Source organism: Calypte anna, chromosome 2, assembly GCF_003957555.1.
Source record: "Calypte anna isolate BGI_N300 chromosome 2, bCalAnn1_v1.p, whole genome shotgun sequence".
Lineage (NCBI taxonomy): Eukaryota > Metazoa > Chordata > Aves > Apodiformes > Trochilidae > Calypte > Calypte anna.
Window position 1 is genome coordinate 5,001,265 of NC_044245.1, and position 71,272 is coordinate 5,072,536.

The following is a 71,272-nucleotide window of genomic DNA, read 5'->3' on the forward strand; positions in this document are numbered from 1 at the left end:
GGTTCGTGGTGCCTCTTTGCAATTCCCACTTACCCTGAGACTCAGATTCCATTGAGCACAGAGGTTACAACCATCCCTGCTGTAAATAATTGCATTTAAGCAAGTGGATCCCTCCCAACCCCATTGGCAGGGGGGGTCCAAACTTTACTCTTAACACCCCATATCCATGCTACCCTGAAGATGAACTGCATTTCTAAGATTCTCTTAGGCTTTCCATCTCACCTGCATTAAAACCCTGGCTGCAGCAGCATTTCCAAACCATTGAATTAACAAAGAGCATCAGAGCAAGGCAGTGCTGCAGGTCCAGGGCTTGCAGCACAACTGAAACACCCAAAGGAGTTAAAAATCAAACGTAAGGGTTTGGTGGTTAAAGACTTTTCCTGGAGCTTGCTATTTTCTGCCTGACAGCACCCTCTTCTGGGGAGCTGGTGCTGCTGGCTGAAGGGTGCACCCTGCTCAGTTCCCAGCATCAAGACCTGAGCACCCAGCAGAGTGCAGAGCCCTCCATGGGGAAATTTAGGCAAAGCAGCATGAGATAGTCTCTCCCGAGTTGTTTTTTTGCAGTCCCTTCTGAAGGAGCTTGGAGATCTTTGCATGATGGCCGAAATCACAGCACCCAGTTATTTGGTACCCACCAGGGGATGGGTGCAGCCCCCAGCAGCCAGGAGCGGGTGCAGACAGCACCAGCAGAGCCTGGCAAGCTGTGTGCCTGGAGCAGCAGGTAAAATCTTCACCATCCTGGAGAGGACTGCCCTAAAGTTTTTAATTATGTCCTCAGACACATCACAGCCTTTTTATTTGTTTGTTTGAAAAGATCTTGTTGGAGATCTTGTGCTTATTAGAATCAGAGAAATGTCAGGGTTGGGAGGGACCTTTAAGGTCATCCAGTTCCAACCCCCCTGACATGGGCAGGGACACCTCCCACCAGCTCAGGTGGCAGAAAAGCCACTTTCTCCATCCTTATTTTCCTCCTTTGACTGGAAATGGTGAATGCCCAACTTAGATGCATCCCCATGTGCTGCAGAGACATGAGCTCAGGTGGGATAAAGCCATCCCCAAAGCATGGTGGGGGTCACAGCCACTGAGAGAGGGGAAAACACACACATTCCTAGTCTGCTGTCATTTCTTACACAGGGAAGCCACAAAATCACAGAACCATAGAATGTTAGGGGCTGGAAGGGGCCTCTGGAAATCATCCACCTAGGGCAGGTTGCAGAGGATGGCATCCAGGCAGGCTTTGGAAGTCTCCAGGGATGGAGACTCCACCACCTCTACTTTACAGTAAAGACGTTTTTCCTTCTGTTTTGGTTGTGTTCCAGTTTGTGACCATTGGCCTTTGTCCTGTCACTGGACACCACTGAAGAGTCAGGTCTCATCCTCTTGGGATCCATCCTGCACTGAGGAGATTCCCCCCTGAGTCTCCTCCAGACCCAGCTCCCTCAGCCTCATATGGCAGATGCTCCAGTCCCCTCAGAACCTTAGTGCCTCTCTTAGAATCATGGAATCATAGAATTTTCAGGGTTGGAAGGGACCTTTAGGATCATCCAGTTCCAACCCCCCTGCCATGGGCAGGGACACCTCCCAGCAGCTCAGGTTGCTCAGAGCCCTGTCCAGCCTGGTCTTAAAAACTCCCAGGGATGGATGGGGCTTCCAGCACCTCTCTGGGCAACCTGTGCCAGTGTCTCACCACCCTCATGGGGAAGAACTTCATCCTAATATCTGAATTAAATCTCCCCTGCTCCAGTTTGAATCCATTCTCCCCAGTCCTACCACTACTCAGGACAGGAACATGTGCTCAGATGGCACCATTTCCAAGATGGGCTGGGAGCTAAGAAGGAAATGAGCAGCCCAGCTGCCCAGGAACACCGGGCAGGGCTGGGGCAGCCACCAGCAGCACCCATCTGGCTGGGCTCCAGATTTCACCTTCCTTCAAAACTATCCTCATTCCTCATTCCTTGTCCTCTGCAACAGCATCAGCAACTTGTTTGTGTTGATCAAGTCTCCCCCTGAAGGGATTTAATATTGTGCTGACTATTCCAGGGCTTGTTTGTATCTTAAACAAGGTTTTTAACCACAAACCACACAGGGTGCTTACGTGCATCCTGGGCTGATGTCCCCATTTGAAGGCCAAGCAGTGAAGTTATGACACAACTTGCTGATTAGTTCCTTGGTGATGGTTTCCCACTCATGGCTGCAAACTTTTGTTTGCTCTTACATGAAGGAAACAGTGCTGCTGCCTCTGATGGAAGGGTGGAAGGTGTTCCATCACCATTTTTGAGCCAGGACTGCAGTGCAGAGATGGACAGAACTGAGCAGGCTTTCCAGCTGCTGCACGAAAGGCAAGGATGGGCAGCAGGAATGGTTGGGATTGACCAGGTCCAACATCTACATGGAGGCAGAAAGGTCCTTCCATGAAGCTCAAAACACAAATCACTTCAGGATCCATTCAGATCACAGACTGGTTTGGGTTGGTAGGGACCTTAAAGATCATTCCAGGGCCCTGCCATGGGCAGGGACACCTCCCAGCAGCCCAGGTTGCTCCAAGCCCCACCCAACACTGCCAGGAATGGGGAAGCCAGAGGTTCTCTGGGCAACCAGTGCTGATGTCTCACCACCCTCCCAGGAAAGAATTTCTTCCTCATATCCAGTCTAAATCTACTGTCTTCCAATTTGAAACTATTCCCCCTTACCCTATCACATCCTCCCTCTGAATCAGGGGCACCCCAAAGCCCAGATCCCTTTGGAAAACCCTGCCTGCCCTCTGAACTCCTCTCCCTGCCCACAGCAGGCTGGGTTTGCATGGTGCCTGGCACACAGGCACCTTGGCTTGTCTAGGTTCTGTGTCATAGGATTACAAGTCACTCACATTAATAACCAGGCTTGATTTTTTACATCAGCTCTGTGCATCTTGAAGCATTAGCCAAAGGTGATGCCCCTTGTTTGCCCCAGAATAGGGGAAAATGAGACTAAGAAAGCTTCCCAGGAGGGAAGGGAGAAGACCCCAGTGTGTTTACCTTGCTCCAGGTCAGGAACTCCTTCCAAGCACAGGACAGACCCACAAAACGCCAGTTTTACTCAATCAAACAGTCTGAGGAGGAAAGGGACAACTGAAAGCAGTGACTGACACCTGCTGTCACCACCAGGATGAATCCATGCAACCAAACCCAGCAAAACAAAATTAAATAGGTAGCAATGATTTATGGGTATGATGAACCCCCCCACCCTCTCCACCTGCACTTGCCCTCCCCCTCCAGTGCCCCAGGTCAATCTGGTTCTGCACAAGTTTACCTAAAACTGAAGAAAACTGCTCAGAACTGTTCCCTCATTACTGTTGGCTGCCAGTGCTCAGAAGGTACCATCCACGAGCACAGCTTCCACTCCCAGGAATCAAGGAATGTTTTTCAAGCATCCTTTTCTGCATTCCTTTTTAAAGCCCTTTCTTTGCTGAGCACCAGACACAGCTGAAGCTTTTCAGACATTCATGGACCTGCAGCTGACAGGGCCAGAAGTGGCAGGTGGCTGATTGACACCTGGGCTGGGGAACAACCCTGAGATGGTGGTGTCAGGGACAGGTAGGAAAGGGCAGGCAGGTAAAATGCAAGATGCAGGCAAAATGCAAGATGCAGCTACACAGCCCAGACTCTTCCCATTCAAACACCAACTTTGCTTCTCCTCAGTGGGTATTTTTAAGGGCTTCAGATCAGAGCCTCTGATCTGCCACTTTATTTCATATCTAAAGCTCTGAGGACTTTATTATTATTTTGGGTAACTCTCTCAAGTCAATGTTGATCAAGACTCAGTCCATGAGACCATTTCACCTCAGCTTCCCCTGCAGGTCATGGGGTGGTGATGGGAGAAACAGAAACTGAGACAAATCACTCCTGTGAACCAGCTGCAGGCACACAGCAGGGAAAGGACTTGGCCAAAGCCCTGCCTGCTGCCCAGGCTCCTGGGAGCTTCATGGTGCCAGCCCAGGATAACAGCAAGGGTTGCAAACCTCCTGTCACATCCAGCACAGTGCAGTTGTTCATGTTTTCTAACCTGTCTTTAGATGTTTTAAACCCAAGTAAAAGCACAGAGGAGGATGGTTCTCTATTCTCTGAAGCAGGAGTTTCTAGCCCAGGGATGGAAATCTCTGTGATGGAAGTACCAGAGTGTTCTCAAAGGCCTAGAGGGCATCTGAGCAGGCTAGGATGAAATTTTATAGGAGAGAATCATAGAATCATAGAATTGGCTGGGTTGGAAGGGACCTCAGAGATCATCAAGTCCAACCCTTGATCCACTACTGCTGCAGTTCCCAGCCCATGGCACTGAGTGCCACATCCAGTCTCTTTTGAAATATCTCCAGACACGGAGAATCCACTACTTCCCTGGGCAGCCCATTCCAATGGCTGATCACCCTCTCCAGAAAGAAATTCTTTCTGATCTCCAACCTAAACCTCCCCTGGCACAACTTGAGACCCTGCCCTCTTGTCTTGCTGAGAGTTGCCTGGGAAAAGAGACCAACCCCCCCCTGGCTCCAACCTCCTTTCAGGGAGTTGTAGAGAGTGATGAGGTCTCCCCTGAGCCGCCTCTTCTCCAGCCTGAACACCCCCAGCTCCCTCAGCCTCTCCTCATAGGGTCTGTGCTCGAGTCCCTTCACCAGCCTGGATGCCCTCCTTTGGACCTGCTCCAGCACCTCAATCTCCTTCCTGAACTGGGGGCCCAGAACTGGACACAGGACTCAAGCTGTGGCCTCACCAGAGCTGAGTACAGGGGCAGAATCCCTTCCCTGGACCTGCTGGCCACACTGTTCCTGACACAGGCCAGGATGCCATTGGCCCTCTTGGCTACCTGGGCACACTTTTATCTCATGTTCAGCTTCCTGTCTTCCAGAAGACCTTGCCTCTCTGCTTTCTAGTGGGCTGAGAGCCTGAAACACAAGTAACTGTGAGGCCCCTCCTAACTGGCCTGGTTAGGGCAGGGTTTAGAACTCTTCACCCACCAAGGTGCCATTCCCAGCTACACCAAGGCCTGCTGACAGCACAGGGGTTTGAATTTCTCCAGTGCCTGGGGAACCTGGCTCTTGTCCCACCTCTGGGACAAGTCTCTGGCTTCAGTGCCTGCTGCCAGAAGACATTTAATGAAAAAGCAAGTCCCTGCTGGTGCTCTGACACTCCATGCTCTGAGCTGCTCGCTCCCTTAGCCAAGCAAGAGCAACAACTGCAGCAGGATTTTCCACCCCCTCTCCACTCTTCTGCATGCAAATGCCCCCAGTTCTGCAGAAAGAGGAGCTAAATACCTGCAGCCAGAAGCACAAAACCAGCTCTTAAGGTAGCAGCTTGAAGCACTGCACAAAGGTGAAAGGAGGACTGAGACCTCAGCACAAGGCTGAGCAACTTGTACAGTCCTGCACAAGAGTCCAAGGGGACTTGAATCCAGATGAAAGGGTGGATGCTTCCTGTCCTCTTGAGGGGCTGAAATAGACCTGTAACACTCAGACAAAAGCAAGAGGAGGAAAAAAAAAAGACATTTCTGAAGAAAGCAGAAGTCTGCATGAACACAGAGAAGCAGGCATATATAATGGCGTTTTTATTCATAACACCTTTAACTTGGACTGCAATTCTTTCAGTTTTTAAGGTTGAATTCGGGCAGCAATTGAGGAAAAAAACCCAAATAGTCTGTGTACACAAACAATGCAGCTTTGAATAATACACGATAAGTTTATTTCATATTAACATGAACAGTAAAAAGTTGACATTTTACTTCAGGTCCTTTCCTTTATTCCTCTATTGTGTCCTTTTTGCCAGTCTCTTGTCCCTCAAACTGTGGATACTTTGCCTCAACATCAGCCCAAGTTAGATAACCATTGGCCAGGTCACGAATGATGGCAGGAAGTTCAGAGATCTGCAGGAAAAAGGTCACAAAGACACATGAAACAAAGGCATCAGAATCAAATTGCTCTGTTGGGTACTTGGGGAACATGGGGAATTTTTACATCAACAACAGACCAGGTGCAAGCTATCCTCCTGACAGATCATTTCTGAGAAGAAAAAATAATTAATTAGATTATCTTAAAGCCCAGTCTGTGTCATCTCAAAGACTGCTCAGTTATTCAGAGTGACCCATGAGGGAAGTGCAACTGTCACAGCATGTAGTGTTATGTTACAGATCTGGAAGGAAAAGCAAACAATACAAGCATCCAAAGATGCTGTAAACCAGGATTTGTCAGGCCCTGCTTGCTGCAGGATCAGCACAAAAGAAGCTGCCCATTCCTTTTCTTTGCTTCTCACAGCACACTGGCATGGTGGGAAGGATCTGCTAAAGAAACTAGAAAATTTTTAGAAATTAAAGGGTAACAAAGTCTCAGCTCTGCTGCTTGGCAGTGAGAGGTCATCCAGGTGACAGGGACAGATGGGTGCCCTGAGGAGCTGGCTGCTACCCTGCTCCAAACCCACAGCCAAGTAGCCCCGAGCAGTACAGGTGCTTTTGGACAGAGAGGAGAACAACTCGGCCTCACAGATCAGCACTAACTCCTCCTCCATCCAAACTGCATTCCCCAGGAGAGCCAGGGGAGAGAAGGTGCCAAGGTTGCATGTTCACAGCTCTGAGCAGGTTTTGCTCACAGACAGTGAGACCACCATGGGGAGAACTGTTTTTCTAGTCTGTCTATTATGGCTGTACTAGCAGAGGGCTTCTAGGCAATGGTTCACACTTCCCTGGTGCTGCAGAGGCAGGAAGGAGCAACCTTTAAAGGTTGTGCTCTGCCAGCCAGCCTGAGGCAACCCAAAATCTTCTGACCTTTGGTGCCTGTGGATTCAGAGGAGCTCTGCCTCTAACAAGGCAGACACAAACCAGCAAGCCCATTTACTCAGCAGCCTTCACTCAGGAGGAGGCACTGAGAAGAGCAGTGCCATAAGCACTAAGCATGGCTTTCAAGTAAGATCAACACTTCTGCATTCCAGACAAACAAAAGCTTCTGATTGCTTTAGCAGCAGGGTTGTCATCTCCTGTCTGACCAGTATCCCAGCATCGCTTCCCTGGGGATTTCTCGGAATGGTTCAAGTTGTCTACCAGAGCCAGAGGCATCTCCCCCACAGACTGCTGGATCACAAACAGCAGCTAATTGGCCTTCCCAAACCCCTGAGAAAACACTCAGCTCCCTCAGGAAGCCAAACCCCCTCTGCCTGCCCCTTACCTCAGCTCGGATCTGGCGCATGGAGTCGCGGTCCCTCAGGGTGGCCGTGTGAGGGCTCCGGTTGACTGTGTCAAAGTCGATGGTGATCCCGAAGGCAATCCCGATCTCGTCAGTCCTGGCGTAGCGCCGGCCGATGGATCCAGAGGAATCATCCACCTTGTGAGAGATCCCATTCCTGGTGAGTGCTTCAGCTGCAAGGAGGAGAGAAGAGGAGGAGCTCAGCAGGACTCGTTATCTCCCCAGGAGGAAACAGGGTCCTGACGGTGCTCTCCAGCACCCCTGCCTGAAAGGCAGCACCGTGCATCCCGGATTCCGGAAGCATCACAGACTCTGTTCCACAGAATCATGGAATGGTTTGGGTTGGAAAAGACATTGATCATCGAGTTCCATCCCCCCTGCCTGGGCAGGGATACCTCTCATTAGACCAGGCTGCTCAAAGCACCACTCAACCTGGCCTTGAACACTTCCAGGGATGGGGCAGCCACAGCTCCCTTGAGCAAACTGTTCCAGCAGCTCATCCCCCACAGGAAAGAATTTTTTCCCGATATCTCACCTCTTCCAGATTAATCCTGTTGCCCCTTGTCCTCTCATTACCCACCCCCCATGTCAAAAGCCTTCCCCCAGCTTTCTTGTAGGTCCCCTTCAGATATTGGAAAGCTGCTCTAAAGTCACCTGGGAGCCTCCTCTTCTCCACGCTGAACAACCCCAAATTTCTCAGCCTGGCTTCATAGGGGAGGGTGCTCCCACGCTCTGGTAACTTTTGTGTCTCTCCCCTGGACACCCTGAAGGAGCTTTATGTCCTTCTTATGCTGGGATTTTGACAGATGTAAGGCTCCCTACCAAGCCTGCAAGTCCAAACCAACCCCACAGCTACACTCACAGCTCACCATGTTGCATTACTCGACCCTCACCCCAAGAGCAAAGTCACCAACTTACTCAATGACAGTCCCACAACTCTGCTTTAACTCAAACCCACACAGCCTGACCTGTGTCTGGACACATCCAGCATGAGGAGGCAAGGTCCTGAGCAGAGCTACAGCCCACAGCAACAGACACTGTCTGACACACAGTCCATGTTCTCACATATCCTTTAAGTAGTCACTCCCAGGTGATACCATTGGGCATTCTGACAGAATGCTTGGTAGCTCAGCAGCTCTGGGACTAAGTTACTTCTGTCAGCTTCTCCCAAGCAGTGGGAAAGACTTCTTTTTGACACAAGGAAAAAAAGAAATATCTTTTACACTGCAAACCAACACAGGGAATGGCAGGGAGCTGGGTTTTTTGAGGTTTGACTGAAGAGTTTGGTAGATACCCAAAGCTGGCTGATCCAACCAACTCAGCTGTTCTAGTTCAATGTCTCACTCTTCATACAAGAGCCCCATAATCCCAGTGCTATTTTCTCCCTAGAACAGAGAAGAAGAAAATTGCTCTTCCCAGTGGACATCCCCCCAACTGGACCCATAGGGCTTAATATACTTACACAATTCCTTGACAAAAGGCATGAATTCCTGATTCTGGCTTAGGGGAAGAACAGAACACTTGAATGGTGCTACAATAGCTGGGAAACTGAAGAACTAAGGAAAAAAAAGAGCACAAAGAAATGTTTTAAGGTTAGGCCAGATTCTCTGGAGGTGAGAATAAGATCTGAGGTGACTGTTCAAGGGGAGTAGCTGGCCCTAAGACATGACTATTCAGGGCTCCAGGAAAAAGACCTCACACTGCTGAAGCAAGATTGATTTTCTCCACATGTCCTCCATTCCCCTTTCCCTCCTGACAGCCAAACATCACCAAAAGAGGTCTCCCAGAGCTTTTCCCTGAAGAAAGTAAACCTTGTCTGAATTACAGAAAAAAAGAAGGGCAGAAAAGGTTCTTTCCAGATTTAGTCTTATTCTAAAGGGAAGAGCTCTCACAATCATTTCACTGTTTGATTCCCACAGAGACTCCCCATACACAAGGAGTATATGCAGTTTCAGGGTTTTCAAAACTCAGAGATACCCTCAGAGAAAAAATGAAGAAAAAGGGGAAAATATCATAATGGTTCAGAAGTAATGTAACTGAGACATACCACCATCCAGGCAGCCCAGGATACACAAAGTAAATGGGTACAAGAAGGAGGGTAAGTCCAAAATTTTAGACTTTGTGAGCAGTTTGAGATTGAAAGTAAACTGTGCCCTAATTCTGGGCTCCTGAATCCTGTTCCCCCTACTCTATCACATCCTGTGGCAAGCAGAGACACCAAGGAGCTCTCTTATTTTTCTTTTCTATAGATGAACTCTAGCAGGCAGAAACAACAAACAAGGCTCAAGATCACATTTATAGACAGGCTCATATGGGCCACCAGCAGCAGTGCAGAGATTCACAGTTTAGGCACCAGCTGGAACAGGCTGGCAGTCTGTATGTAAGACACACTCCCCTTTGGCCCCTGCTACAGCAAAGTTTCAAGTCAAGACTTTAGGGATGCCTGGAATCAGAGAAGGCTGAATTTTGTGGGGGACTGAGGAAACAATCAGTCTATTGTCCATCTTGCTGCACACTACTATGACTCCAGGAAAAGCAACAAAGGGAGAGGAAATAAAATACTGAAGAGATGCCTTTCTCTGAGTAATGGGTCACTGCCAAGTGTGAATTCAGAAGGAAGAATTTCTCACCCCCCTGCCAGCAGCACAGTGAGAGCCTCATGCACACACAGCCCCAGAATGCTCTCAGTGCACATGTATAAATGACACGCATGCTGGCAAAACCAGCAGGACAACAGCCCACCTGGGCTTTTCCCATCTCTTCTGTGCATTGTGTACTCTTATTTCAGTCCTTCCCCTGGACTGTAGGGAAAGGCAAATTATTGCAGCTGCTTTGAAGCTGTGGCTGGCCAGGGGAAAGCTCACCGTTCTCTGCTCGTCTCCTTCCCGGATGTGGAATGTGTGTTCAAACACTGTGTACATGATCCTCCCAATACCAAACGAGGGCTCAATTACATTTGGGATGATTTCTTCCACTGGAACACAAAGAATTCATCACTAAAAAGAATTTATACACACACAAAAAAAAAAAGCTGTGTTTACATAAGCTGCCTTTCTGCTTGTAAGTTCTAACTACATGTATCTAGCACAGAGACCTTCCTGCTCTAAATACAAATACCTGAAGCAGAGATTTGGAATTATTCCATGCACAGTGTTTAGGCTGTAAATAACAACTCAAGGGACCTTCTCTGGCTCTGAGAGCAAAAAGCACAGCACAGCTTACATCCACACAGATAAACACTTCTCCAGTTCACAACAGCAAAGCCTCATCCAAGCTGTTTGCTGGAAGGAGTCACTGTCACTGGGAACACTCTGCTCCTCACACCAAGCCACAAACTCTGTCCAAGCATTGTCTGGGAGGGTGTTATTTGCTATAGACCAAAACTGCACCAGGGAACATGCTAACAAATAAACAGCCTGGATGATGGCAGGGTAACACTCAGTCCCTGACCCACTTTGGCTGAATGTACAGACACAGCTTCAGTATCCAGCAGTCTGAGCAGAGCAGCAGGGAACTTCAGATCCATCTCAAATTCCAGCAGGCATTCCCTCCTTTGAGTTTTTCAGCTGGCTATTCCAACACTGCTCCCCTCCCTATTTTCCACCCTCCTGCAATGTATCACAAGAGTGGGAAAGGAGGATCAACCACTTTCTGTCCACGAAACTTCTCAGATGTGATGTGCTACGTGGTTATACACCCCTCATTGCCTCCAGCCCTTGACACAAGTCTGTCAGAGATGCTTCTCCCTCCTCCTCCCCTCTGTGTGTGGAAGGAGCTCAGCAGACAGCTGCCCTGCTCAGACACTGCAGCTTTTTAGAAAAATCCCAGATAGTTTACTGGAGAACAACCAACCATTATAACCAGCAGCTGCTTTTGAAAAGCAAGGGCAGAATCCAGCTCTCCAGCACTGCACCCAGGCTTGCCTCCCACTCTGTGTGCCTAGAGAGCAAACCCTCCTCAATTAAACACCTAACCTGGGGTGAGACTGTAGCTCCCAAGAGAATCTTCTTTTTTTATTTTGACCAACAGAAATCATGATAAGACAGGGAAATCCTAACTTTTGCCTCCTTGCTTGCCAAACTCAAATGTACTAATTTAAAGCAAAACCAGCAACTGGGGCTCTACTTGCTGGCCTCCAGCAATATTACAATCACAAACAATTAGAACTCTGATTCTTTCTTTGAAGTGGTGACAAAGCCAAGCCTGGCACAGCAGCAGGATGTGCTGACTGAAAGACACCTGGACAGCTCAAAGGCTCAGCAGCTGCAAGAACAAGTGCATTTCGAGCACACTACAAGTTACTCTGCTTCTTCCTTGGAGCATTTATCACTTTCCCAACCTATGGCAGGATGAATCACTAGCTACAGGATGAACTGGGGAAAGGAAAAAAAATAGATGAATAAAAAGTCAACCTCAGTACCTAAGCTTTGTCACAAAACCTTCATAAAAGACCTTGGGTGAGGTGCTTACAGAGCTGACTGGAAAGACAAAGGACTTCCTTGAGGAATTAAATCTGTGGATTTTGGAAAGTTACCTTCTAGCTCTATTTCTCACATGAGGACAAAAGCTCTGTGGAGATGCAGTTGCTGACTAAAGCTGATGCAATTACTGACTACCAGAGGAGCTGACTGGATTTGTCAGCTTTAAAGTCTGGTCAGCACAGCACCCTAGTGAGCTGGCAGAAGCTGGAAGGTTGACTCCAGGCAGTGCAGTGACAAGAGAAGCTCTGAGCACAGAGATCTGCCCAAAGCCCTACCACCAAAATGCCACAAACCATCTGCTGCACTGCAATGGACTCAAAGATGAAAGCTCTGAAAGCTGGGGAGCCTTCCCCAGCTCCTCCATCACTACAGCACCTGACTCCTAGCACCACGTGGGACCTCACAAATCCCAAAGAATGCAACTGAAGCAGCACAAATATAATGCACCACCCAAAGTCTATTAAAGGGTGAACAGACCAGGTGAGAGGCAGGCAGGCAGCCCTGCATCAATGGCCACAAATCTCTCTGCTAGGGGAAGGTGTTTCAGCTCTTAAGCTGTCAGATTTCAAGGAAATAACACTTGGCTTTTTTCCCATGCCACTATAGAATATTAACAGCACAATGCAATTAATAAAGCTCCCATTCAGAGTGCTTCCTGATCTGATACTTATTTTTGATGATCAAGCAAAGATTTAAATTTACCATGTAATGTTTTCTGAAATCTCTTCACAGTAACCATGTCCTTTGTTAATTTAAAAGTTTTCCCTTCAGTTTCAACAGTGAATTCCCTGCAAAGGAAAAAAAAAAAAGAAATAACTTAAAAGCTACAGCAATAAATAAACTCTATTTCCTTAAATGCATCAATTGGTTGACATTAAGTGCAGGATGATAAAAGCCAGGGCAAATTCCAGAGATCAAAGAAACATTTGGCATCCTTATTAAATGACATTTACATTAATAATAAAATTACTACATCTACATTAAAAGCAACTACCTTCATAAACACAGTGAACTTGGTTGTGGTTAACAGCCTGAAGTAGACTCAGTGAGGAAATGGATGAACCTCAGGATGAAGCATGGACACAAAAAGGAAAAGGGGAGGCACACAAGCCAGGCAATTGCAGTAGGTTGTGCATCTTGAGTGCATGGGCTTCTGATGAAAACTGAGTTGTCAGAAAATACACTCTGCATTTTCACAGACACCAAAGAGGAAGATACAGCACAGCTATTGCTTATTTCTAAAGCTTCTGACATTGTCTTCTATTTTCACTTGCTCCTTGCTAACTTGCTACTAGCAAGGTGAGAAGTGTGTGCTAATCACCCACATCTGGACCCAATCCCAAATGGTCTGAAGTCTGCTCTGAATGCAGCTAAAAGTGGATGCTGAGTTAGAGTCATGGTTTGCAGTTCACTATCAATCCAAACCCAGGATACTGCTAATAACTCATCTATTGAATCACTTCAGTGGAATTCTGGAAGAAGTAATTTCACTCTTTTGATGTATGTATGCACAGACCCTATGAGGAAGGGCTGGGGGTATTCAGCCTGGAGAAGAGGAGGCTCAGGGGAGACCTCATCACTCTCTACAACTCCCTGAAAGGAGGTTGGAGCCAGAGGGGGGGTTGGTCTGTTTTCCCAAGCAACTCTCAACAAGACAAGAGGGCAGGGTCTCAAGTTGTGCCAAGGGAAGTGTAGGTTGGATATTAGAAAGAATTTCTTTACAGAGAGGGTGATCAGACATTGGAATGGGCTGCCCAGGGAAGTAGTGGATTCTCCGTGTCTGGAGATATTTCAAAAGAGCCTGGATGTGGCACTGAGTGCCATGGGCTGGGAACTGCAGCAGTAGTGGATCAAGGGTTGGACTTGATGATCTCTGAGGTCCCTTCCAACCCAGCCAATTCTATGATTCTATGTACACATCACCATATTCTGTGAGTTTTTCTCCTCAGTTTGACTGCTGTTTTTTCTACGCTTCCACATGCACAGAGATGTAAAAGAAATAAATCTTAGATCAGGAGGAAAAAAAAGAAAATGTTACTGTTCAGGAATGCAATCATTGGCCTTGTACCATTTCAAGCAAGAAATGGTTTCCTTTTTATTATTTCCCCAACAGCCTTCAGGTAACATACACAGCTGCTGTCCTGATTCAGCCAAATCTGACACCTACAGACATCTCTTACATTTTCAGTTTCTGTTGTTAGGAACACAGGCAGACAGGTAAAGGAAAACCATACCAACTGCTGCCCCAATGAGTCAAGGGCTGAACAGGTCCTAAAGTGTATCCCTGAATATTGGAGGACTCTACACAAGTTCTGTTTCTCAGTTAACTACTTGGTTCCACCACTCACAGAAGTATTTGATTAATTTGAAAAATGAAGTTCAAAATCATCTGCCAGCCCTGGTCAACTTCAAAACAGAGTTTTAAGATGGTAAATACTTCTCATTTCACTGAAGTTTCTCTCCTACAGAATGATTCTATTAAAGCCAGCAGCTCATTTCCACACAAATAAATATTTGAATACCATGGTTACACATTTATGTGCATGTATCAAGAGATACACTAATGGATGACCAGCAAGGACCTGGCAGAAGGGACAGCACATCACTTCAGATGATTTGCTCAGTCTGCTCTCCCAAGGATCTTGCTTTGAAGTGGCTCAGATTAAGCCAGAACCTCAGAAATCTTCCTAAGAAGTGTCAGAAAAAGGCACCATGCACACACACACAGCCAGCTCACCCTTTCTCATTGAGCAGCTGCTCCATCTCAGTGACGTAGCACTCATCACAGGAGGTAAGGTATTCCATCACTACCTTTGCATCCTTCTTATAAGCTTTGCCAATGGCTCCCTTATTTGCCTCAAACTGAACAATGTTGACTGTTCTGTACAAAGCAGTTAAGGAGTTTGAGATGACAGAAAGCAGAGCCTGGTTCTTTTACTATGTCCAAGCCAACTGCTACACAACATAAAGCTCTGATAGCAATGGACTAAGGAACTTCCTTCCAGGAGAAGAAAGGAACAATAAAAATACCAAAGAGCAGAAAATCAAACTTTAAACCAATACAAAATTTTTAACAAGCACATGGATTAACCTGGGCTAGTCACCCCACATTTAAGCAACTCTCCACAGTCAACACAAAGACTACAATGAAGCCAGGCAAAAACCCAAGCATAACAGTAAATCCCCTTTGCCCACCTAAAGGCACCCACATGCTCAATTCTTTGAAGGTTACACCCCAAATTTCATGCTGGTCTGTACCTCTAGGTTTCCCTGCTAAATTACAGATGTAACTGAGCTGCACAGCTCACCAAGACTGCCAAAATCACTTGTCATTTCAAGAGAACTTGGTTTATTCTGAAAGGATATAGGTTCTTTGAGAAGCTTCTCAGCTATAAGAGGAACTTTGGTGGCACGGGCATGGCAGGAGAGGTCATAGCAGGAACGATCAGCACAGCCAACAATCTCAATCCAGCCCTGAAAAAACAAGAAGTGGAAGCTTTCACCAGCTCACTTTTTTTGTCCACTTAACCATCAAATATGTTTATTCATTCTTAAGCCCTCCCTGCTCCCATGGTTGTTTTTTTCCTATGTAATTAGCTCTGTTACAATAAGCAGCTCTCCCTCACTAGTTGCTCCTTCATTTGAATGATTCCATTTGTTTCCAGAGGAAATGATCAGTTATCTAACCAGTGCCTGGGTTCAGGGCCAGGTTTTCCACATGGCTTGGCAGAACACAGCACTGTGCCAATAGCTTGAGGCTGGTGACACAGCCCTGTCACTCACATCCTATAGGCACATGAAGATCTCATGCCTTTGGGGCTTTACCACCCTGCAAATATGAAACAGGCAGCAGGAAAACACCCAATGGACAACAGCCTGGTTTACGAGCTAGGAAAACATCATATGCAAGGGAAGCACTTCTTTTAGCATGTATGGCAGGGAGGTTCAAAACATCACACACAGAGAACTGATTAAACCTTCCACTGGCAGCAAATGCAGCCACCCCCTGGATCTTCTGAACCCCATAAAAGACAAATCAGCTCCTTTCTGTCACATTACTGTGGACACACAGGGAGTCAGAAGCTGTGTGGTTTTCCAGCCTGCAGTCAAGCAGCAGGGTGTCAGGAGAGATGTGAAGAGAAGAAATCTCTGTGCTGGAAAAATCATGGTGTTCCAAACCACCTTGGAGAACTTTCACACAAATTAAGCCATCAGGGTACTGCAGCCACTTTTCAGAAGGTTTATGTAATAACTTCTAGAATGGATTTTAAACCACTAAGTGCAGTTGACTTCTGACGAGTGCCCCAACCTGGCACAAACATTTTTGGTCAAGAATTAAGTGAAACAAAGCATAAGCCCAGCTCACAAGGTGGTTCTGTCATGTCCCTATGATTGCTGTCTTCACCTCTGGGTCAGGCTGCTGCACAGACTGCTGTGAGGGCTCTCCTCATCTCCAAATCAGGCTTGCAAAGTTTATTAACTTTACTTATATGGTGTGACCCCCATTTGTCTAGCCTGTTTTGGACTGGCTGGGGAAGGGAGGCTGGGAACTTAAGGAATTCAGCTATCTACATTCAGAGGAAGCCATTCCTTCAATTATTTCTACAAGTCTTTCTATACAAAGACAAATCACTCAGCCAAGCAAGAGTTCTAATTTTTCTCTCATGTTGAGTTTAGTGAAATTTGACTGGTTGCTATTGCTCTAGCAAGCTGTAATGAAAGATCAGCAGTGATGAGCCTGTTTCAGCTCCTTAAAGGAAAAAAACAAAACTAAAACCCCTGAACAAACATAAATTAAAAAATCACCTGGACAAAACCCAACCACACACAACCTTCTCATCCCCAGGTTATAGGAGGTTCTCCCTGCCCATAAATAAGGCAGAACCATCTGAAACCTTAATCTGTTCCCTGTCTGAACCCCTCTGGGCTGAGCATGCCACCAGTGTGGCTATCAAATTGGTCATGACTGTGGATGGGGTCACTGCAATGTCACAGGCCAACCCCACAGATCTCAGCAAAATCCCTTCAATCTTTCAATCCTTTTTTTGAACTAGACCTCAAAGAGTTCTCTAGATGTTTTCAGGAATCTTCACATACCCCAGACTCCTTGGAAAAGCTCGCCAGGCAGAAAATCATGTGCTTCATTACACATGAGGAAAAAATAAAGAAATTGCTTTCACTTTTTTTTTAAGCTCAGATTCAACCTAAAAAGTAGATTTTGTAGCCTTAAAGAGGGAAATTACTTTATACTCAATAGTCTGGTTATTATGCCTTCTAATACATTCCTTTTGAAACTATCATTCCAACTGATATAGCTGGCTGAGACTTACTGAAGAGGCTGAAAGCTCTCCAAGAGAATCTAAAATGAGTCTAAGAGCCTTGACTTTAACTATCTACTGCTGGTTTACCTGAAAGAAAAAAAGAGACATTTTTTCAAAATCAATCCAACAATTTAAGGGAAAAATAAGGCACCCAATAAGGCCTGAGCTGAACAGCTTAGTGACTCAGCAGGAAGTTTAAAAAAAAATCTTTGGGAATTTTTCTCCCAGCTCATCTGAACTAGCAGGAGGAGTGAGCTCTTTTCTCATAGCTTGGAGTGGAAAAGGAAGAGCAAGTATTCTAGCAGGAAAGAATCTGCCCTGGATTAATGTCTCCAGGAAAACAAATCTTTCCCCACTGCTGCTAGAGGGGTTATGGTCTCTGGAAATGACCAGAACCTTTCCTTTAATTCCAGATAAAATCTGACCAGCACAGTCAGTCCACAGGCAACTTCAAACTCCACAGAAAGAGTGTGAAGCACGAACCTACAAATAAGCAAGAACAGTTTGTGAACTCTGTGCAAGCCCACAGCAGGGAGCTGCCCTGTCCCTTTAGTAGTGGATTCAGAGTATTTCTACTCTGTGTTCACACAGACACAGGGCTGGAGAGCAACAGACTCACAGCCTTGGTTTTAAAAACCAAGAAGCAAAGCAGAGCCCCTTCTTGCAGAGGTGACAGGGAATGCTGCTTGTTCTTTGCCACTTACATAGGATGTTTTGGACTCTGCATCCCAGCAGTCACAGGCATAATGAGCCATCTCATTCTCCATGTGCTGTCGGAAGCGCAGCTTCTCCGGGGATACTCCAACCTTTGTAAGGAAGAGGTAGATTCTGCCAATGAAGTAACCGAGAACGGAGTTATTGATCACACCCTGGAAAGGCAAAAAGTAGAAAAAAGGAAAGAAAGAAGAAAAAAAAAAAAAAAAAAAAAAAAAAAAAGAACAAAAAAATCAGGCATTAATTCCTAAAGAAGCAAACCCGTGAGCTGTTGTACTTCTGCAGGCAACCTCACACATTGCAGGCAGAACTTCTTGCAGCTGTCTGTAATGGAGCACTCTGTCTGCCTTGAAACTATTGCAGCATTTCAAATTCACCCAGGGCCTTTTGCAGTATCTCCATCAGAACAAAACAGTTATTATTATTCCTCTAGAACTCATTACTAACTGAAGATCACCTACTTGAAAATACCCTGCTGTATCCAGCAGTGCAGCAGAATTACATCATGGCTCAGCACTCCCCTACAGCTCACAGTTGCAATACAAGGGAATGGTCTTTTTTTAAAAAATTGTTTTTGTTTTATGTTTTTTTGGTAGGGTTGTTGTGGGTTTTTTTTTCCAATGGGGTTTTGAAGAGAGGGGTGTAGGGGGCTGATAGTATCATGACACCACCATGTGCAAGACATGTACTGCTGGAGAGCAGCAGCTGAGCACTGCATTCCCAGTCACTGCTGAGGTTTTAGAAGATATTAGCACTCCTCACTGTTCCTCTCCCATGAGCTAAGCCTGAAGTTTAACCTCTAACCAGCATCCCAGCACCACCTGCAGCCTTTCATTACTGGAAATGAGGGTTGGACTCGATGATCTCTGAGGTCCCTTCCAACCCAGCCAATTCTATGAAAGGAGGGCCAGGCTTGGATCTCAGTCACCCTGACTCACTGGAGATAACCTACACTTCAAATCTGGCAGCAAACCCCAGCTGGCACCAACACAGCAGTTTGTAATTTAGCCTTGAGAGCAGCATCCAAAAGAGGAAGCACCACGTGGGGGCAAGAGGAACTTACCTGCTGGACAGCATCTCCCAGCCTCATTATGTGGGCAGACTGCCCACTGACCTGGGCCTTGGAAGAGTACAGGAGGACGTTGAGATCTGCCACATTCTGAAACTTGGGGTGATTTTTCTCACTCGGATCCACAAAGTGCTCAATTTCTGCCATGGTGAATTCCCTAGTGGAAACACAAGTAACCACGTGTATTAAATATCCTAAGTATTTGCCACAACCCATCTAATACATGATTGTACTTTAGCCTCTCACAAGCAGGTCAGCAGTTCACAAACATGTGCAAATCCAGAGCCAGTACAATGTACAGACTGGAACTCAACACTTGACTCAGTTTCATCTTCAGATTCCTAATAAATCTTTCAAAAAATCCATTTAGAGATTGCCATGATTCAGAGCAGAGAACACCACCTTTGGAAACACTTCCAGAAGTTCTTTGGAGTTCTTTTTTGGAGTTCTTCCAAACAGTAGTGATACTCATAGTAGAAGTATACATTTCCTAGAGTGTCAGGGAAGACCAGTCCACAGATTAATCCACAGTAGCTTTAATTCAGGTTTGAGGTTCCCAAAATAGCCAGAGATTCTTGAAGATGCTGCTGCTGCTCCATCCAGGCTGATTTGATAACCTGTCTTTAATACCTCTCCACTCTTACATCAATTCTACTCTTGCTTGAAATGGCTCTATATTGAATAAGCTTATCAAGAACCTTTAAAAAAAAATCTCTAGATAATCATTAACTTTAAATCACAGGCATCAGGATGTAATTTGCTATGACAGCATAATAACACAGTTTCCAATAAATGTGCCACAAGTGTGTAATTTATATTTGACTGAAAATGCATTTCAATGAGAAAAGTTCTCATTTCCAGATGTGCAAGAGAGAGCAGGAGGACTGAGAAAATTCCTAGGAGTTCCCTTAGCACTAACAATGCCACTGCCTCTTGGAGACATTTATGGCACCATATTATTAATTAGCAAGTTTACAACCCATACTGCCTGTGAACTATGGAACCACACTGACTGTGCATGGGAGTTTTTGTTCCCACTTAGATGGAGGAGACTTCAAAATAGTTCAGTTGAAATAATAGTTCAGTTGAAATATTATTATAAATAATAAGTATTTAATGAGTTTATATTGTGAGCCCATCACTGATATTCTCCTTAATGAAATGAAATAATTACTTTTATCCTGACACAGAAGGCTTTGTAAGTAATTCTTAATAACCCCAAGATTTCCTGTTTAACTGATCTTGGGACACAAACATGTCCTGAGTCAGGCTCTCCACATTTGCTCTCTGTAGTAAACTGCAGAATTGAGGAATGAGGAAATACTGCTGCAAGGTCAATCATGTTTTGACTCCAAAATTTTGTTTTTTAAGTAAATCCCATGAACAGAATTAAACAACCAAAGCTGCATGTCCTGTAGAGAACACAACCACTTTTAATGTAATTCTCTTAGATTATGATGAAAGCCAAATCTTGTTAGTAACACAATTTAATCTAGAGGTTTCTTACACAACAGCTATTTCAGAGATATTACTTCTCACAGGCCATAGAATTCTGCAGTTAAAACCTCAACTAAATGAGCTCCTTGGCCATGAACCTTTAAGACTCATGAGGCACATTATGAGTGCTCTAGAAGAAAGCAGTAATGTGAAGTAATCATAAATCATGTTCTGGCACAAAAGGGAGGTGCCACCTGCTGAAAAAGAAAGAGGAAATATGCAGTATTGAAAGAGGAAATATGCAGTACCTCACTCTGATAAGGCCCGAGCGGGGTGAGATTTCATTTCTGAAGGAATTCCCAATCTGGGCAGCAGCAAAAGGAAGTTTGCCTTGGTTAAATTCCAGAAGACGTTTGAAGTTGAGGAATATTCCCTGGGCAGTTTCTGGCCTCAGGTAGCTGAAAGGAGATAGGGGAAAAAAAAATTCAGGAAAATAAAAGGGTAGGGAAAGCAGTGAGAAAATAAACACACAGAACATGGAATTACTACAAAACGTAAGGGTGGTACTTGCTCCCTTGAGTCTTTTAACTCCAGATACAAAACAAGGAAGCTGAGGGGGAAAAAAACAAACAAATATCAGCTGCAGCCCAAGCCAGAGTTACTCCCAAAAGTAAATTGGATGACCTGGCAGCTTTTGAGGCACACATGGAATGGAAAAAGATGCTTGAATGAAATATTGGTCAGTGACACCAAAGAGGCAGAGGGAATGCACCCTGAGTTTTACCAGACTGCTTACAACTGAGATTTTGCAGGCAAATACCACTGGATCACCCTACCATGGAGTTGCTCACATCTGGGGATCCAGTATTAGCTAGGCTGGGAAACAACTCCAACCAGTAAGGGCATTGCTGTTATCCACATGATCTGGCTGCCTCAAGTTTTTTGGTGAATCTGCAACAGCTCCTTGTTTTTATTACCTTTCAATAAGAGTATAAGGAACACTAAGCTGCCAGAGAAAACTGGGACTGAGAGGCAGGAGAAGAAGAAATTCAATTCAAGAAGAAATTGCACCTTTCAATCCTGTGGAGATTTCATTTTTACTCCATGAAGAAGGAACAGTGTGAGCAGGGTAAGATTAGTACCTACCCAGGCATGTTTCCTCCAGGCCCAATGGAGGTCTTGAACATCAGATTGAAGGAAACAGGAGGGGAGAGGTCATTCCCAGTGATGGGTGATTTCACGTTGTAATTGACAAAGAGATCTGCAAGTTCTTGCTGGCCATAGTTGTCCAACTATTGGTAAAACACAGGATAATTATTTTCATTACCAGACATGATAAATTCATTATATCCTCTTCATCTTTTAGTAAATAAGCTCTACAGCCCTGAATCACCTGCCCAAATACTCCCTTCACATCTAAATTTTCATGCAAGCTAAAGTTCAGCCCAATGACAGAATCCACTGCACATCTGCAGACCCATTTTAGGACCACAACTCAGTCACACCACCAAAAGCCTGAAGGCTGGAGAGAAATCCAAGCACTGAGCACAAGAGTGGGTGTAAAGCAGATGCAAAGTCACTGGGACTGCATCACCACCCACCAGTATCTTCTTAACATTTTCAGCTAACACACAGGGAGCAGTGTTTTGGGAAGGGAAAAAAATACAGCTATGAGAGAGAAGAAAGCAAAATATTTCTGCAGGGCTTTGTCTGCATTCATGTCTCCTTCTTCTGCATGAAACACAATATTCAAGCTGTCCATTAAATGCTCTCTTTTAGAACTGCTTGGCATTTTAATTAAATAAAGCAAATCTGTAGCAGAGGGCTCCTTGGTGAAAGGCTTTCCATTTGTTCAGAAAACAATTCAGTGGTAACTGGACATTTTCCCAGGTGGGATTCTGTCAGCCCCTTGCAGGACCCTACCTTGCCCTGAAGATGGGAATCAAACAGTAGTAGAACCACAGATCTAGCTGCAACCTAACTGCACAACAGCCATGATTTCTGTCAGTGCTTTCTGCTTTATATATTAACCTTCTGTACAGCTGCATTTAAACACTTTATAAAGGATCTATAAACACATAAAGGATCTACACCCAACAGTCCAGCAATGACTTAACACTGGTGTTTAAAATCAATCTAGCTTCTTCCAACACTGTCATGATCCCTCATATATCAAAGAAAATTCAAAACAGGAGATAAAAAAAGGTTTATTAATAAAGGAATGGCCCTAAGGAATCAAAATGCAAAGCTGAAGCATGGAAAACCTAATGACAACAGCTCAGGGATGCCATGCACTGGGAAAAAAAAAGTTGCTCTTCCTGGAAGAAAATGCTCTGGAAGCATTTATCCTAGCCATGAGAAACAAAAGTTTTAAAAACAAAATAAGAAAAGCAAATGTCTGCACAGCTGCTCTGGAATATCAGCTTGGAGCTTCAACTATTCTCACAGTAAACACAGGAAAAATCTGTGCAGGGTACTAGAGACAGAGGAAGAAATCTCAAGGGCTTCAAAGCTGAGACAGCTTTAAAACATAATTCAGGGCTAATTCAGAAAAACTCCTAACAAAACCTCTTGCCCATCTCCATCCCTTTTTATCACATTCCTGCAGTCAAAGGTAAAGGGAATTCAGAAGAAATAAGGCCTTTTGCCAGGGTGTGAAATGGAACAGAGCAGACCAGCTCCAAGGACAGCCCTACCAATCCCACCTTCAAGAGACTAATGCAATAGCAATAACTCTCAAAAACAGCAGAAGGGAGATATGAATAACCAGCAAGTTTACCAGATTTGTTAACCAGGAAGTTTTTAGGAGCATGCATGGCCTACAAGTATCTCTGAGGTAAAGACTTCTCAGCATCCTGAGACACAGAAGGGACATGGCCTCTGGACTGAGTCCATCACACTTCCCCTGAAACACACCCCCCTGAAACATTCACCTCCCTGTTCAGACACCTACCTGTGTTAGAACATTCTCCATTTCTGCCTTTTTTTCTGCTGTGCACTTCTTGTCAGACATAAGCTTCTGCAGATGAGCTGTAAGCATAAAAAAAAAAGTATTTAATGAGTTTATATTGTGAGCCCATCACTGAGCCCAACCTAAGGCTAGATAAATGGGGTTGGTCTCTACTCCCAGGTAACTGGAGACAGGACAAGAGCAAATGGACTCAAGTTCTGCCAGGGGAGTTTCAGATTGGATATAAGGAAAAATTTATTTACTGAAAGTTGTCACGCATTAGAACAGGCTACCCAGGGAGGTGGTGGAGTCACCACCCCTGAAGGTGCTCAAAAAACATGTGGAGCACTGGATGACATAGTTCAGTTGGTGTGGTGGTGTTGGACTGATGGTTGGACTTGATGATCTTAGAGGTCTTTTCCAGACCTAATGATTCAATGAAGTCAGGAGGATTCTCCAACATAAATGTAAATGTATGTCCACCAGCTGTCTGTAAGGGTAATTCCACCCATGTCACCAGGGCAAGGCTGAAAGAGCTGCATTGGAGTGCCACAGGGATAACACCAGCTCCTTATCCACTTCCCTTCCAACATCCATTCCCCTAAACCCAAGCAATAGCTTTGTAGTCACTTTCTTCTTCCTTTTTACAGAGACTGAATTTCCCTCACAACACCCTCCATGACACAAAGACAGAAAAGGAGACCAAGGCTTCCCTCTCTCATCTGAAAGAAGCAATCTGACTCTCTGGTGGCAGGAACAGCAGGAGGCTGCTCACAAACAATGGTCTAAAGAAGACACAGAGAGAGGGACACTTGTTTATGATGCTGTCCAGCATGCAAAGTGAGCTGAGGTGAGAGGGGCTTCTTTTGGGCTATTTTGACAATGAAAAAATTCTGACTAAATCATCTGAAAACAGCTTTAATACCAATATAGATAGTTCCACCTACATCCAAAGAGAAGGGTAGAAAAATAAAGAGCACAATCCACATAAAGAGGAGAATAAGTTTTGCTTTCACAATGGAGCCATACATGAAAGTTTTAAATAGCATTCTTATTTCTCAGATAATTTTACATGATTTTTTGTTTGTTGTGTTTTCTGAGTGAGTTTTAATCAATTAAACCAGCAAAAAGCATGAGGACTTTGCAAACCTAAGAAATGTCTTAAGTCCATTTAGCATTCCCAAATGCCAGCTGAATTCTGAGGTGCACCAAAGTCAGCAGCTGCTGTGCAATTAACCTTTGCACACAGAAAACATCCTCTGTCCCCTTAAGCTTGTCATTACATCCTTAGTGCTGAATAAAAAGCAACTGGGACTCCAGAAAACTGAGACAGAACACAGGGACCTTGTTACACAGGGAGTCCTCAACTTAGACAACACAGTAATCTTTTGTGACCTGATGGCACAGTATTTCATTAAAAGGAACCAAATTGTTTTTACTAGAGATCCTGTACTTCATTTGAGACACTAACAACACATCTGGGTAGAACCCAGAACTTGGGGGACCCTTGGTATGACTAATGACCTACAGACCTAAGTGTAAAAGTCTGGCTATGCCAACAGCCTTCCTTGAAAAAAAAACACTCTGCAAAAAACCCCCAAGCCCTGGAACAAAACCAAACCTTTTAAGAGATGATCAGCACGAAAACATTCCCCATTTTTCACATCTTTCACCATGAAGTCAGCAAACTTGTCTACATGGCCAGAAGTCCTAGGAAAGATGACAGGAAAAAAGAACATGAAGGCTGCCCCTGGAAAGCCCCAGGTAATGTTTGAGCCCAGTGGACAGACCATTACTGGAGCAAAGTCATTCACACTATGCACCCAAACTGCAGGCTCCCTCTAAAATCTAAAGATCTAAAATTTAGACTTATATTCAGCAGTACCATCCTATAGAAAACCTGACCAGGGAAAGTATCAATACATCTAAATCTTAAATGTGTCACCGTGTCACTGAGATGACACTCTGTGCCTTTAGGAACCAAACTGTAATTGAAACAAGACAGAGATGTAGCTGCGAGGCACACTCAGAAGAGTCCAGGTGGACAGATTCCCAATATTTTATACCAGTGATCCATGAAAGCTTCTGCCTGTTATGCTGTGAGCCATACAAGTCATGCTGAATGATTCCAAAAGCTCCTGACATACATAGCAAACCTGTGAGTAGTCTTAGTGGAGATATGTGGAGGTCCAGAGTCTGAACAATGTTCTCACCCCCTCCCTGCTCCTTGAATAAAAAGAGGGCTTCAGTCCCCAGGACTACAGAAGAAAAGCATTACTGCTATTCAAAGCTCAGCTACCATATTGCATATTGTCATCTTTCCACAGAGAAAGGAAGGATGGTCAAGCAACCTGGCCCAAACTATGACTCAAATGCCCCAGATTTAGGGAAGCCTTCTAATCTTTTGTCTTCTTGATCTTTTTATGAAAGGGGTAACACCAGTTTCTTACCTAATGGTGCTGCTAGGAGACACTGAGACATAGGACTCCCAGACATGAGTCCCACTGCTCTCCTTGATTTATGGAACAGCTTCTCCCACTGACCTGTGCACTGATATCTAATTATTTTGCACTGCAAGAAGCTATGAAATTGGGTGACCCAGCCTCAAGATCTCTGTGGATAATTTTACAGAAAACTAAAAAAAGCAACTATGACCAGAAATTACATGCTGCAGAATAAAAACCCAAAACATTTACCTCAGAACTGGCTCTGGTGTGAGCATGGTACAATCAATCTCCAGGATTTGCTCTTCCTGAATAAAGTGCTGTCTCCATGCCTGGATGATGTTGTTCTTCAAAGCACACCCAACAGGCCCAAAATCATACAAACCACTGACACCTGCAAAGATATAAAGATAAAAACACATGGGAGGTGTGAGATTGTATAAACCTGCTTTGTTCAGAGGAAATGTCCTCCCTTCTCACTGTTTCCATCATCTGGTTTAAGTCTGAGCTTATTTGCTGAGTATGAAGCATCAGCACATCTGTGCTAACCATGGATATGCAATGCTGCTCATGGTAGAAAGTTTTTTACATAAAACCCATAACATCAAGGCTGAAAAGCAAACTCTAAGAATCCCCTAAATAGACATTGCCCTACACTAACCAGTACAGTTCAGTTGCAGAGTGCACTGGGGCATCAGTTAGAGGTAGAAGCTGTAACTGATAAAATAATTGCAACCAACAACTGTAAAAGCCACATTATCTCCACCAATAGGAGTTAATTTTGTGGAGAGTTTTGTGGTAGCAATCTGAAGGAGGAAGCTGAATACAGGAGAAGTGATAATGCACATGCCAAAGCAGTATGTTATAGTCAGCAATAGAGCTTATCAGTCAATCAGTATTTTAGGCACAAAGAAAAAAAAAACCCACAATATAAACCAAATAAATCAACCCAGAGTATTTATTTTAGTATCTCAGCTGAAAGAGCAATAAATATTGGAGGCACTGTGCTGGCCCCCCTTCCCCCTTGCCCCAAGCTGCCTCAGATCAGGTTTAACAGCTGGAATTATTCACCTGTTCGATAAAGTTCATTGACAAAGTTCATGAAGTTAACAGGTTCTAAAGTTCACAGCAGTTTTGAGCTTGAGTTTTCCTTGCCAAGGAAAGCTCAGCTAGAGATGAATGGCCATGAGAAAATAAGCTGATGGCCCCTCTGAATGCTGAAACCTTCAACCACTCTACAAAGAAATTATCTTCTGTGAGGTTATGCTCAGAACTTGGATTCTCAAGTCCACTCAGAAAGCAAAAGACAAATTTTGAGCCCCCTCCATACCCAAAGACTTCAGGAAGGGGGAAACTTATGCATGGTTTACAGACTCAAGCAGGACAGTTTCAAGGTAACTTTAAGAAGAATTCTCAATGTTGTATTAATGTAACATTGCAAGAGCACAGTATTGCACACAGCTGTAAAGACCAGAACATTAGCCTATAGGGATTAAAATGCAAATTTCTTCTAACCCATACCTCCATAAATAGAAAAGGCTTGATCATAGAAAAACCTCCTTTTCAGGGTGTCTTCCATTTTTGCTCTGTCCACGATGTCATCTTTGGGCTGTAAGGCCAGCTCCTGTCATTCAAGCAAATCAAACCCAGTTAATAGCTCTCCTTTCTGGCAGGAGGACAAATCCTCTCCATTCACCACTATGACTCAAAAGTCTGTAAAGACCATTCTGAAGCAAAGGTATCCTGCCAACATGCTCATTTTCCAAAGAGGAATTGTGATACTGAGATTCAAGGACTCAATAACAAACATGATTGTCTGAATGCAAAATTTTAATCACTCAGGGTGGACTCATCTGCCCTGACTTTCAGACAACTAAGTCTGAGCTGGTATCCTCAGCTTTCTTTACAATCAGTGGAGAGAACTGGCAATTTCTAAAGCAATTCTTCCAACCTATTTCCCACTCACAACTACAAAGAGTCTTTAAAGTTACTAGCTTGGACTACAAACATCTGACTCTTTAGTACACACAAAACTTCCAATGAAGTGCTCCTCAAACCAAAGAACCTTTGGCTATGAAGATGATGAATACAAGATTCATCCTGTGCTCTGCCAAAGGTGTACATTTAGTTACTTGTATTAAGAATATCTGTTTGCAAAAGGTGGGCTTTCAAGAAAATGTAGTTAGAATGCCTAAATGCCCCTACCAGATTCTGTGAAAATCTGTTGCAGCAAACTATTTCAACTGAAAACTTATTATTTTTGCAGCCAACTCCATTTGTGAAGTCAACAGACTGGAAAGATTTTCTTTAACACAGACAATTCACTGATTAAAGCAGAGTTAAGCCAAGAAACTAATTCCTAAGTGGCTAACATTTTGAAGAGCCTTTTGGTAACAAAGTGTCACCAGTAATTTCAAACTCTTCTTTTTCTAGCACCTCTAAAGACACATAAAACTGGTCTAATTTTAAAAGCACTGTACCTCTGCTGCTCCCATGAATTAGCACAAGCCAAGGAGAGACACCTCATCAGGAGGGACAGAAAGTCACAGGCAGAGAACACACAGGGTCAAGAACCAGAACAGTGCTTTTAAAGCATGGAATGGGAATTCATTTGACACTCTGCCAAAGAAGTCCCCCTGCACAATGACCAGAGTTTTTCTTAACAGAAAGAATTTTGCCCAGAGATGGACAGGAGAGACACAGAGACACAGGGAGGAATGACCAGCAGTAAGAGGTGATCAAGCACAGAATTCTGTAGAGCCCCTCTTCTACTGCTTAAAGAGAACACTTAATAAATAGAAGTCAAAGGAACAGTCTATCCTATCTGGCATACATTCATAAACACAAATTCTTAAATACAGACTCAAATAGAAGGCAGAAAAGTGCCTGTGTTAGCCTTCAAGGGGAAGAAAGACTCTGTATAGGAGCAGAACCATCCACTGACTCAACATACAATTTAGAACACTATGGCAAGCAATGTGAAACACTCAACTGCTCTGCCCTGTTCAAACCTTCAAATCCAGAGTCACTTTGCTTTAAGCAGGAATCACAGGGCTTGAAAACTGTACCAGCAGCTGCCCAAATGATGAGGATTCATCCTGCTGCCTGATGCAGTGCTGCTGGAAACCCTGTCATGAGGACACCACCAGAGTGCTGTGCTCACAAGAGCAGATGCTGCATTTGCAAGGTCATTCTTACACTGCCAGGGATACACAAATGGTGTAACTGGCAAGCATCCCTCAAGGCTGCATCCTACAGGAACTCTTCCAACAGAAAGATGAGCTCACAGGGATACCAAGACTCCTACCCTGTCTTGCTGCATCTCTCTACACCAAACTCCTGAGGGCTGGGACAAAGAATTGGGAAAACACATGAAAACTATTTACTCCAGGACACCTTAGCTATCAATCCTACATGAATGAAATTATTTCATGAAATCATTTAAAAGCATGATGGCTCTATGCTGAATACTAGATAAAAATAACATCTTTGTGCTTGGATTAAGGGTATGCAAATGGAGAACCAGATCTGACAGAGCACACTACCAGCTTGTGTCAGATGACATCCAGGGTCAGCTGGGTTCAGTGCAGGTACATTCTCAGAGTTTCAGACAGTGGTGTATTTATGTATTTATTCTTTTTTTTTTTTTTAAGGGTACTACCAAAGCACAAAAGCAGTAATTTTTATATGAAAATGAATTAGAGCCTTGTAGTTCCCCAGGTGAATCTGCACAAATTACTGGTTTTATGCACCAGGGGTTTCTTTTTGTTGTTCCAGTCCAAGGGTGGAGAAAAGTGGAAGCTTGCAGGATAAGGAATTGTATTTTTACTTGTTTACTGACCTAGCCACAAAGCAAACTTGAATTCTATCACTTCCCTTGCAGAAAGAATTTTCAGAGCACAGCTATATTTAAAAAAGGGGCACAATTTCAACACTTCCCACTTTAAGGCTGAGGAAAACTATAGGTTATTTGAAAAGTCTCCAAAAACTTGGATTAAACTGTAACAAAGAAAATTATTTCTAAAGAAACATGTTCTGTGACAGTCTGGGAATTCAGATGCTGCACAAAGAATCTGAAAATGAAATTTACTACAGTGACACCAGTGTAACAGATAAAGAATGAAATTGCCACTAGTAGATAACTTGCAAACTGTTTCAGAAGTGATTCAGTCTACACCTACCCTGCTGTTACTGTTTAGCCCAAATCATACTGTAAAAAAGCAGATTAAGGTTTTTCAGACAAAACTGTGGAACTCAAGTTTAATTTCCAGACTCACCTTTGCTTCTAGGACCCTCTTCCGAGCTTTGAGCTCTGCTACAGCTTTCTCTATATCCACCTGGGGAGCTTTCTCTTCCTTCAGCTTTCTTACCAACTCTCCCTAGAAGAAGGAGACAAAACACAAGATAGAGATTCTGCCTTTGAACACCACAGATGAGGACTCTGCTTCTCTCAGCTCCCCCGGCAATCAAAAAAAGGGTTTTGCTCTCCACACAGGTCTCAAGAGGCTGCTTCAACTGGTAGAAGTGAGAAACACACATGTGGGAATTAGCAGAAGTAGACATCATTAGAGAAATTCACTATTACTAAACCCCAGACATGTTATTCAATCTCAGTGTGCAAATATACTCCAGTATGTACCAGCTCACAGAGGAGTTCCACAAATCCTAGTTTTCTGCCTTTGTGGATGCACTCAGATGGTTAACATAGGCTTTGTGATCTCTTGCCTTCTAGGAGAAGCCTCCTTCCTAGAAGGAAACTTCTCTTCTTTCTACCCTTTCCCTTTTCTTCAAAATTTATGGTCAATTTAGACTTCTTTTCCTCTGTCCTATCAGTTAAAACTGACACACTGATTTTTTAGAAGAAGGTCACACAAAAGACAGACATTTTTAGCCTAATGTCTAAGCAAAGAAGGCATTGCATTAGCTGTAAAAACTGCTACTGCTTTTAAAACTTATCCAGTAACCTTGGGAAAGAATGGAGGGGGGGGAAATTAACCTCAAAGCCTAAATATTTCAGATCAGCAAAACCTTGCAGTGGGCTTACACCAAGGTCCTGACCTGAATCAAACCACCATCACCTTGCTAGAGTTCCACAAGGGTCTCTTTCCCCTGGGAATACCATTCTTTCCTTGCATCCCAGGGAAGTGCTCAACAGCATCATTTTCTGAACATGATCCTCAGCAGTCATGCCCAGTTTTCCCTTGGAGATAAATGAATTAAAAGCCTTCCATGCTTCCTCAGCCAAAACCAAGGTCTATCTTGTATTATGGAGAAGGAAAAGAGCACAGAGATGTCACTGGTTTCCCAAGTGCTACATTGTAAGAATGGGATGCTCCAAGTTCAGCATTTTTCTTGCACGCTGCACTTCTCCATTAAACAAAAAGAAAAAAACCAACAGAATGATCCAAAGATATTACAGCATTTCCACACTACTGGCTTTTCCATAAATTCTGAGCTTTTCTGACATTATTATAGACAACTGAGAAAGCAGAGAGAGAAGAATACAGACTGCCATTCAGTAACCAGATCAGCAAAGCTAAAAATGCTTCAAAGACTAAGGGGTTCAAAAGCTAATTTTATTTATAATAGGAGGAAGACTCAGAAGACTGCATTAAAAGAAACACTGTGGGAAGTGGGAAAGAAAGAAAAGTAAGAATCCTGTCAAGGCTCCCTAACCCTGTCAGCTACAAGAAAAGACAAATCTCCTGTTTCCTTCCTGTTAAGATGGTTATACCAAAACGTGAAAGTTTCACTCTAGGGCTGAGAACTTCAACTGCCATTCCTGGGTAACGTGGCAGAGGGAGGGATCTGATCTTTTTTTTTTTTTTTTTTTTCTTTTAAAGTAGTAAATCCAAATTGCTTTTGTTGAGCTGGGGGGTCGGCAGACAAAAAACCATCAAGGCAGCAGCAAAGCAGCTACTGCTGACTCAACAAAGCTCTCCCCCTGCTCACTGCTGAACATCCAGAAGCAGCAGACTGCAATTCTTTGTCCTATAAGTAAGAGTAGTGAGGCATATGCAAAAAGAAAAACAAAACAAAAAACCACCCAACAAACCACAACTGAACCAAATAATTATGTTTGCTGACAGGACTCAATCTAATTAAAGCTACAATCCTGAGCTCAGCCCCGGAGGAGGACTGCACAGCAGCACTCGATGTGGCAAATTCTGCTGCAGCTTTGTCCCACAGACCAGTAAAGCAGTGAGGGATCCACCCCTGGATCACGACAGCTTATTGCATCAGGCAGTGCTGCAGGAAGATAGGCTGCTCACTTTCCTCTCCATAGGTCGAGTCCCTCAGATTTAATTAAGCCACTTCTTCAGGAGCTGATAGACAGGTTCCCCTGCATCATAAGGTGTCAGCCACTCCAATCTTCATCACTCCCTTCCCTTCTCTTTTGGGCAAACATCCCTCTGAATTACTACTGTACAATACAAGATCCATGGTCCCAGCTACACCAATTTACCCACAAACCTCTCCTTGGTGCACTCCCGTTTCATTCCCACAGGGAGCCAGGAAGAAGGTGTGCATTGACACTTTAAAGGCAAATGACAGCAGCCAAGACGCAGGATTTTTAAGAAAATAAAACTGGAGGGTTCCAGAGATCACTTTATTTACAAGCAGCTCTCTTGCCAAGGCATTATGCTGTTCAGTGATTCATAATAAAAACTCACTGGAGCGCTGGGATAATTAGAGGGCCATAAATCCACTCATTTAATGGGAAAACACATGCACAAATTTACAAATACATGGGACACACACGTAGCTGTGTGTGCAGCTCAGAGGAAGAGTATGGATTTAGCCACTTAAAGGAGGCACGTGGGGAACCAACATGCAGCTATTTTGCTGCTAAAGCTGGGAATAAGGTGTTCCCATGTGGTGCAAGCAGGCTCCACTGCCACCAACATCTGCAGCAAGGGGAGGAAGATCCAGATTCACTTAGGAAGTGAAAAAAAAAAAAAACCACCAAAATCTTCTCAGGTGAGGAGGAAGCTAAAGATACGAGTGTCATCCGTGAGAGAGATGGGATGAAAATGCCATGCAGCCCCAGTTAAGATGAGACAGCTACCGAGGTGTCCAGACAAAATGGAAATGAAATGGAAAATGTGCAAAGAAATTCATGTCCCTTACTGCATCAGGCAAATATGCGACCCTAAAGAATTAATATCTTTTACCTCCCAAGCCCAACACAGACGCAGCCCTAAGGCAAAGTCATTGTGTGACCCCTATGGGATGAGGAAACCGATGCGGGGGGGTTTTATAAATCAGAGGTGAAGAGCCAGTTGTGGGGCCTTAAAAAAACACCACAAAGTCAGCTCGGGCACAGACGAAACCCAGGAGAAGGAAGCCGGGTAGCCTGACGCACAGATCCAGTTCTGCAAGGCAGCCCTAACACCACGGGGAGGGGAGTGGGCAGCCCACGGGAAAAGCCACCCACGGACTGCCCTCAGCCCGGGGGAAATCCTCCCACCCGTGAGGAGGCACCTGGGGGACCCCACACCCTCCCAGGCTGAAGCCCGCAGTGCCCCAGAGGGGAACCCCGGCACCCACCCCCCGGTGTGGGCAAACCCCAACCCGGAGCACACGCACCCCACAGCCGCAGGGCTCCGGGGAAGGGGGAAGGACACCTCCCCACACACCGGGAGCGGGCCCGGGGCTCCGGGGAGGTCTGTCACACCCCTAATCCCCTCAGCCATACCCCCACCCCCCAGTCAGGACCCTTCCCCCCCCTCATTTCCCCCCCTGAGGGGGACTCCCCCCTCCCCCCCCGCACCTCCTTCCCCCGGGCCCACAGGGGTTACCTGGAGCCGCACCGCCTGCCGGAGAGGCGCCAGCAGCGCCTCGGCTTGCGGACCGTCCATGGGGATATCGGCCGGCGATGGCCGGGAGCTGAGCGGGACGGCGGGAGGGGGGATGAGGCGGCGGAGGCGGTGCAGGAGGGCGGGCAGAGCGCTGCGGGGCGGCAGCGGGAACGGGAGCGGCATGGAGAGAGGAGCGACGGCACCGCCCTGACCAACCCCCCCCCCCCCACCCCCCCGCAACTCCCCCCAAACCCTCCCCTCCCGCATGATGAAATAGCCACCCGCGTAAAGGCAGCCCCCGCACCGCGGACGCACTTTCCGCACGACAGACGCAGATTCGCCACGGGGGTGAGTGAGAGCGAGGGGAGGAGCCGGTAGGGGGCGCTCGGCAACGCGGGCGGTGCGCGCCTCCGGGGGGGGGGGGCGGGCGGGCGGGGGGCGCGTGCGCGGGTGACGTCAGAGCGCGTCATCGTTTCGTCATCACCCCCCCTCCACCCCCCTTCTCCCAGCCATTACCGCGATGGAGTGAGGGTGTGCTGGGAGGCTATGGGTGTCCCGATGTGCTGACCCCCCCCCCCCCCCCCCCCCACCTCACACACTGCCTCCTCCCCCCCAGAGTGGGATAATTAGACAAACTGTATTAATTAGTGAGAGATACCTAATGTCACCCCCCCCAAAATGTGGGGCAGGGGCGATATCTGCTGCTCCCCCCCCACCAAAGTGTGGGGCAGGGGTAATATCTTAATATTTGCTGCCGCCCTTCCCCCCTCCCCCAATGTGTGGGGCAGGGGCATATCTGCTGCCCCCCCTCCCCAGAGCGGGATAATTAGACAAATTATATTAATTAGAGATACCTGCTATCCCCCCCCTTCCCGATGTGTGGGGCAGGAGCGATACCTGCTGCCCACCCCCAAAAAAAAGTGTGGGGCAGGGGCAATACCTGCTGCCCCCCTCCCCAAAATGGGATAATTAGACAAACTGTATTAATTAGAGATACCTGCTGCCCCCCCTCAAAGTGTGGGGCAGGGATGATATCTGCTCCCCCCCCGCCTACCCCCGATGTGTGGGGCAGGGGCCATATCTGCTACCCCCTCCCCAAAGTGTGGGGCAGGGGCAATGTATGCTCCCCCCTCCACAAAGTGGGATAATTAGACAAATTATATTAATTAGAGATACCTGCTGCCCCTCCCTCGCGATGTGTGGGGCAGGGGTGGTATCTGCTGCCCCCCCCCTCCTGTGTGTGGGGCAGGGGCGATATTTTGCTACCCCCTCTCCAATGTGTGGGACATGGATGATACCTGCTGCCCCCCCCCTCCCCAAAGTGGGGTAATTAGACAAATTATCTTAATTAGAGATACCTGCTGCCCCCCCCCCCCCCCCTTTCCTGATGTGTGGGGCAGAGGCGGTATCTGCTGCCCCCCCCCCCCACCCCAAAGTGTGGGGCAGGGGCGATACCTACTGCCCCCCTTCCCAAAGGGGGATAATTAGACAAACTATATTAATTAGAGATACCTGCTGCCTCCACCTCCCGATGTGTGGGGCAGGGCCAATAGCTGCTGGCTGTCATCCCCCCCCCCCCTCAGAGTGGGGTAATTACACAAATTATACTAATTAGAGACAGAGACCTGCTGCCCCCCACTCCCGATGTGTGGGGCAGGGATATCTGCTCCCCTTCCTCCCTCCCCTCCCCCGATGTGTGGGGCAGGGATGATATCTGCTCCCCTTCCCCCCCCCCCCCGATGTGTGGGGTAGGGGTGATATTTTGCTGCCCCCCCCTCCCAAAGTGGCCTCGGTTTTTTGGGTTTTTTTCTTTGTTTTCCCCTGATCCTCCCACAGCCCTGCGGTCAGAACCAGGAGCTGAGAGGAGCCCCGGTGGCACAGGATGCCTTCCCAGCCCCGGGAATCCAAGCCCTCCATCAAGGAGGATCCAAACACACAAAACAAAATCTGAGGCGAATTGAGAGAAAAAAAAAATCGTCTGTCCCCCTTGCCCCCCCACCCTCCTCATCCTCATCTCCCCCCTCTCCTGCAGTAATGGAGTAATTGGAGCATTGAGGCTGCTGGTTTGTACCTGGCTGCTAATTTCAGATTCCTCAGCCTCATAATGAGCACGTCAGAATATTTATCCCCTTGCTCTGAACGCTGCAATTGTATTTCAGATGCTTAATTGTTATTTTTATTTAGCTGCAAATCGCTGGGTTTATGGGGCTGCTGCACCTACTTGTGAACTGCTCTAGTGTGAGCTTAATGCGGAGCTTTCCTCACTTCCCTGATTATTTTTTTTTTCATTAATCCAGTGCTGATAAGATCATAAAGATGCTGCAGCCCACTTCTAGCTTGTCACAGAGATCTAATATGGTGAAAACTGAGAAGAAAATGTCTTTGTCTGGAGGAATTTGGAGAGGGCAAACTGGCTGGGACCATGGAGGAAACCAAGGAGATGGGAAAGGATCCCCAGCAGCTCAGTTCTCCTGTGCTGAACTTGAAGGAGAAGGCAGCAGTGCTTCTCCAAAATGCATTTCCCCCCTCTCCTAGAAGATATTGAATCCTTTTGGTTGGAAACAACCTTTAAGATCATTAGGTCCAAGCATTAACCCAGCACTGCAAACTCCACCATTAAACCCCATCCCTCAGCACTACATTTTAAATACCTCCAGGGGTGGTGACTCCACCACATCCCTGAGCAGCCTGGGCCAGTGCCTGGCAAACCTTTCACTAAAGAAATTGTTCCTAAAATCCAATGTAAACTTCCCTGGCACAACTTGAGGCCATTTCCTCCCTTTCTCCTGGGCTTGGTCCCCAGGGCAGCACTTGGGAGCTACAGCTGAGGATGGAGATGGGCCAAGCTGTTGCCTTGAGTCTTTTTCCCCCTCTATAAAAATCGTTCCTTACAGATGCTGCTGTCCCCAGCAATGTTCCTCCTTGAAGATGAAGCATCCCTGAGACAAGTTCCCAGCACAAAATAAAATGGTTTTTTTGTGGGAAAACCACAACACAAGGACCAAACCTTCCCCCTGCCCATTCCCATCTAGCTGGGGATGCAGCTCTTTCCCCAAAAGACTTTAAAAATACATCTGGCTATGAAAACTCATGGAGCAACTCTGAGCTTAGTAAATCCTTTGTAACACCTGTGATTGCTGATCCTCTGGGCTTGCACATGGGTCAACCTCAGCTTTTAAAGTCATGTTGTTCTTTTAGAGAAAGGAACAAAGCAAGAAAAAGGAGAGTGGACAAGTTTCCCAAGCAAGGTTAAAAGAGGTAGAGAGAGGACAATTGCCTCTTTCCAATGGTATTGCTGAAGACTGACAGGGTGATTTAGGGTCCTTGGACCAAGGCCCACTGCTGGGCCCTTGCTGGGTTGTGCAGGAAGGGAGGAGGAAAATCAGGCAGTGTTTTGCACCAAGTGAGAGACTCTGAGCAAACTGGAGCCCTGTAGCTGGGTCACACTTGGGGTTGGCTGGACCCCATCCCCAAATTTAGAGGGAAGGGCTACAAATTACTGGGATTCATCCCAAAGCTAGAGTCAGAGCCAAAAATAAAGCTTTGTATCAGTGTGGAGCTGGGTGGAAGGGCTTTGAGCATCCACAGAGTCTCAGTAGGAGCCAGTCCTATTTCCCCCATCCCCTTAAGTCTCAGGGTGCTGCTAAACTGCTCAAGATCCCCTCCAGGGCAGAGCATCCCCACTGACCTCACACTGCAGAGAGCTTCCTAATGACTTGCAAGAGGACCAAGCACTGGCTTGATTTTTGGCACCCCCATGGGTAGGTGAACCACCCGCACTCCCAGACACACCATCACCACCAGTGAACATCTCACAACTGTCCAGAGCCCAACTGTTCCCTACCTTTTAAATCTGATCCTAACTCTTTGTGCCTCTGCAGTTGATAAAAAACCTTGAGGGGTGGGAGGAGGTTGGGGGGGGGCACTTAGAGGATGTTCATGTTGGGTCTCTCCTCTGAAGCCCCCCCAAAAAGGACCCTGTGGGGCAGGTTAGGAGCACCATCCTGTTCTGGGGTGGCCTTTGAAAAGGCATCTCCATTTCCTTCCCTGGTTATGGGGTGATGCTGTGGGCATGAAATGGGCCATGGAACACCCAGTGCAACAGGGCTGGGAGGGGAGAGGGGGACGAATTATTTGCATGAGAGAATTTGCAGGAAGAAGCAATGGAACAGAGGGGTTCAGGCATCCCATCCCCTTCAGCTTGCAAACTTTTTGGGTGCAGAAACAGAGAGGTATCGGCACCCTCTTAAAGGTCTGGGGGTGTTAAGGAGAGATGGGGACACCAAAGGGAGATAAGAAATGTGTCTGTGTCCCCCTTTCTGGGTCCCCATCGGGACAGGCAGCAGGGTGGGAGCAGCGAGGTCACAAAATGGGAGACAGGAGACGGGAAGGGATGGAGAGGAAGGAGGAGAAAGCCCCGCTCCCACCACGGGGGAATTTCTTTTAGGAGAAGGAAAGGAGGAAAAAAAAAATCCTTCGAGGAGGCGTAAAGAGGGGGGAAGGAGCCTTGCAGGAGCGGGGAGAGGAAAAAATAACCCCGCAGGAGTCCGTGGCTCCTTGGTTCGGGGTTTGCAGACCCATTCCTGCTCCACCAGCCTTACGTCTCGCTGCATTTTCCTGCCAGATGCTCAAGCCCCGCGGGCAGAAACCCCCGCGACCCCCCCCCCAAAAAAAAAACCCCAGAAACCGATTCCCCCTGCCTGCAGACCGTGTGGGAAAGAGATGCCCGAGGGTTTAAGCTTGGCTTTAGAGGGTTTTTATCCCTGTCTGGAGGGGGGAACCCAGAGCCCGGTACCGCTAGATGGCAGCGGCCCCGCGCCCCGCCGCCCCCCCGGCCCCATCACGGGGCCTCCCGCCCTTCCCAAGCATTCCCGCTGTTTTTTTTGGTTGTTGGTTTGGGGTTTTTTTGTTGTTTTAGTGTGTTTTGTTGCGTTTTGGGGTTTTTGTTTGTTTGTTTATTTGTTTGTTTTGTGTATGGTTTTTTTTTTTTGGTTTCTTTCTTGCTTTTTTTTTAGTGGTGGGGGGGGTTGGGTTGGTTTTTTTAGGTTTTGTTGGGTTTTTTTGTTGGTTTTTTTTTTGGAGGTTCAGGCCAAGAGCTGCCGTGCTGGGATGCTTTGCAAAACCAAGGGTCACCCCTGCCCAAGCAAAAGGATCTTTCACAACACGGGGCAACAGTGCTCCAGGCTGCCTTTCCCTGAGACATAATCCTCCCTTTTCCTTTCCTCCCACCCCCACGTTTGCTTTCTTTCGTTTTTTCTTTTCTTTTTCTTTTTTCTTTTATTTTTTCTTTTTTTTTTTTCTTTTTTCTTTTTTTCTTTTTTTTTTTTTTTTTTTTTTTTCTTTTTTTTTTTTTTTTGTTTTTTTAGGTTGTGTTTTTGTTGTTGTTTTGAAGGTTTTGGTTTTTTGTTTTTTTCCCTCCCATCGAAGCATCGAAGTAGCAAAATCAGAGGGATGTGTCCCTCTGAACACAAGCAATGTGCATACAAGGTTCAAGATGATTTTCCAGTGCCATGGGATTTTTAGGCTGGCAGTAAACTAAGCAGTGCCTGAGGCACGCACATAAATAGCTTAACCTGGCTTTTCCTCTATGGGGTTGGTTTTGGTTTTGGTTTTTTGCCTCCCAAACAGGGTGGCTGCATCCAACCTTCTTCTAGGGTACAGTCCCCAGCTCCTGACTGCCCCCAAGCTGTGTTTGAGGGTTGCCTGGGGAGAGAAATCACCATCCAAACCTGTGGCAGAGAGCATGCAAATAACTATGGGAAAAATCTGTCCCCGGGCTCTGTGTTCATCTCTGGGTGCAGAATTATCTACAACAACCCCCTCTGGTCCTGTTGGTGGCATCCCTCCTCCTATGAGCCATTCAAAGCAGGATGCTGCTCTGCCCCTGGCCCCCAGGGTGCTGACAGCAGAGAAGGATGCTCTGAGGGTGCATCTGCATTGTGTGGCTTCCACATGGGTTATCCACTCTGGATACAAAGAACTGGGCTATCTTTTCTTTTTTTTCTTCTTTTTTTTTTTTCTTTTTTTGGGGGATGGGGGGTAGGGGAGAAGAAGCAGATGTACTGGATGTTACTGAAACTCACCCCCTCCTGGGACAGGGCTTTTTTTAGCCTGAAATAGGAAGCACAAACCTCACCCTGAGCTTCCTCTAGGGTTTGGTTCTTCCTAGAGGTTTCTCCTTGCCAGCAATTTCTGCACCCCTGGCTCCAATCCAGCCAAATTCTTAAGCTCATGCTTAGCTTCCAGCTCCTAGCCCCTGGCACTCCCACAAGGGCCTTATTGGATGGATCCCCTTGTACCTTCTCACCCTGAAAAATCTCATGCTCCTGCTGTGAGGTGATGGTTTTTCTCTTGCTGCCAACAGCAGGAGGCAAGGACACCACCTTGCTTGTCCCCTTGTAGGGAAAGAGTTATCAGATCCATGGTGTGTGCTGGAAGGATGTGTAATTGGTACAGGAAGATCCAGGGTCCCAAAATATGAGCACTTGCAGCCCAGAGAGGTAATGCCTCCAGCTCAGCCCATCCTCCTCCTCTCCCCTCTTCCCACCAGGGGATGGTCAAGTATTGCTTGAATTTCCAATAGCACCTGGGAATATATGATAGTGGCTGAGATGGGCAGGCAAAATCCCAGTTGCTGTCACCAACTGGGACTCCAAGACTTGCCCCCATGTCACTGATGTGCCCCAACACTTGTTCTCCAGGGACTGAGACCACCAGTTCGTTTTGGCACCAAAAGAAAAGTGTGATCCATTTGATCACACCCACCCTGGACCCAGGCTGTCTCCCAGGACTGGCCATGCAAGAGCTCTAATAGAAATTCAGGCTGGTTTCCTGACCCTTCCTCTGCTGTGAATTTCAATTCTGCAAGGAATTGAAATGCATATTGATTAAGGGCCTTTTATGGGTGCTTTGTAGAGCATATGGAAAATAATTTAAAACTTGCATTCCAGTACTAATGACTCTTGTCTCCAGCACTCTGCAGTGATTTCGCCTTGACTTTTAATTCAGATGCTTTAGTTAAGGCAAATTCCTTCAGCCAGAGGAGATGAAATGCCCCCCAGGTGTGTGCCACAGAGAGGCTTTCAACCTCAAGGTTCCAAAATTGCCAAGTGGCTGTGGCACTCCTGGAGAGTCCTTCAGATGGGTGCATGTGGGTTGTCCTCTAAGGAGCCATTTCTTCAGACTTCCCCTCTGGGCACCACTGATTTGAGCACAGGGAGCTGCAGAACACACATTTTGCTGCTCTGGCACTCCAGGCAATCACAGAGGAAAGATGAAATAAACTCCCTCAGCAGCCCAGTAACTGCACCCCCAGGCAGCACCCAGAAAATGGAGCCACCTCAGCACTGGTGATGCTCTCATCTCCCACTTCTGACAGCACTGGTGCATGGACATGAACCAAAGAAATCTGTTGCCAGGTTGAACACCTCATTCCTCACTACTCGTGGTCTCTTCTGTCTCTAAGTCTGATCCCCCAGGTGGCTGGTTCCTAGCCCTGAAGCACCTGGATGGGCACTTCGGCTTGAAAACATCCTCCAGAGAGGATGTGGCATTTTGTAGAAGGAGCACCAAGAGGTTTCACCTTGGGGCTGCCAGCATGGATAGAGCCCAGCCTGGTGGAGACAGCAGATATTTAATTTTTGTTGGGTATATTATGGCTGACAAAGGACCCAGGGGACTGCATTGTGGTTTAGGGCAGAAAACCAGGATCTTGCACGTTCTGGATACTTATTTCAGTGTTACTCTCCTACTCCATGATTTGAGCCTTCAACATGGCATGGGAGGGGGTTTGTCCTTGTATTCCTTCCTAGGAAAGATGAGGAAGGCCCCAGATGGGAGGTGTGATGTCAGACCCAGTGCTCAGCCCAGCTGGAGCCAGTCCCTGTATGGGAAGCTTGAGCCCCAACAGTCCTCTCACTTTTTTTGAGTAGAGAGCCATCTCCTGAGCTCTTAAAGGAAATCAATATTTTCCATCCAGTCTCTGATGGGACAAAATATTGAACAGCAATCAGAGCCTTCACCTCAGGCATGGTCCAGATCCTAGGGGGGGAAATCCACAGGGATTTCCAGGCTGAGTAGCATCAGTGTAGGATAGGAGAGACACTTCCCCCCCCCCCTGCATCCATGAGGACCTCTGACAAGGAGGGCTAGAGGTTAGTGACTGGACACAACCTATTATGGTTCTGGCTCAAAAAAAAAACCCCTCATTCCATTCACTGATTGCATGCTAAACGTTCATTTGAATTCTTAGGACTACACATAAAGGAGTAACAGCTGGGATCTGACTTGCTTCTCTCCACCCTAAGTGATTTTCCTGCAGGTCTCAGCAAAGCCACAAGCCACCAGACACTTCCCCAAGGACAGAGTTGTCCATCCAGGCCATCACACGTGCACTACAGCAGCACTTTGGGTGTACATCCTGAGAGGAGCCCCAAACACCAGCACAGTTCAGGTGGTGAAGAGCCATTACCCATAGCAGGATATAAAGAAAAAATATTTTGCCAGGTGCTGCCATTTTTTTTTTCCTTCATTTTGTTCCTTCTCTGTTTTAGCTTCTTGGTGACTTCTTGTCCAAACCACCATGAAGAAAGCTGCTCATGATGTCAACCCAAAAATCAGTTTCTTGATACCAGCTGGGAGGAGGTCCCACCTTCACTGTCCCTCTTCTCAAAGGGATTTTCCTGAAGAGATGCAAACCCTAAGTAGACCCCACCTGATCTAGGAGAGAAGCTCTTGTGAGGCAGCAGGGGACCCCTAAATTTGAAGATAAGATCCAAATCTATTTAGGCTGAATCTGCTAGAAAAAAGCACTGGTTCAATTTCATATATAAAGAGGGTCAGTGCCTCCATTTTCCTTTCCTTTCCTTTCCTTTCCTTTCCTTTCCTTTCCTTTCCTTTCCTTTCCTTTCCTTTCCTTTCCTTTCCTTTCCTTTCCTTTCCTTTCCTTTCCTTTCCTTTCCTTTCCTTTTTCCTCTCCTTTTTCCTTTCCTTTCCCTTTTACCAGGTGGTAATAATACTGCTCCATATCTGCTTGTGCCATTGTGGCATTTTATGGGGCTATTGAGTCAGGCTGTGTTTCCAGGGCTTTTTGTTGTTGTTGTTGTTGTTGGTTTGACCATCTGAGTCACACAGGAATGGGCTTGACAAACACTTGGCTGGAAACCATGGAGTTCATCAGACAGCAAAGCAAGTTGCTGTCCATGTGATGTCAAGGAATTAAAAAATTGTGAGTTAAATCTCCTAACTCCAAGATGAGGCATCCTCCAGACCCAGTGTCCTCATATTTTCCTAATTCCCTCTGATTTTTACTCACCACTAAGAGCTATAAACTCCAAGGGTAGGGAAGAGTGCATTCACCTGTGTCTTGACCATCTTAAGGAGCAGGTGTGGAGCTGTAGTTTGGGTGTATGAACACCTTGCCAAGGACTGCCTGGACTTTCCATGATTGTGGTTCCTGCTCTGTGCACCTGGGTGCATCTACACGTGGCCCTCATGAAAGAGCCCCTCAAATAAGAAAACCCATCCTACCCTCCTGTCCTGCCCAGCCCCCAGTGCTTGCAGATGACAATTACTGCAGGACAGTCAGTTATGGTTAAAATGGTGTTTATTTACAAGAAATGGAGCATTTGGGTGGAAGTGTCTGAGTTAGTCCTCTGATCATGCCCTAGGGTGGCTGTGTGCTTGGGGACACCCTTCCTGTCACTATTGTACCACTATTGTTCCATTATACATCATCACCTGAAGTGATCTGGGAATTATTTCAGTTTGCCCTTGCTTTGGAATCAAAGTGTCTCAACACCTTCACAGGCAAGAATTCTTTCCTAATATCTCACCAAACTCTCCCCTCTTTCAGTCTGACACTATCCCCCCTCACCCTGTCACTCCATCCCCTTGTAAAAAATCCCTCCCCAGCTTTCCTGCAGCCCTTTAAGGCACTGGAAGGTGCTCTAAGGTATCCCAAGAGCCTTCTCCAGGCTGAGCAACCCCAACTCTTCTCAGCCTGTTTCCATAGCAGGGATCCTTCAGCCCTTTGATCATTTTCATGGATACTCCAACACTTCCATGTCCATCTTGCACTGGGGACCCCAAAACTGAGACCTACAAGCAGATCCATGTTTGCTGAAGGATCTCATTTTCCCAATGATCCAGGTGACAGTACTTGATCCAGAAACTCCTCACCACCTAGGGCAATTCAGAAGCCAACTGTTGGAGCTTGAACTCATCTACAATTATCTGGAGTTCGTTCACACTAAAATCAAACAGTCAGAGGGAAATGCCCTGCCAGCAGAGCCCATCATTCATCACCCTGTTGATTTCTCTCCTAGGCTACAGTGACATCAGTAAGTAACAAAAGGCTGGATCCTGTCAAAGAAACCAAGGAAAAGATATCAGAGGTATAGGGCAAATGCTCTCCAAGGGCCATGAAAACTAATGCAGCCTGCCATCACCCTGCAAGAAAAATAAAGTGAAAGCACATGAGATTTAACTCATCAAAAAAAGTGAGTTTAATGCAGATTTATGGTTGTAAATTGTAGCATCTGGAGTTTCCATTGAGTGTGACCACATCCTCCTTGAGTTCAGCAAGCCTTTAAAAGTGAGCCACAAAGGGAACACAGAACTGATTTACCCAGGGAGAAAGAAAAGCTTTTGTTTTCTGTTATTTTACAGAATCCCATTCTGACATCACCCTGCTTCTTCTGGGACCTGTCCTACATAAGCAGATCCTTGTTGTCCTGTCCCTTCTCCCATCTTTAATTCCTGTCTTCAAAACAAGGTAATGAAATCTTCCTGACCCACCAGAAGAGAGAGGCAAAATTGATGAATGTCTGTGTTACTTTACTGCCAGAGCATCTGAATATCCTGGCAGATTAAGGCAACCAGATCTCACCTGCTTTTCTCTCTCCTAGCTAGTGACAGACCTTGTCAGGGCATCCTCTTTGATTTTCCATCTCTCAGCATTCAGCAGCACCTGTCAGCAGCCCATCTGTTGGGGAGAAAACCCACTTGGCTCTGCTCTGTGCTTGTTTAAGGAAAGGGACCACAAATGCTTACAGCATCCAGGAGCCTGAGTCCTGTGGGAAACCATCAGGTTTTGAATCCTAACTCACCAGCAGATAAGTCACTGAAATCACATTTGTGTGGTACCTGGTGATAAAAAGCTGATGGGATGTGTGTTCCCATGCTCCTATGGCCATGTTTTTTTTGCCAAATCCAGAGCACATGGTGACTGTCAGTCTGTCCATCCTACCTAACCAGCACCACCACATTCCCTGGCACATCAGAACCTGTGGCTGCCCTCACATGGGGGAGAGGTTTGTGGAGGACATGACTTTGAGCACAGACTGATGTTTCTGAGTCACTCCCTTAGCAAAAGCCTTGGCAAAAAGCAATGAGGCAGGATCCCATTTCATTGCCCAGCCATGTCACAGCTTCACCATTTCCACAGCTTCCCTGCACAGATGCTATCCTCAGCAGTGCCATATAGGAACAGTGACCCCAGAAGTGGCCTTCTCCCAGGGGACAGGATGGTGGAGATAAGCAATGGGTCTTTTTGTTGGAGGTGGCTATCCTTGAACAGCAGATGGTGCAAAAGGAAACGTGGCTGGCAGGATCAGCCAGAGTTTTTCCTAGAGGATGATGGATCAAAGCCAGCAAGCTCCTGGCTCCTGCCTTGCATGGTGTCCAGTCCAGGAGAACACAGACGACTGATGGAAGAGTGTTGGGCTGTGACTGTGGGAAGGTCTCTAGAGGAAGAAGAGCCTTGAAAGCAGGAAAGTGAAGCTCAGGGAGAGGTGTTGAAATCACTCAGCTGGGTGGGGTGGAAGACAAAAAACATGAATCAGCTTCTGAGCACTGAAAGGAGGTTAGTCTTGGCCATTTGAAGTTGGCTGCCACTGCCTCACTTCATGGGCAGTCAGTGCAACACAAGCTGGACAGGATATGCCTGGCAAGGAGCCTGCTGAGGTTGATTAAATCACCCTGGTGGTGCTGCCTGAAACCTTTCCTGTGCCCCTTTCTAGAGAGGCTCAGTACAGCAGCACTCCTGAGCATCTCCCAGACACCTTCTCATTCCCTGTGTGTAGGTGTAGGACAGCAATGGAGGGTGCATGTGGTTAGCAGAGAGGAAGAAAGACCATTACACTGATTGTCACTTCTGTGGTCTTTTCTGTTTTGCCATGAGAGGAAGGACTGGAGGGATGAACCACAGCTGAGGAGAACTCAAACCATCAAGGGCTTCCGTGGCTGTCTCACTGCTTCATGAGAACCAGGAAGGATGCTCCTGAGGGATGACAATTTCCTTGCTCATGGGACTGTGGGATTCCTGATGCTCTTAAATAAAGCCAAGTTCCAGGAACAATACAATACATCTAGCCTAACCTAGTGCTCAAGAGACCTATCTGTGGTAGGGACACAGCACCCCACTGGTGCCAGCACATCTCCCAGTGGCCTTGGCCTTCAGACACAGCAGCCAGGACTCTATCATCCTTCTCATCTCTGCATCTACCCTTGAGGGCATGAGTAAAGGTGGAGCAGCAGCCCTGTGTTCCAAGCCTGTAGGAACTAGGAGGGACAGCTTGCTGTGTGTGAGCTCTGCCTGGCTTCTCATGGAATCCTGGAGAACATCAAGGAACAAGATCTCCCTGCAAGTCCTGTCCTATTGCTCCACAGATCCCAGCCTGGGCTTCTCACTGGGATTTACCAGCTCTACCTCATTATTCATAGTGTAGGTGAGTGGAGTTGCTCAAGAGCCCAAGTGTGTGGAATGCTTTTCCAGTGAGTTTCATAAGAAGGAGCACAGGCATGGGCAGTCCCATCCTGAACATGGGCTGAGAGCTTTACCATGGCTTGTGGGGAAGCCCCACAGAAAGTGGGGGAAATGCAGCAGCAGGTGAGAAAAGTTTGGGTGAGTATCCAGCAGGAAAGGGCAAACTCAAGCCAGCTTGCTGATGGGGTTGTTAAGAGGTTTGGAGAGCAGAAAGACAGGTGGGGGGCTTGGGGGAGATGAGCAAACTGCAGGGTGTCCCAGCAAGGAGGTTAGAGGGCAGCAGAGAGATCTTTTGATCACAGATCTTTTGAACCACAGAAAATCTTTCCAAACAATACAAGGGAGTCATTTACATCGAGCTAAAGATCTGGTTCTTGTGGCCCTTGTGTGTAGATCTGGCCCTAGATCTCAAATTACTGCTCAGTTTGGTGACGATGGATTTGTGGGCTTTGAAAATCTCACCTATATATTCTCCAGCATAACTGGTCTAAAATAAGTTTTTCCTTGTTCTTCTTGTGCCAGCTCCAGAGTCAGACCTCCCAGGGTTTATAACCTGCTTGTTAACACTGCTCCAAGCAAGATCAGAGTCAGTCCCCTGGATGTGCTGGTGCCTTTCACTGCATTCTTCGTTCAGTCTTTTTCTTCTGTCTTTCCCCCCACTCCATCCCTGACAGGGAAGGCACTGTTCTTCCCATGCTCCTTGTTTCTGTTTGAAGCAGTCACAGAAAAAGTGACAATTAGGAAATAAAGAATCTACAGTATCTGCTTTGGCAGGGACAGCACATCCCACTGCTGAGCAGCACAGAGTCAAAACAGCGACTGCCTGCCTGGGTCTGAGGGAGATATTGCTGCTTTATACCCTTGGATCTGCCTGAGACAGTGTGGTGCATTGGACTTATAATCCAATGTTTAAAGTCAAGCAAGATGCATTTCTAGTAGTCCTGTAAGGAGCCAGCAGTGGACTCGATGATCGTATGGATCTCTTCCAACTTGGGATATTCAGTGATTTCGGGAGACTCAGATGCAATAAGGAAAATAATGCTGATTCGAAGCAAATGGCAAGGCCAGAGAATTTCTTCTTTGGGAGGTCGAGTAACCCTCTGGGGCAGGGTAACAGATACAAACTTTGGCCTTCCCAGATTACTGTTCTCTGGCGGAATGATTAAAGGTTGCTGAGAACTTGTCAGTGGATTTCCCCCATATGGAAGGAGCGTAACAGAAGCAAATGAGTTCACTGCACTTGAACTGAATTTACATTAAGCCTAAATAGATGCAGACATTTCTAAGGATGGATTCTGTTCCTCAAAGCATGCCAGGCACCTGAAAGATTTAATAAAAGCCAAGATCCTTTCTTCATGTCATTTATAGTATAGAAATCTTCTGGAACAGCCACGGTGGAATGGATTCATTCTCCAGGTCTTGTCTGACCCTGGTGTGGTGTCCAGTGCTGTTGCTAAATGCTGCCTCAAGTCCCCTTTTCCTTCCCTTTCAAATACAATGAAAATAAAACCCAGTCTCAGACTGTTCTGGGACTTCTATTTCCTCCACCCCAAATGATAAAACAGAAAATCTCATCCAAGCACAACTTTACGAAGGGGAAGGCAGACAAAGAGACTGGGAAAAAAGAAAAAACATCCTAAACCATGAAAGGCAGACTCATTTTCCCAAGGATCCCATTTATTGCCTCCTTCTCCTTATTTTCATGAGGCAGCAACCAGCCCCTTCCTGTCAAGACATCACATTTTGGTGGGACCTCCACCTCCTTGACCAGGAAAGTGCTGGTCTGAAGGTCCCCTTGGAGTTACTGCTTTCTGCCAGTCCCCCCTGTCCCTTCTGGTCACCTCCCTCATCTTCTCAGGATGCCACAAGCCTAGAGAGAACCTAAAGAAATCCAGGATTTGCCACAAAAGGAGGAATTCACCAAAGAATCTTCGGGACTATGGTAGAGTGATTTAAAAAGTCTGGGACTGCTTCTGGAGGCAACATGGCAAAACTGAGATGATGGAAGGTGTAGGGTAATACATGAGGACCTGAAACTGTCACAGGACACAAAAAAGAGTCTGAGGTACACAGTGGAAAACTATCAGTGGCACAGGGACCATCAACACTTGCTGGAGGTTCACCTGCCCCCTCTGTGTGAGCATCAGCTGGCAGTGGAGATGTTGAGTAACTTGGGGCTGGTGCTGACTCCTCAGCTGCTGCCAGCTCCCTGCTGCTCATCTCTCCAGTTTTCCTGGTATTTTTTCTCTTGTTCTGGGAAAAGGACAGAGCTGCAAGAGGCCCATCTCACAGGGATGTTTAGAGAAAGGAAAGTCTATTGTGTGAAGGAATTTGGTATTTCAGGGTTTGTTTTCCTTCTGACACAGAACAAAACACCACCATCTCAAAACCCTCCAGGCAAAACAGAACACACACACACAAAAAACAACCCACAAAAACACAAAAAACAAAAAACCTACACCAAAAAACCCAAACCAAAAAAAAAAACAACCCCACAAACAGTGACGCTAGGCTTGGACATAGTCTGTGGAAATGTTTCTCTTTTTATTTTTTCAGTCTCAGGAACCCTGCTGCAGCTTTTCCAGGAAAAGAAGAAGGGGGAAAAAAAAAAAAAAAAAAGAAGAAAAAGAAGAAGAAGAAAAAAAAAAAACCAAAACCAAAACAATCCATCCCAGAGCATAGAAGTGGAGTTTTTCCCTGACCCCATTTTCGTGGTTTATCTGTACGGTGTCCCCAGGATCAAAGCCATTCCCCTCTTTTCTGCCTGGGGTGGGAAGCCGGGCTGCAAAGGAACCTCCGAGCGGGTACCAAGGAACGGGCAGCGCAGGGACCCTGCAGGACACCAGCTGAGCTATTTTACAGCACCTTTCCTCCAGCTGAAGGATTCCTGCAAAGCAGTCAAAAGCATTTTAGGAAAGTTGGACTCAAGGGCTGGCTCCCAGCAACAAAACTGGGGGGAAATCACTGCCCTCTGCGGTGCTTTGGCTCAGACCCTTGCCCGTCCTTCACCTCCAAAGCTCCCAGCCCGGCTTTTTCAGCTTCCTTGGTGGAATCGAGTCTCCCTCCCCATCCCATGCTTTCATCCCCCTGGGAAAATGATATTTTGTGGATAGTGGTGCTTGGGTGAGCTTTTTACCCCGTGGGGCACTCCAGGGTGCGGATGCTTTCAGTGGCGGCAGGGAGCAGCTCTCCACCACCTTCTCCTCCTCGATAGGTTTGGGTTTGGGTTTTTTTTGGTTGGGTTTTTTTTTGTTTTTGTTTTTGTTTTTTTTCCGAGCTCTTGGCATGGCGCCCGTCCGCCTTTTCACTGCTGCCTTTTCATTCGCCTCAATTCACTGCTTTTCCTTTCTCGCTCCTTGCGAAGGAACAGAGGGAGAGCTTGTTCCAGCAGACGGGCCCCATCCGCTCCACCCCGGCTCTCTCTGGAGCAAGAGTTGGAAAAGAAGGATGGAGGAAAAGGGGGAGGGGGGGGGGAATCTCCCACACATCCCCCCCCCACCACCTCCAAACCCCCCCTTCCCGGGGCCCCGCGTGCTGCTTCCCAGCAAATACGGTATGAGCAGCGTTCAGCCTAAAAATGTAAGTCTGATCTCATGACACAGGGTGGCCCTGCATTCCTCACCTCTGACATAACCCGCTGGGAGTGTGCTCGGCAGAAAAACACAAACAAGATGTACTGGCAGGGCTGGCTGGGGGGGTGGGGTGGTCCAGCCGGCTGGCAGATGTGCTCCGGAGCCCCCCCCCCCCCCCCCCCGCATCCCCGTCGGATGTTCCAGCACAACCCATTCCTTCCCGGGGAGGGTAAAACCCCAGCTCTTGGTACGAGGGCAGAGCCAGCCCCTGCTTCTTGCACCACGGGTGGGTGTCCCAGTGCCCCCCCCAGCCCTGGGAAAGGGGAGGGGGGGGTAGTGGGAAGGTAACTTATGGTTCAGCATCATCCAGGGAGGCAGCTGAGCTCCCTTGGGAATTTGCTTGGCGAACGCCTTCTTAAAGGACCTGCGGGGTTTTGGGGTGGGTTGGTGGTTGGGTGTTCTTTTTTTTGGTTTGGTTTGGGTTTTTTTTTGTTTGTTTTTGTTGTTGTTGTTGTTGTTCTTCTTCTTTTTCTTTTTTCTTGTTTCTTCTTTTTTTCTTCTTTTTTCTTTTTTTTCTTTTTTCCCCTTTTTTTCTTCTTCGTTTTTTGTTTTTGTTTTGCTTTTTTGTTTGTTTTTTGTTTCTTTTGTTTCTTTTGGGGTTTTTTTTTTTTGTTGTTTGTTTTTTTCCCCTGTTTTTCGTTTCTTTCAGCATCTTAGTCTCTCTGGGACAAGCTCTGCTGTCTGGGGCTGCCATCGCTGTGGTCGGGGGGGGCTGCTCCGTCCCCGTTACCCCCTGCTCTTAGCAGCCCCATCCCCGTTACCCCCCTGCTCTTAGCAGCCCCACAGCGATGCCAAGGCTCCCGATTACTGGGTGCATCGTGCTTGGCACCCAGCTCCTTGGGTGCCATGGGGCGGGTGATTCGCCCCGTACCCAGGTAGAGCTCTGGGATTAAACGATTTGCCAGGGATCACGCGGAAAATCAGGGCAGGGTAAGGATCCAATTCCTGCTGCCTTTTCCTCCTAGGAAGAGCCAAACCCTCCTGCAAGCAGAGCCTTGTCTGGAGCAGGGGCCAGACCTCCCGTCTCACCCAGCCCGCTTGTTTACTTTCTTTTCCGAGTGCCCTAAACCTTGACAACGAGCTCTTTTCCCTCCTCTTGCACAAAGCTTTTTTTCCTAGAAAGAGGACCTCGAATCCAACCAGCCCGGCTCTGCTCCATCTGTGTAAAACCAACTCGAAATGATTGCAAGTTTTAGCTCAAACACACCCAAAACCCACACACGGTGCTGAGCTCAGAGACTGGGTCAGATGCTACCTGAAAGCATCCTGTGAGCTTGCCAAGTGGCTTTGCAGAGGAACCTGATAAGCAATAAGTCAGCTTTCAAGTCCACACCTCAAACTTTTTTTTTTCTTATTAGTGCTTTTCATCTCTCTGCTCCAGCTGCAAGCTTCTAGCAAAGCTAGGAGAAAGCTTTCCTTTTCCCCAGACACTTCTACCTCTGTTGCCAGCAGTGAAAACATCTGATTGTTCCTTTTTTTATTATTATTTTTTTTAATTTCACATATTTTACAAATGGTTGGCTTGGGGTATTTTTTTTTAACAATTTTCCTCCACAGTAATTCCAAGTTTTCATGACTGCTACTCCTCTGGCAGAGGGAGAAAATAAGAGAAGCAATGGGAAGAAGAGACAGTGGTAACAAGAGGAAGGATGGTTTAAATTTGCTTCTCCAGAACACATGAGGTTTGATCTCAAAGCACAAGAGGGCCTTTGATCACAGGTCCAAGCCCCCTTCACCCTTGGCCTCTTTCTCCATCCTTTCCTTTCTCTCCAAGAGGTGCCCTGGCCATACTCAAGGTGTCACTTGCATGGGGTTGTCTCCTTTACCTAACACTGGTGATCACATCAAGCTCCTATGATCTCTTCTCCATCTCTAATCTCCAGCCCAGCTTTTTAAGTAAACCCCAAGTCAGTGATGGTTTATTTTAACGTGCCAGGCTGTAACTTGAAGCTAGAGAAATAAATTCAACTGACAACTTCCCCTTGGCCAGCTGAGAGCACAGATTAGAGATTAATCCAAAAGGAGCAGATGGTCTGGGTTGAACACTTGCTGTCTGCCCACGGCTGCTCCTTCTCATCCCTTTGGTGCTGCAGCCTGGTTTGGCACCCAACTGTGCTCTCACCTGCTCTGAGGAGATGCTCTGCTCAAAACCCAAATGCTCCCCTTGAAGCCTGATGTGCGAGGCACAGGGTCTGGTGGGGAAACAGCTCATGCAGCCACCAACACCTACACAGGTGCACACGTGTGGAGATGTCCCTGCTTACTGCAGGGGGGTTGGATTAGATGGCTTTAAAAAATCTTAAAAAATCCTTTCTAACCCAAAGCATTCTGTGATTCCATGACTCTAGATTGAAGCCCTGGATGGGTTCTCTTGTGCCAAATAAGTAAAAAACTCTCCCTCTCTCTCTCCCTCCTCCCTCTACCCAGCTGCCTGTCTGCACAAACCTTGTAGACTGCAGCTCTCCAGGACTGCAAAGGTACCATCAGATGAGGTCAGAAATGATCACCTGGTCCACAAGTGTTAGAGAGGAGGCAGCCAAATGAAGTTATTCTTCCCCTGTACTCAGCCCTGGTGAGGCCACACCTCAAATACTGTGTCCAGTTCTGGGCCCCTCAGCTCAGGAAGGAGATTGAGGTCCTGGAGCAGGTCCAAAGGAGGCAACTAGGCTGGTGAAGGGACTCGAGCACAGACCCTATGAGGAGAGGCTGAGGGAGCTGGGGCTGTTCAGGCTGGAGAAGAGGAGGCTCAGGGGAGACCTCATCACTCTCTACAACTCCCTGAAAGGAGGTTGGAGCCAGGGGGGGGTTGGTCTCTTTTCCCAGGCAACTCTCAGCAAGACAAGAGGGCAGGGTCTTAAGTTGTGCCACGGGAAGTTTAGGTTGGATACTAGAAAGAATTTCTTTACAGAGAGGGTATCAGAGGGATCAGACACTGGAATGGGCTGCCCAGGGAAGAAGTGGATTCTCCGTGTCTGGAGATATTTAAAAACAGCCTGGATGTGGCACTCAGTGCCATGAGCTGGGAACTGTAGCGGGAGTGGATCAAGGGTTGGACTTGATGATCTCTGAGGTCCCTTCCAACCCAGCCAATTCTATGATTCTATGATTCTAAATACCCTGATCCCATCTGCCTGATTTCCTGCCAGAGGCTGCTAGGATGGATGTTAAAAAGCAAAGCCAGCAGCTTCCTATGGTGGTGATGAATCCTTTGGGTATGTTACGTGTCTATGGCAAACCTCCAGTTTTCCATGCTTTTACACCAACTCTGGGCACTCTGGAGGCAGCTAGAAAGTCAGCATAAAGTAAAAGACATCATTTTATTGTACTTGAAGAGGTATAAGTCACAGGAAGAGGTGCTGGACATTTCTTCCTGCTGGCAACCTGTTAGGACATCCTATGGGCCATATAGGAGCTATGAGGAGAGTTTTCTCTGGTGTGAGGATGATTTCACTGGTAGTTCTGGAAAGCATCACGTTTCATTATGGGTTTATTATGAGTTTTCATTATTGGGTTATTCATCAATTTTAATTTTCATGGCTTTCCATTGCTAAGGGAAAGAGTTGGAGAGGGTCACCAAGGCATGGTTACCAATTCTCCAGTGCCTCCTGCCTGGCCAAGCAGATCTGTCCTGTTCCCATCCTCCAATCCTCTGATCCTCCATCCCCTGGCCAGGGCAGGAGGTCTCTAAGGACCTTAAGAAAATCTAATGTGCTCAGAGGAGGAAGCAGCCTACAAGATGGGTTTGTAGGAATTTTTTGACCTATTCCAGCTGACTTCTTTGGGGGGAGCTGAGCTCTGCCCTACATCCCTGGCTTAAGGGGACCAGAGGGATACTAACCCAGGGACCCCAATAGGGACCTGGTGGAGCATCAGGCATCCCATGCAGCATCCCTCAGTATCAGGCCACTTCTGCAGGCTCCTAGGAGCTGAGACAGTCAGCTCTTGGCTGTTCCTGTCATCAGGAAGATGCTATAGCCTATAGGCTCCTGGTATTTTTGCATAGGGACCCATCTGTCCTGTCTGTGTGGCAGGACACAAAACCACCTTCAGCATCCACCATTCTTCCCTGAAACTCTTTCCTGAAGATTAACTCTGAAGCTAATCATGTGTGCATAAATGGCCTCTTGAATCCAGGTTCTGTCTGGAGAAAACCTACTTTTTTAGCTGCAGTAGAGCAAATTTCTGCTTAAAAAGTGAATTTGTCAACAAAAGGCAGAAAATACAAACACCAACACACTATTGCATGGTTTGTGCAGCTGATCATGGTCTTGGTACACTGTCTTCTAAGTTCAGGTGCAGCAAATGAGTATTGAATGTTCAATATTAATCTTCTCAACCAAAAAAACTCCCAAAATCAACCCAATGCAAAAACCCCAACCATCCCACCCTGTAGCCCATGCACTCAAATGTTCTGCCACCTACCCAAGCCTCATAGGGCAATGGGTTTCAGTTTTCTCTTTTTGGCCTTGTAATTCTTTTTCTCTCCCTGATTTTCACATGATCTCTGTCTCAACTACATAAGCCCTTCCTGGAAATCCCAAGGAAAAAAGGACCCTTGACTTGGAGCTTTAGTTGCCCTGCAGATAATTTTCCTGGCTTTGCAGGCAAGTTTAGAACAAGGCATTAGGCTGAGGCAGTCTGAAATGCAAGTGGCCTTCAAGAAAGTACCATGCAGGCATGATATTTTATTTTTTGCCTGCTTCTAAGTGCACCTTGAATGCAAATAAGCAAAGAGCTGGCTGCTGGGCTGGTGCCTGTGCTCACTTCTTCAGGGATTATTGAACACCTGGGATTTTCAGCATCTGCAGAGACAGAAGCTAAAAGTTGGGTGCCATGAACAGAGCAAGGCTGGGATGTTGGCAGGTACCTTTACCACTGAGGCAGAACTAATATATTTCCACTTTCATTTGGTTTTTTTCCATTCTAAAGCTGAAACTCTTGGAGTCAGCAAGTAGAGGAATGCCAATGTTAAAATAAATAGAAAATAAAAATAATGTAAGCTTTTTTTTTTTTTGAGCACCCAAATGGCACAGCAACCAGAGGGAAATAAACCATGTCCCAGGGTTATTATCTTGCTGTAATTCTTTGCACAGCTACAGGATAAATAAATATTCCTGGGAATTCTGCCTCTGTGTTGGTGTCTATGGGCTGAGATTTAAGGTCATATTACCTGCTTTAACAAACTGAGGAGTATCAGCTGATCCACAGTAACTCACCAAGTCCATGCAGGAGTAATTCTGTACCTCCTGACTTTCTGCTTCAGTTTCTGATAGCATCTCTCCCAAGCCAGGATTTCTCTTACACCAAGCTAAAATCTATGCTTGGTCTCCATACCAAGCTTGAAGTATCGTTTCCCATTCACTTCTAACAGCATCATGAGCCCAGGGTGAAAACAGCAGCACTGCAAAGCTCTGCCATTGATCAGTTTTCATTCTGATGAAAACTTTCTCTTTCTAAACCCCAAAGTAATGATGATTTTTGGGTTTTTGTATGTTTTTTTTTTCTCCATAAGGTTTTTCAGAGCCATAGGCATGCAGCAGTGCAACTGGGATTCAATGAGGTTTGTGTTGTTTGTAGGTCCAGGAAAGGACTGATGTGGATAGCAGGGTTATTCTCAGGATCTGTAAGGAGAATTGCATGGCCAGGTCCATTGTCTTCAAATAATTATTGGTCCCTAAACAGAATGCTAAAATACTACCCTGACCATCAAAAGACCAGGGATGTATGGCATGGAGGAGGAGACCTGGAGCCAACAACCCTGAAACCCTCAGCTCACTTGTTCCAGATGTGATGTAGGAGGCTGGAAAATCTCAGCTTATCACTTGGACCATATTCCAGCCCCTTCCTATAGAGTCTGGTAAAGCCTTAAAAATAAATGGGACTGGGGACACGGGTGTGAGCAGTGTCACCCAGAGCAGTGAGGGACCTCCTGTAGCTGATGGGGAGCAGCAGAACCCCCTTCAAACAACCCTTGGATGGTGCTTTCATGTCTTACCACTGATGGTGTACAGAACTAGAGGTCTGGCAGCCCTGGAAATGCAAAGTCCTGAAGTAACTGTGGGGTTTGTGACACTAATAAATAGCAGAGCTGGCAGTTTGAGGAGATTCCTTGGTTGTATAGAGGTGGGTCTATAGGTGAGCAAATTTCTCCCAGCCCTACATGGTGTGACCAGTTCCCTCTGATGTTTGCATCTGGAAAACTGCAAAAAAAAAAGAAAAAAAGAAAAAAAAAAAAAAAGCCCTCATCATGTAATACCCTAAGCCATTTGCTGCAAAATAAGGCAATTAAGGAGGACTGGAAACACTTCCAAAGAAAGTACTAGAGAGACATGACAATGTTCTTTGGTTTGTCTGGACCTGAGCCCAGGACCTGTGACTAAACCTGCCATATCCTCACCCCTTCAAAGCTCCAGCCTGGGCTGTGTTTGTGTTCTCCTATCACAGGGTGAGAACTTTCTTGGAGCCACCAAAAGAGTCTGAATGCTTTCTTCTGTAATCTATCCTGACTGTCAGGATGCCAAGAGACATGCCAGACCTAGACCCTGGGCCAAAAGAGCTATGTAGACATGCCCAGAAAGGAGAGTTGGCACAGAATGTTGTATAAAAGGAAACAACGTGAAGCTGCAGGCAAATAGTTTGGTAATCACCATGTAGGTTAGGCTTGGCAGAGGGCAGAGCATGTCTGCTCATTAAGAAAGGAAGAGGCAAAACTTTTATCAGCTTGGAAAAAGGGTTGGAGCCTGTTTTGTGTTGGGGTTTTTTTTGTGGGAGTTCAAGAGAGCTTCGAGGAGTCCAACAAAAATAATTGTCCCAGAAATATTGGACTCAGTGATATCCCAGTGATGCCACAACCACCTTTTCAGAAGAGGTTCTCCCAGGAAAAAAAAAAAAGTGACATTTCTGATCATGAATCCCACGTCATGAGAAGGTTCAGTGAGTGGAGGAAGGAGCATGCACCTTGCTCAGGGTCTCCTCACCTCCATGTTGACCTAGAAGGGTAAACCTCAAAGGATGGGAGATGAGAGTTCTGGGGGTGACTGTGGCACAGAGTCAAAACTGCACAAACTCATTGCATCTAATCAGCCCTGGGAAGTCAGGAATATATTCCCAAAGAAGTTATTCCCAGCTCTCAGGGCCATCCAGTCCCCTGCTGCACATTTTTGATCAAAGTCTTTCCAAGCTGATCTATTTTCAGCCCAGCCCACTCAATACCTTGATTGCAACACAGCTCTTTTAGCTGCTCTTAGGTAAACATGCTGCCTCTCCTTGGCATTTTGCCTGGCTAAGCCCAAAAATACAAGTGGCACAGAAAACAGGAGAAGCTGTTTTCCTTCACCAGGAAAAATGATGCTATTTCTGAAATAAACTGTTCTTAATACACCTCACCCAGCCCTGCACACATCCTCGTGTGGCTAAATATACTTGAACTGGAGGTCCAGCTGTTGGCATCAGGCATGGAGATGGAAACAGAGGGAGAATTATCTATGGATAAACCTGGACATACCTTCAGTCCAACTGCAGCTCAGTCTTGGTTACACTGAGCTATCAGGCTCTGACTCCCATTAAAAGAGCTTTCCACGTACTGGTTTCCAACTCAGACCAGTGGGTTAGGGGCCACTCTAAGAGCTCCTTCTGCTGTGGCTGTACTTAGGGAGGGCATCCCTAAGTGATACCCATGCTGGAAAGTGTTTTTCAGGCCATGGTGGAGCAGGGAATACAGAGCAGATCCTCTGGGGACCACTTGGAGCTGGTGGCTGTGCACACCAGGCTGCTCTTCTCCATGGATCACATCCTTGGTTCCCCACAGGCTGAGGTGGCCCCATCTGAAGATGAAGCACTTAAAGGATGTATTTCACTGGTCCCCCCACAGTCAGGGCCTGAACCAGAGCAGGCTTGAGCAGATGGAAATCAGAGCTGAGTCTCCAGCAGATCTGATTTTTGAGGGCTGGCAGTGACACTGGCCAGATCTCTAAGTCACGTTTTCAGCTTTCCCCTTCGTAAGTAAACACACGGAAGTCAACAACAGATGGAGCATCACATGGAGTTGCTCAGGTCAGCCCAGATTTCAGAGGCAGGGAGAGGCTGAAGAAGAAATAATTTGAAGGGGGGAGCAGCTGGAAAATTATTCTTAGAGATTGAGAAAGAAAGCAAAAAACCCCTGGCATGAGCTGCCTGCTCGGTGATGTGCAGCTGAATGTTTCATTTTCGTGGAAGAAGCCAAGATGGGCAGATAACAAAGCAAGGCTAGGAGAGGTTTTTGGTTTGTTTTGTGTTTTTTTCTTTGGCTGGAGGCTGGAGAATGGAAGTGAGAAGGTGTTAAGCTGATCAAGAAATGGGCAGGAGCAAAGCAGGCAAAGGCAAAACAAACCCAGATTTTGTGTGACAGGAGCAAATTGAAGTGATGGGAAGGAGAAGGAGAAGGAGGAGGTTTTTTTAGTTTATTTAGTACTGCAGGAGTCTGGGGTGACAAATGAGGGATGCAGGCAAGTGGAGTGCTCCTGCAATGGGCTGTTCTGTGAGGAGGAAGGCAGACAGGAGGAAACAGAGCTGAGGACACCTATTAAAAAAAAAAACAACCCCAAACCACATTCCATGTAAGATTTATTGATAGCTCAGAGTCTTTCATGCCTTTGCATCTTTGTGCTAACATTACCCAAGAGTGGGAAGTGGCAGGGATGTGTTATGAGCCATTGAATTCAAGTGGAGAAGAGCTCCAGCCCTTAATGTGCAGAAATGAAAAGACTTTGGTTAATAGAGATCTCAGTCTGAAGAACCTGTGCTGCAGTAGCAGAATGCCATTAGTGTTTGTTTCTAAAAACACAGCTGGGTCACTTCTGAATACACAGTATCAGGCAGGGAAAATCAAATCTCTCAGCTGAGAGACCTCAGTGCAGGGGCAAGGGATGAATTCAATGCTGGACAAAGAATTCATGGTTGCCTTGGGACCAGTGTTTACCAACCAGTGACATTCAAAGAAAGGACAGTCCCATCTGGTCATGGGGAGGGCAGTCAGCACTGTGGACAAGCAGCAGCCCATGAACTCAGCCCAGAGGCAGGGCAGAGGGATTGGTTTCATCCTGGGGGGGTGAGAGATGCAGGGATAGGGTTGCTTCCACACAGGGTGTTCATGCAGCTGTGACGTTCCCATTAAAAACAATGTTGGGATGTTTGGGGATGGTGAGTTCTGGTGAGTCAGCAAAATCATCTGGGAGCTGGAGGGAATTATTCCAGGGAGAAGGTGAATCAGTGCAAGCTAAGGTCAGGACTTGATTACAGCCAAGGATGTACAAGAATACAAGATCTAGGGCTGCCTAAGTCATTGGACAGAGTTGGGAAGCTGGGGTTCCAGGTGAATTTGCATTACAAAGGAGATTGGTTTGGGTTTTGTTTGGTTGGTTTTTAACAGGGACATTGACAAGTGATTAGGACAAACTTAAAGGGCAGCAGTATATGTGCCCTCATACCAGACCTTGTGTGCATCTAGCAGGCCATGGAGGTATCTTGTAGGCACTGCAGCTCATCTGGTCCATTTTGGATTGCTGGCAATGGGACAAGTGTTTCCTGGCTCCCCCCGGATTGCAACAGATTTAGGTAGAGGAATCCATCACCTGATGCTTTCAAAACAGGGCTGCTCACATGGCAAATGGAGTTTTGAGCCTGAAGATTCCCCAGAGGGGTAACTGGGATCTTTAATAGCCTGTGAATGAGCAGAGGTTGGGATTTTCCTGGCTTCAGCCCTTGTATCCCTATTTATGCTGCATGAGACATGCTGGAGGTAATGCCAGGGAATTTACCTACCCACAGCTCTTCATGCTGAGCAAATACTTCTTTTATTGTTGTTTTATTATGCCCATATCTGTGACAGCTAAATGCCAACCACAAAATAAAGCAGAGCTGCCCAGAAAGGACCCTGCTCTGCTACACCTAACCTGTGCAGCTCAAGGTTTTATCAGGAAGATACAAAAAAATTCTCTATTTCCAAGAGTGCTCTTTGAGGGCAGTTTGGGGCATTTTGGCCTTCTCTGTCTGCTGTAGCAACCTGTGGAATATTAGCATTGTGATCAATAATGGTCACTGAGATTGAGCCCTCAGATTTGCACCTCTTCTCCCTCTTGTTCTCAGAGGCTCTGTCATTTCTGAAGGGAACCAAGGCAGTGACCATCCTGCAGGGCACAACAGCCACAGGGCTGCCCCTGGCAAGGGGAAAGCACAAGAAGTTCTCTCCACTTCCTGTAAAATATTCTTTAAGTCACAAGGAAGCCTTTTTTTCTTCTCTTTTTCTCTTTTCTATATATACCATGACCCATTCTGGCATCTGTGCCTTGCCATGTCCCACCCCAGCCTCTCCCTTCAGTGCTTTCCCATCCTTTCCACCCCAGCTCCTCTGTCCTTCCATGCTGCCCTGATATTCCCTCTCAGGACTGATCATCATTCCCTCTCCTTGGACTTTTAGGGACATGGTTTGGTAGGAGTGGGTTAATGGTTGGACTTGATCTTCAAGGATTTTCCCAACCCAAATGATTCTGTTATTCCATGATTCTCTAACTACTAATTCAAGCTGCACGCCTTTCTCCTCCTTCCCTGGGATAACATCTCCTCAACTTCTGCTTTGGTTTAAAAATGGTTTAAAAAATATTGCCAAGTGTATACAATGTGTTTGCAACATCCTTGGAGTCAGAATATTGTTTGTTGTTGTGACCTCTGTCCATGTGTTCCTCTCCTCCTTTGCCTCCTCTTATGCTTTCTTCCTGTGACACGTTTTACCTTGGAAAGGGCTCTTTCTGGCAATGAGGAGAGGGGAAAAAAAAGCTTTGGTAGGTTTTACTCTTGTCCTTTATTATCCAAAGTCTTTGGAAAGGTTTGTGGTAGTTGTTGCCTTATAAACCTTTAAGGTCAATCCTGAAGCTTTCCATCCTGGTAATAGGGGTTTTGCCAGAAGAAAAGGGAAGGGAAGCCTGAAGGAACAGTGAAATTTTGTTTTCCAACTTTCTTGCATAATGAAGCCCTGACAGCTTTTGCCAACATTTTCACTTGCAGCAAGGCAATTTGTCAGTGATTTGCTGGGTCTGGTTTTACTTGAGATGAAGAATAAAAGCAAAGTCTTTGCTGGAACACTGTGCTTATCACATCCCCCACTGGCTGTGCCAGCCCAGAGGGCAAGGGGCTGCCTGCAGACCTTCTCCTTAGCAGTGGACCAAGGTTCCTTCAGTGCCAGCAGTTGTCCCAAGTTCAGGTCCATCCTCCACATCAGCATTTTCTAAGGGTAATGAAGACCGTGGGCTGCCAGGAAAGAAGCAAGAACACAGCAGCCCAGGGAAAAAACAGAATTTAGGGTTTCCAGCTCCCAGCTCTGCAACCCAGGATCTCAGTTTCTGCCTCCTGGCCTCACGTGAAGGTGAAGCTTTCCCCACGCCTGATCCCTCCCTGCACTGTACATCCAAAGACTTCCAGCACTTTCAGAAGACTTGGGAATGCCCAGATGTTCTGCAGCTGGCATTCAGACCCTGCCAGGAGCAGGCCCTTGATTATGGGCATTGCCTGGAGGGACAGAAAGTTCACCATGGCTCCAGCTTTTGAAATCCCAACTATGCTCTGGCTGGGAGGTTACTTAGGCTGTGGTTTCACAGACATCTTGTGGAAGCACAGAAAACAGAATTCCTGGGGTGATACCAGCTGTTGATGAGAAGCTGTTGAACCCCATCTCTGGCTGGGAGTGGTGAAGCAGTGAGGGAAGGAAGATCATGGATCTCCATCACCAGAGGTTTCTAAGGATAAGGAGAGGAAATGTCCATGAGGAGTGAGCCAAGCTGAGTCCATTCTGAATTAGGACTGAAACTGAGCCCTGACCATAAGAAATCCATAAAGTTCCACCTAAGTTTCCTGTGATGGTCCCATCAGCAACCCAGTTACAGAGGGAGATGGGAAACAGGAGATGATACAGGGAAAGGAAACCCCCCCAAGAACCAGAGGTGAGGGCACCTATAATAAACAGAGGGGGAGCTGAAGAAGCTTTTCTATGTCACTACAACTCTGTATAACCTCCAGCAGCACTGTACAAGCCATACTTGGCCTGACCCAAAGCCCTTTGGAGCAAATAAGGCAGAGTATTCCTTCCAGGAACAACCTGGGTGGTGTGCAGTCAGGGAGAAGGACAGGAAGAGTTGTACAACCACCTGCCAAGCATCCATCTGGGAGAAAATAAATGTGGTGCTTATTCCCTCCACTGTTCTCACCCCCTCCTTCAGGGGGATCTTCCCCAAAAGGAAAATCTGATAGTTTTTGGATTGAGCCTTCTGGATGGAGATTGGACCTAGAGGGAAGGCTGCCAGTCCTCTGCCTGGTGCCCGTGCTGGGGACACAGCACATGGATGGGGTCAATCCCAATGTTCCGTGGTAGGGAAACCAAGGGGGATCAGAGGCACGAGAAGTAGCTGACCTATTCACAGACAAATTGGTCTTACAAATAAAATGAATCTGGGGAGGAGAAACAGTGAAGCCTGTCAACTGAGCAAACTGAGCACTAGGAAATATTTTATTGGGAAATAAATGCCATTAAATGCCATTTCCCATGCATGGATGGGGGCTGTGGGGCTTTTCATCAGCCAGCCCTTTCCTGCCCACCCTCCCTCTTGCTTGCTTTCTCCTTCATATTGATTCATGGCTGAACAGGAACCTTCAATTCCCTTTGGTGGCTTCAGAGAGGATGATTGGCACCCTGCAGGACTGGGTCTGCCTTCAGCTCTCCCAGAAACACAGAGAGCAGAGCTCAGGTCCATAGGGACATCACTGACAGGAGTCATGTCCTTGCCAGGTCAGGCTGCAAGGTCCCTGGTGCTTCCCACATCTCCATCATGCCACCTTCTCTTCAACTGATGCCATTAGCATGGGGTCAGAGGGGACAAAACCCTTCCAGACATGTTTTGTTTTTTTTTTAATTTTCCCAGCTCAATCCTCTGATAATTCTCTCTAGAATCAGCACCAAAGGAAAAACAACAACAAAAAACAACCCCAAACCAAAACCCCATAAACAAAAGCAAAAAAACCCGTGCTGAATTCCCATCTTTTTCCCATCAAACTGATTCATCCTTCAAAGGGCATTTATAGGATTTTTCCTCCCCTTCTGAGGACCTGGGGGCTGAGGGTGTTCAGCAGGGTCAGCCCTAACCTCCTGAAGCCCCAGCATGGGCCAGGTGGAGGTGGCTGTAAAAGAAGCTCTGCTGACACCTCCATCCCCAGCAGACATTTAATGGCCCTGGTACCCATGCTAATTACATTTTCCCTCTCTATTTTGGTATTTATTTTGGAAAAGCTCCTCCCTGGCATCATTTTCTTTCCCAGCTTTGAAACAACAACAATACCACCACGGTGCTTTGCTTCTCCCTTGGCTGTTTCCCTCATTATTACAACTCTGCCATCAGAGTCAGCAGAGGAGCTCAATCAGGCTGATGAGTAAAAAGTGCATAATTTTATGGCTGCACATCAACCTCCTGTTATTAAACCAATCAATCAGCTCCAGAGCAGCTACCAGCACGGTGCAGGAGAGGACAAAGCAGAGGAATTGTTATGCTGGTTTGGTTTGGTTTGGTTTCCAAATGGACCCAAAAAAAATTAAAATATAAAATATAAATCCAATCTGGCCAATCACATCAGGCAGAAAAGAGTCCAGTGAGTTATGGAGGAGGTGACCTGGACTAAGGGAGCCAGGAGCTTGCACTGGAGTTGGCACTGCTCTTCTACTCATGACACGTAGACATGACATGACATGACATGACATGACGTGACGTGAGGTGACATGACATGACATGAATTCTGGAGCAGTTGCCATGCTCCAGAGCCCAAGGAGGTCACCAGATGCTCTTCTCACATCTCCCAATCACCACTGTGGGTGCCTCCAACCTCCTCCAGCAAAGCCTTTAGGCATATGTGAAGTTAATCCCATTGAAACCAGTAAGATCACTACTTGTACCCATCTTTTGCTGCACATCTCCCAGTTTTGGGCTTTGAGTCAGAAGCAGTTGAGGAAGTGCTTTCCATTGGCCTGATCTTTGGGCCTCATCTCCTGTGATGGGTCTGGGGAGGCTTGTGGGGTGGCAGAAGGAAGGAAAAGGTGGATGAACCTCCTTCCTAGGAAGGAAGAAGACTGATTCATGGAGTCACCACCTGGAAAGGCAGAACTTGACTTCATGGGGCACAGCACAGGGGCTGCTTCTGAACGACTGCTGGGTCTGTTCTCCAGGTCCTTGGAGGGCAGGACAAGGAAGAGGCCACATTGCACCAAGAGAAATCCAGGCTGTGCACCAGGAAAAGCTTATTGCTGGGAAGGGGTGAGCAGGTACCTGGACATTACCAGGAGGTTGTGAAGGTCTCTTAGAGGAGGAAGAAGATGTTGCTCTTCCTGTAGCAACATCTGTTGGGGTTGGGCCTGGTGAGGTTCTGCTTGAGGATGGGCATGGCCATGGAGGGGTCTTGAAGCTCTGAGTCCATTGGGAAGGAACAACCCAGATTTCCTTGTCTTGGAAGAGAAGGAGAAGGAGGAATGGGGATTTGAGCTTCTGAGGGAAGGAGAGGAAAGGAGAGGAGGAGGAGGAGGAGCAGGAGGAGGAGGAGCAGGAGGAGGAGGAAGAAGAGGAGGAGGAGGAGGAGGAGGAGGAGAAGAAGAAGGAGGAGGAGGAGAAGAGCAGGAGGAGGAGGAGGATGAGAGGGAGGAAAGGGAAGAGAAGAGAAAGGAAGGGAAGGAAGGGAGAAAAAGGAGGAAAGGAGAAAGGAGCGGACGAGAAAGGAGGAAAGGAGAAAGGACATCCGGAGAAAGGAGGAAAGGAGAAAGGACATCCGGAGAAAGGAGGAAAGGAGAAAGGAGAAAGGAAAAGGAGAGGAGAGAGAGGAGAAGAGGAGGAAAGGAGAGGAGAGGAGAGGAAGGAGAGGAGAGGAGAGGAGAGGAGAGGAGAGGAGAGGAGAAGGAGAGGAGAGGAAGAGGAAGAGAGGAGAGGAAGAGGAGAGGAGAGAGAGGAGGAGAGGAGAGAGAGAGGAGAGGGAGAGGAGAAGGGAGAGGGAAAGGAGAAAGGGAGGAAGGAGAGAAATGATGAAAGGAGAGGAGAAAGAAAGGAGAAAGGGAAAAGGGGAGGGAAGGGATAGGGAAATGGATAGGGAAAGGGATAGGGATAGGGAAAGGAAAGGGAAAGGGAAAGGAAAGGAAAGGAATTGAGCAGAGGCTGTATCTGTGCTGTATCCTCTGAAAGCAGAAAGGCTGCTGCTGGGACATGCAGCCTCAGAGCTACAGAAGAAAGGAAGAACATCCCCAGCCAGCCTGAGCATCCTTCCCCAGTTAAAGAGATTAAATTGCACTGCCTCCTTCTTGTCTTATTATTTTATCCCTTGTTTTACTCTACATCCACAGGTCCAGAGTGTTCTGTGTCGGGCACTGTGGAAGTATATAAATAAATACATATAAATAAATACTGGAGCTTTCTGTTCTGGTTGACCCAGGGTAACTCAGCAAAGACCCCAAAGACTCTTTTTGGGCAGGGAGGGTAACCCTGGAAGCCCCCACCTCCTCCAGGGCTTGGCCATGGGGGCTGCAGGCTCTGAGCTGCTCTCCTCCCCAGCACATTTCCTCTGGCTGCTGCCAAGCCATTGGGCAGAGCACTTCTTGAAATTCATTTTCTGGAGGAAAAAAACACACACACAAAACCAAAACAAACCAAAACAAAGAACTCCAGCTCCCCTCTCCTCCCCCCAAAAAAACCCCAAACCAACCCAAACCCAAACAAAAAAACAAAACAAAAAACCCAAACCAACCGAATAAATAAAATAAAATAAACTAAAACATAAAATAAAATATAAAATTAATAAGATAAACTAAAATATAAATAAATAAATTAAAATATAAAATAAATATAAATAAATAAAATAAAATAAGGGGGTTGGGCATCATACAGCCCACAGCCCAACCATAAAATATAAAATAAAATAAAATCTAAAATAAAATAAAATCTAAAGATAAATAAATTAAAATAAATAAAATAAAATAAAATAAAATAAAATAAAATAAATAAATAAAATAAGGGGTTTGACATCATACAGCCAACAGCCCACCAGCTTTGGTCCTGCACTGACAAATCCTGCCTGTATTTTGTGCTGCACCACACACACAACCACATTGCTTCACAGCTAGCTGCTGCGCCCCTGGAATTTGCAGCTCTCCCTCTAAATATACTGCAAGAATAAACTGATCAAAGCAGCCAAGTATATGTCTGCTGGCCCTGGGTGTCCCCAGAAACCTGTGGTTACTGAGGCTTTTTTATTGTTTCCCCCATGCAAAACCACAGACAAACAAAATTGGGGGAGTGCTGAAGGGAAGGGGGGGAAAGGAAAGGAGACTCCAGGAGGGGTGTTAAAGAAGTGCAGGGGAGGTCTCAGGAAATCCCAGTCCCTGGTGTTTGGAGCACTTGGAGGGCAGGAGGGGTAAGGACAACAGGGGATGGGGTTGGAATAAAAGTCTTAAAAAGAGAAGCTGAGGGATGTGGGGGTCTTTGGTCCTTAAAAAAAAAGGATGGGGGGACCTTCTCGCTCTACAAGTACCTGAAAGGAGGTTGGAGTGAAGTGAGGGCTCTTCTCACAAATAACAAGGGATAGGACAAGGGGAGGTGGCTTCAAGTTGCTCCAGGGTAGGTCTAGATTGGATGGGGATGAGGAACAATTCCTACAATAAAAGGAGTGTCAGGTACTGGAATAGGCTGCCGCTGGGCAGTGGTGGGATTTAAATCCCTGGGATGGGAAAAGACGTGTAGATGTGGTGCTGAGAGACATGGGTTAGTGGGGCACTTGGCCTTGCTGGGCTAATGGTTGGACTTGGTGATCTTAAAGGTCTTTTCTAACCAAAATGATTCAATGATTCAGTGACAGGTTGTCTGTTGGGACATGGTCCTGGGTTAGGCTGGGATCACAGGGACCTGGGCTCCCTTCCCAGCACTGCCACATCCTCCCTGTGTGACCTCCTTGGCCATATCTTGTCAGGTAATTCAGGGAGGAATCATCACCCCCCATCCATCAAGAATTTCTTTATGAAACCCAGTTTGCCCCAGAAAACCTTCTGCTGTGTGGATGCCGGGGGGGGGTTGGTCTCTTTTTCTCAGACGACTCTCAGCAAGACAAGAGGACACGTCTCAAGTTGTGCCAGGGAAGTTCAGGTTGGAGATTAGAAAGAATTTCTTTATGGAGAGGGTGATCAGACATTGGAATGGGCTGCCCAGGGAAGTAGTGGATTCTCCATGTCTGGAGATATTTCAAAGAGACTGAATGTGGCACTCAGTGCCATGGGCTGGGAACTGCAGCAGTAGTGGATCAAGGGTTGGACTTGATGATCTCTGAGGTCCCTTCCAACTCAGCAATTTTATGATTCTATGCCAGTTAATAAACCCAGCAGGGACAACTAAACACAGCAGAGCAGGTTGAAGCAGGGGCAGGACTGGGATGAGGATGGTGGTTCTGGTTGAGCAGGGTGCACCAAGGGCCCATTGGAGCCCAAAGGGACCATGCTGACCCATCCCTTTCTGTAGAGAAACAAGATAAACCAGGTGCCCTCGAGTTGCCAAAGAGTGGGTGAGTCCACCTGTGCCTGGTTAGGCAGGCCCCCTATTACCAGGGGGCCAATAAAGGTGGGACACACAACCCCACAGGCGGAGTCCACTCTGGTGCGAGGCATGGAGAGGCCAGCAGCTCGTTGAGCCTCAGGAGCAAGAAAGGCTCTTCCTGCTAACACTTCTACCCTGGAAAGCGCTGTGTGGTGGGCTGGAGTCCCTGGAAGACCAGCAGCTCGTCGAGCTTCAGGAGCAAGAATGGCTCCTCCCGCTACACCTTTCCTATCAGCCATCAATTCTCCCCTTAAATCTTTATTCAGGTGAGCTCCTGGGTGCTGCCATGGAAAACAAGCCCTGCTGCAAATGGAGTTTGTCATGAATAATCATGCTGGCTGTTTTGAAAGGCTTTTTATCCTTGTGTGAGAGATCCAAAGGAGTGCTGGTTGAAACAGGAAGGGCTGTTCCTGGAAATGTTTGGTTCAGTCTCCAATAAAAAGAGGATCCTGTAGCATCTTAGCCCACTGACACTCTGTCCCCAGCATCTCTGCTGCAGGGTCAGGAGGGAAGGGAGAGGATGGGGCAGCAGCTCCAGCATCACTTCTGGGTCCCACATCCCCCCTGCCAGGCGGCTGTCAGGATGCTGCTGGGCTTTCCCTGCCTCATCCCAGCTCTCCAACTACAAAAGTGGGAAACAACCATGTGCACAGCCAGGAGGATTTTGCAACCATTAAAAGATGATGAACTTCTCTGGCACCATGGGGGAAGAAACTCTATAAATGGCTAAAACTGATGATATAAACAACTGTTTTCAATAAGAAAACCAGCCCCAAACTCTGCGGTGGCCTCTAACAAAGCTTTGGTGAGAAACATATTGTTGCCTGTTTCCATTCAAGCAGGCACATACCAACTCTTATTTATAGGGAGATTATTTTTTTTCCCCTAGATCCTCCTCTGAGCGCCCAGTATTCCATCCAGGGATTAAGGAAACAAAATCTCCACTTTTTCTTTCACATTTCTCTCCTGTGAGCGACCTCAGCCAGCTCAGCCCCCAGCCAGTCCAACTGGGAAGACCAAAAGACCCCCTTTGCTCCTGAGAAAAGGAGGAAAATTAAAATAGAGAGAGTGCTTGCCTTGCTGTAGTTAAACCTGTAGCAAAATATTTCATTTGCTACCTATTTGTTAACGATCTGGTACACCAGGGAGAGGGTAGCACAACAGTTACCCAGGCCATCGGGAAGACTAAAGACTCTTTTTTTTGTTTTTTTTTTTTTTTAATGAAAACAAGAGATTTTTGGAGGGCTGCCTCTGGCAGCTTTATGCCACTTCTTCCCTTTCGAGAATAGCTTTGTATTCTCATTTTTCCACCCAGGACAACTGGGTTGGGCCATACAGTGCACGTCTGGTCCATGCAGAGCAGGGTGATCCTCTCAGGGTGATGCTCTGTCATTGCACCCCCCTGGAACCCCAACATCTGCCATTGTGTTCTTTCCAAAGGAGCCACCTTTGGAAAACAAAACAATCCCTACTGGTGTTAGTGAAAAGGAGGAAAAGCGTGGCTGGTGAAATGTAAGCTGAGAGAAGGTAGGAGGAAGAAAAATGCAAAGAAAAACAGCTGGAGAATGAGCCTGTGACCATGAAGCAGCTGATTATTTGTGAATGACAAAAAACCCTCAAAAAATAAATAAATAAAAATAAAATAAAAATAAATTAAAAAAAAAAACCACACCAAAAAATCCAACAACAAAAAAAAAAAAAAAAACCACCCAAAAATACACCAAAACCCACAACTCTAGAGCTGGTAAAATTTACAGAAGGTATGAAAAGCAGATTGGGTGTAGGTAGCCATGGGCATGGGGCTGGTTGTCAGCCAGGAGCTTGATGGCTGAAGGGAGAACCACTGCACATTCTTCTTTCATGTGTCCACAGGGAAAGTTTTGGGGTAAGGGGTGTGGGTCACACCTTGGAGATGGGAAGGAAATAGATCCCTGGAAAGAGGTGACTCAGCCCTGAAGTGAATGGTCCTGGGAGACAATTGCCTGTGTCTAAAAGTCCCCAGCAGTGGCATCAGCCAAGAAGGTTTGGAGTAATCCTGGCTGTGCAGCTGGCAAAATATCAACTGGGAGTGCTGAAGTGATGTTATCTCTGTAAACAGCATTAGTGAAGGCCATTTCTGAAAGTTATGTCTAGTCCTGATGATCACACATCCAAAAAAAAGACCTTAAGGAAATGGCAGAGATTTGGAGGAATGCTGCCAGAGTGGTTTCAGGCATGGAAACCTGCTTTAGAGTGTAAAAACATAGCCAAGAAAAAATGGAGAAGTGACCTTACTCCAGATTACCTTTATCTGCACAGGTTGTAATGCTGGAAAATGACATCAGGATAATTTTTAATTAGATGGCATTTGAAAAAACAGATTAAATCCAGGTGAAGATCTGAACCAATTGTGCTGTGGTATGGTTTCCCCCACCAAGTCCAAATGACCACTTCTCCTCCAACATATCTGAAGTTGGGAGGTTTTAGGTGCTAACTATTTATCAAGGTGCCTAAACCCATGTCTGAATTGCTTTTGCGACTCTGTAGTTTGCTGGCCCTTGTGTTTAAATAGGACTGAATTTCAGTGCTAAAGCTTGAGGCTGAGCTATTGCATCATCCAGATATGTGGATGGACTCACTGCTGGCCCTATAGATCATTGGTTTTGGGGAGAAGTCACTTCGTGTGTTGAACAGAAGGCTTGCTCAGGGAGACTTTTCTTAGATAATTCAGCCAAAAATGTAGCAACCAAGTTAATTGGGCACAAAAAGCCCTTTTTTTGCTAACTGTTAAAAAAACACAGAGTAAAACAGATGGATCAAGAGCTTGTTGACTATTGATAGGGATCTTTCCAAGTGGACTTCAGTGAGTTTTTGGCTCAGGTGCATATGCTCTTGGATATCAGTGGGCTGATCTCAACAAATGAAATGGCCCCTGGATGTCACTGCTGTGCTGCATACAGTGGAGCAGCAGAAGAATCTTATTCTAATGGGATGTAAAGAAGATGGAGCTAAGACCCAGAGAGAAGGCCTGGAAAAACTGGAGGGCATTGGCTCAGGCCTTTGGTTTTGCCTCCACAACAGATTGCAAATGACTGCAAGTTATCATCTGACAGATGCTCCATCCTGGCTCCAGTCCATTTCCTACTGCACAAGTGTACACAATTTCCCAACCTGCCCCTGGCATCAAGCCTGCCTGGTCAAGCTGGTCTGGCTGCTGGGATTTTGCAGTTTCTCTTCTTTCTTTTTCCAAACTCCTCCCTTCTTCAGGGGGAAAAAAACCCAACCAAAAAAACCCCCCAAACACCAAACCAAAGAAAAAGCAAACACCATAAAAGAAAAACCAAACAAACACATAATAACCTTAACCAAAAATAATATAAAAAACTCCAATCCATTAATCCACCATAAATTAAACTTATTTCAGTATAACCCCTGAACCTGTGGGGGCATAGAGATGTAGGAAGCACTTAATGGATGCTTCCTTCAGTTTGTAATTCATTGTAAATCAGTGATGCTGCTCAGCTTCCCAGATTGATCACAGTGGAACCTACTGGTGACATTTAAACAAAAGGTTTCTTAATCAACAGACAGAAACCTGGGGTTCAACTTGATGATATTTAAACATCTTTTTTATCAGCAATTTTGCCCGGGGTGCAATTTGATGGGCCTGCTTGCTCCTGGGGAAGGCTCAGGACTTGATTTATTTGGGGTGGGTGTGAGAGAAGAAACCCAAATTCCTCCCATTACCCCCCCAAAATTCTCAAAGGGAAAGCCATGTATTCAGCACAAGCACTTGTGGGAAGCACAGGGGGAATAAGAGAGTTTGACTTTAATCTTCAGAATAAGCAAGAG

General features: G+C 46.5%; 1 protein-coding gene across 1 annotated transcript; it reads right to left on the reverse strand.

Moving 5' to 3' along the window:
- Positions 1 to 5,542: 5,542 nt before the first annotated feature.
- On the reverse strand, positions 5,543 to 33,655 carry GARS1 (glycyl-tRNA synthetase 1). Its single transcript, XM_030445154.1, has 17 exons — positions 33,414 to 33,655; positions 29,889 to 29,990; positions 27,133 to 27,235; positions 25,864 to 26,005; positions 24,789 to 24,877; positions 23,171 to 23,247; positions 21,364 to 21,509; positions 20,526 to 20,675; positions 18,775 to 18,937; positions 17,702 to 17,866; positions 15,043 to 15,150; positions 14,414 to 14,559; positions 12,379 to 12,464; positions 10,060 to 10,169; positions 8,658 to 8,751; positions 7,178 to 7,368; positions 5,543 to 5,886 (listed from the first exon to the last, which is right to left on the reverse strand). Exons 1-17 carry the CDS (start codon positions 33,594 to 33,596, stop codon positions 5,761 to 5,763), a joined length of 2,181 nt encoding a protein of 726 aa, XP_030301014.1. The 5' UTR covers positions 33,597 to 33,655; the 3' UTR covers positions 5,543 to 5,760.
- Positions 33,656 to 71,272: the final 37,617 nt, after the last annotated feature.

Bases quoted from the DNA above. Each gene is read 5' to 3' on its own strand.
- GARS1 (XM_030445154.1), bottom strand. From the start codon at position 33,596: ATGCCGCTCCCGTTCCCGCTGCCGCCCCGCAGCGCTCTGCCCGCCCTC. The intron at 7,369-8,657 runs GTAAGTATATTA...TCCTCCTTGCAG, and splicing joins GCCTTTTGTCAAGGAATTGT to CTGAAGCACTCACCAGGAAT. The intron at 5,887-7,177 runs GTAAGGGGCAGG...TTTTTCCTGCAG, and splicing joins TGCGCCAGATCCGAGCTGAG to ATCTCTGAACTTCCTGCCAT.